Source organism: Magnolia sinica, chromosome 11 (assembly GCF_029962835.1).
Source record: "Magnolia sinica isolate HGM2019 chromosome 11, MsV1, whole genome shotgun sequence".
Taxonomy (NCBI): domain Eukaryota; kingdom Viridiplantae; phylum Streptophyta; class Magnoliopsida; order Magnoliales; family Magnoliaceae; genus Magnolia; species Magnolia sinica.
This window is the reverse complement of record NC_080583.1, coordinates 37,166,473-37,225,663: the sequence shown is the minus strand read 5'-3', so window position 1 is coordinate 37,225,663 and position 59,191 is coordinate 37,166,473. Positions and strand designations below refer to the sequence as shown.

General features: G+C 39.8%; 1 protein-coding gene, 1 long non-coding RNA gene and 1 other non-coding gene across 3 annotated transcripts; all 3 read right to left on the bottom strand.

Annotated features, from left to right (window-relative positions):
* Positions 1-11,447: 11,447 nt before the first annotated feature.
* LOC131219790 (small nucleolar RNA R71) lies at positions 11,448-11,554 on the bottom strand. The gene has a single exon (XR_009158434.1). It is a non-coding gene; the product is annotated as a small nucleolar RNA R71 (small nucleolar RNA).
* Positions 11,555-12,017: 463 nt separating this feature from the next.
* LOC131218342 (uncharacterized) lies at positions 12,018-12,717 on the bottom strand. The gene is made up of 3 exons (XR_009157656.1): positions 12,649-12,717; positions 12,437-12,481; positions 12,018-12,334 (listed from the first exon to the last, which is right to left on the bottom strand). It is a non-coding gene; the product is annotated as an uncharacterized LOC131218342 (long non-coding RNA).
* Positions 12,718-19,481: 6,764 nt separating this feature from the next.
* Positions 19,482-49,516, bottom strand: LOC131218093 (probable dolichyl-diphosphooligosaccharide--protein glycosyltransferase subunit 3B). The gene is made up of 4 exons (XM_058212776.1): positions 49,385-49,516; positions 45,387-45,498; positions 43,618-43,745; positions 19,482-20,446 (listed from the first exon to the last, which is right to left on the bottom strand). The coding sequence occupies exons 1-4, from the start codon at positions 49,514-49,516 to the stop codon at positions 19,661-19,663; spliced, it is 1,158 nt and encodes a 385-aa protein (XP_058068759.1). The 3' UTR covers positions 19,482-19,660.
* Between the last annotated feature and the right edge of the window lie 9,675 nt (positions 49,517-59,191).

The following is a 59,191-nucleotide window of genomic DNA, read 5'->3' as shown; positions in this document are numbered from 1 at the left end:
CCGTGCGAGACGGGCATCTCTGGCAGTCTGCTCTGCGCTCTACTCTGGCACCACAGGAGGAGAGCTATCACTCGAATCCTGTGCCTCAATCTCTTCCTTTTCCTGCTCTGTTTCTTCCTTAATCTCAGCACCACCTTCAGCATAACTCTCTTCACCATCGCTCTCTGACTCATCCTCACTCTTTGAGGCATGTCGACCAGAACCAATCTCCATCTGCTTAAGGGTCCTCAGATTAATGTGACGAACAGGAACCGGCTTCTCTGCTCCAAGCCTATAGCCAAACTCATGTGCAAGCTTACAAATGAGGTGGCCAAATGGAAGCGACTCGGTCCTCCTAGTCAAACGAGCGATGAGAATAATCTGGTGCAGGATGTACGTCGGCACACACAACTTCACTTCTTGCCCCACCTGATACAGGAAATCTACCATCAGGCGCGTACACTCACTGCGGTTGCTCCACCTTGGGTATACATTGAACGTACACATGTGATGAAGCAAACGAAAGTCGTCTGTCATGTAGGTAGCCAAAAGACTCCTATTCGGCTGCCATTAGACCAAGCGACCACACAAGGATTGGGTGCGACGATCCCTCTCGCTGTTCACATTCTTCTCGCTGGCACATTCTTCTCGCTGGCATGCACCTCACCAAGTGGCACATTCAGGAGTCAGGATATCAAGGCGACATTGACTACTTCCCAACTACTACCACAGGGAATCTTGAACTGTAGAGGCTCCAGCGAAGGATCACGAATATTGGCATAAAAGGCTCGAACAGTACTTGCATTCGCACGATACTCACCTTCAAACAAGGGACACCAACCAGCCCCTACCAGGCGCTCCAACAACATAAACTCACCATACAGCCGCGGATCAACATGAGCCTCAAAAAAGACTCTACGGCCTTCATAGACTCCATGCGATAGCTCCGCCAACAGGGTCCTACTAACGGGAGCTCGAGGATCAAGGTCCCGCTTGGTCTGAAATTCATGAGTGGCGGACGTGCTCGCGGCGGCGCCTCTCGGCCTCCGTGCACGAGTTGGACGGCTAGGCCCGGCTTTATCTACGGGCGCTCTCTTCTTCCCCATCAAAGAAAGAAGGGAGGAAATGGAAAAGATGGCCATGATGAACTCAAAGAGGGCCATGAGAAATGAGAGAAAGAGAGAAATAGGAAGATGGTGAAGCTTCCACACACTTGAGAGCCCAAAAAGGAATGTGAGAGCTCAAATGAGAAGGAAAGGAAGGGTAAACAGCAATGTGAGTGAGGTTTTGAGATGGGGTGATGGGGTTTGCACGAAAATGAAAGAAGATGAAGATTTGGAAGAGTTTGGCGAGGGTTTTCAAGAAAAGGAGAGCTTGGGAGGGAAATTTGTGAAGGAAGTAGGGTATAGGAGGTGTTTAAACCACCGAACCATGGAGGGGTGGGCCACATTAGGCCAAAAACTCGTCGGCCCGAGCCGGCCCGCCCGGCCTGGCTCGCTGATCGGCGAGGCCTCGCCGAGCCGGCGATGGCATCGCCGATCTCTGGACTGTCTAGCGATGCCTCACCATTTGGGCAAGGTCCTCCCGGTCCCCCATGCTCAAAAAGAGGTGGGTCCCCCCCTGGGCCCCACTGGAAATGCCTCAATCGGCCCCTTGCATGATTTGACGCCTATCGGGCCATTCGGGCAGAAATCTGAATCAAATAAAGATTTCTTGTAGATTAAAGGGTTGAAATGGGAAGATAGACTATCTAGACTCATTAATAGATGGTCTAGGAAAGGTTTCAGGTCGCTGTGTGTGATTAGAAGAGAGCACAGACTCGATCTCGGTGAACGTTTTCAGGAAACTTTAGCCGATAGAAGTTACGAAACACAAACACACAATCTAGAATAGACTCACACCCAAATACACTAAAGTGGCGACAACATGCGGTGTGTGACCATAACCCAGGTCTGGTTTAATCCAAGTCATGCTCTGATACCAACTTGTAATGCCCTGAAATTCGGGGGTCGAGCATAACTTAGCTCTCGAGTTCCAAAACATCACTTATGCAACATATTTAATGATGGATGTATGTTGTCTGTATTAGTGCATAAAACATGGAATAGATTAAGCCAAAGCACAGATATAATTCAGGGATAAGTGAAGATAGCAAGCGGAAGACTTATAGAAATATATGTGTACAAGTGCAAATCCCTGAAGTACATATACATACCAGGTCGTAATGAAAGTGTTACTATCAAAATTACAAGTATCAAATTACATCATTTAGTTCCCAAAAATAATCCCAGAATCCCGCGCATCAGAACGAGGCTCGCTAGAACCCGTCTGAAAACTGCATATAAGAGAAAGCAGCCTCATCATCATCCATCTCCCGCTCTGCCTCAGAAGTCGCCTCAACATCTGCAACATCAGAACCTAAGACAGAGTCTGGTGGGTGTTTAACACCGCCCCAGAACGTGGGAGTGAGTGATCAACTCAGTGGAACAATAAGGCACAGGTTAACATGTGATCAATTCAATCAAGCAGTAATGATAAAGCAGAATAATCAAACATGTCCTAAGTACTCTTGTTAATGCAAGGATGTATGCAAAATGATGCGTGCCCTCACGCGTACACCCTCAGCGTCTTCATCTTACGTTACGCATGACACCACCTCAAAGTGCGCCACATCTACAAAGCACATGCAAATGCGGTGCATGAATATGATTACCAAGTTATTATTAGTCCTTTTCATACAGTAGGATTGGGAAGCTAAGATACCTTCCTCATATCACCATCCAAACAGTGATCCATTCTAGGGTCGTCAATCCTAGACATCTCATACGATCATATAGTTTCAGGTCATAACAAAGGGCTTGTCACCAATCAATGTACGCCTATCACACCTTCGTTACTACACTAAGGCTCGTTACCTCAATGCGGTATCCAGGCATGCTCGAGGTCACTACAAAGGGCTCGTCACCAATCAATGTAGGCCGACAGCACGAATATAGTGTCCCATACCACCATAATCGACTCACGAGTTTAGTTGCTCACTAATCACTACGGGGAGGCTCGTCACCCCAGTGTAGGCCGACAGCTCGACCACGGAGTCCCATACCACCATATCCGGCTCATGAGTCTTAGCAGATCAAGGTACCAAGGTTAATAGGATTTCATTGATAAGTTCGGTACCCTAGATTCAAGCAGTAGCATCCATACATGGTGAACATACATCGGACAATCGGGTTACTTAAGGAACTCGACTAGCACGAGCACACGTTGGGTTGAACGACATAAAGTGCGCAAGCACTCCGCGTGGCCAAACCACTGCCGACAACTCTAATACGACTCGGGTTTGTCTAATACGTCCTACATGGCGAAAGCAACCTCAACCATGATGATAAGGTCGATTACCGATTTCCTGGACTAATGCATAGTCCCACACACATTACACTACAACAAATATTTGTATTGAATGTAGAACAGTAAGGGAACAACAACTTCAATCATGTGGTACACGAGCATTTGAAGAATATCCACTTAACATGAATTCAAACATAAGTAAGACTTGAAATTAAATAACAAGGAATGTAACTTACATGGAGGAAATCATACACATCAATAGGAGTATTGAGAATCACTTCTCAACGCCCGCAAATAGTGTAATAAGTTACACTTTAGATCATTCAGACATTTCTACAAACACTTAGCATACATAATACAACATACATGACGTATGTTGAAATACAACCATTTGGACAATTCCTTTTACCAAGGAGTTGTCGCACATACATCTAGCATACATACATGACAAATAATCATGGCAAACACAAGTGCATATTTTATACGCATACGGTACTTTATACATACACGTAGAATACACAAATCTCAATATAACACATGCATATCAGGAACGCAAAGCAAACATAACATTTGGCATGTGAAATCTCATCCAAAGCAAGAATAAATCATTAACTGGCATTGAAAGCCTTGAAAACCATAACCTATACACTTAAAGTCCGCACCTTAAGCCAGAAAAGAACACCGAACTGATTTCAGACGAGTTGTCTTCGTCAACGGCGATAGAATACCCTAAAGCAAGAATAGAAATGAGATACAACAACACCAAGATTATTCTAAGCTCTAACATAGATTAGGCTTAGGTTAACTTACCCAAAGATGAACTCAGATTCGTCAGAATAACGATTCAAAGTGAAGGTTCAAGGATGTAGAAGAACAGGAAAGAATCCAAGACGATTCAGCAACTTCTCTCTCACTTTCTCTCTCTTTTCCTCTCTCTCACTTAGCTAGGGTTAGAGAAAATTCGTATGGAAAAGAGAGCTAGGGTTTCAAGGTCTATAAATAGGCCTAAACTTGATGAAAATAACCCCAGGGACAAGGTATACTTAGGTTATAACCAAAGCAAGTCTCTCTCGATCCAACGAAGCACTTCTGGTGGGCCTATAACCACGAAAGGTCGGACTTAAGCTCACTGACCATGGATCTAGGTCAGGCTGAGTTTCGTACCGACCGGCTTTACAGATAAGCCGTGGCGGACCACACTCAATTCAACGGTCATAGAATCTCGATCAGGTCCACAAGCGCAAGGATATGCCTGGGCCATCTTCCCTAATCAGAGGGTGAAATTGGGTCAGAATCTAACGGTCAGATTGCTTAAAATCGTCGCGCAAGCAACACGACTCAGATTTCATAAAAGCTTAATAAATTTCAAACCGTTCTCACACTCTTCACTCCGAACTCAATCAAATCGACCCAGAACATCTTTTGGACTTGATTTTTGAGGTGATGGTCAAGTCCAACATGGTGACCGCAACAGCCTAAGATCATCGCTATCGGACTTTCGACGCGCAGTCCAGGTCCGATCCAAAACTTCCAAAAATTCCCCAAAACAACTGGATTTACCGATGGATCCCAGATTTCAGAGTAACATGTCGCTAACTAATCTACACGTTTAGAGTCATGCAGATCGAATTTAAAGTGATTGATGTGAATTTCACAAGCAATCGAGATTAGCACTAATTACCCCAAAAACAACTACTAGGGAAAGATAAGCATAAAATTTTCAGGGTCATTACAATCTACCCCCTCTTAAAGAAAATTTCGTCCTCGAAATTCATACCTTCTCATAATCTTCAAGGATCTGAGGGTAGCTCTTCCTGACCTCAGCTTCAGATTCCCAAGTAGCCTCTTCCACACCATGATGCGTCCATAGCACCTTCACAAGAAGGATAACCTTGCTACGTAATACCTGCTCCTTCCTATCGAGAATACGTGTCGGTCGCAGTACATAAGTCGCATCCTCACTCAACTGCACTTGCTCCCAACTGATAATATGCGAAGGATCAGGAATGTACTTCTTCAGCATAGAAACATGAAATACGTTATGCATGCCTGCAAGAGGTGTGAGCAAAGCAAGGCGGTATGCTACCGCTCCCACTCGATCCAGAACTTGAAATGGACTTATAAATCTCGGCGTCAGCTTCCCCTTCTTACCGAACCGCAGAACTCCCTTCATAGGAGAGACCTTCAGAAAAATATGGTCTCCAACCTCAAACTCCAGCGGTCGACGCCTCGTATCAGCATAACTCTTCTGCCTGCTCTGCGCTGTCAGAAGTCGACGTCGAATGATGTCAACTTTCTCTGAAGTCACCTGCACCAATTCCGGGACAAGCAAACTACGCTCGCCAACTTCTGCCCAACAATGCGGTGCTCTGCACGGGCGACCATACAGTGCCTCATAGGGAGCCATGCCGATACTCGCCTGGAAACTATTATTATACGCGAACTTTGCATACTGAAGACAATCATCCCAACTGTCCTTGAAATTCAAAACACAAGCTCGCAACATATCTTCCAGGATCTGATTCATGCGCTTCCTCTGCCCATCTGTTTGCAGATGAAACGCGGTGCTGAACTTCAGTTTCACACCCATCACTTCCTGAATATGAGTCTAGAAGATAGATGTGAAACGCGTGTCTCTATCAGACACAATCTCCAGGGGAACTCCATGCAGACGTACTATCTCCTTGATATACAACCTAGCCAACTCGTCTGCAGAGTTAATGACTCTAATCGGTAAGAAATGTGCCGACTTCGTTAATCGATCGACGAGCACCCAAATAGAGTCATATCCCTTCCTCGTCCTCGGCAACCCAGAAATAAAATCCATAGAGATGAAGTCCCACTTCCATTTGGCTATGGGCATGGGCTGCAGCAACCCAGGAGGTCGGCGATGCTCTGCCTTGACCTGCTAGCACGTGAGACAATGAGAAATAAACTCAGTAATCTGGACCTTCATATTGTCCCACTAATAAGATCTCCTCATATCCTGATACATCTTCATACTACCTGGATGCATCGCAAGTTTAGAACTATGGGCTAACTCGAGAACCTCCCGTCTCAAGTCAGGGATGTCAGGAACACATAACTGGCCACGAAATCGTAGGCCCCCATCAGAACTAACACTCCAGTCAGAGTTCTCATCTGTACCAACTCGCTTCCTCATCTTCACCAAAAGCTCATCATCTGCTTGATCTGCAACGATCCTATCGTCGATAGGGGGCTGTACATGAATGTGTGTGATAACCTCATACGGCTCAACCACCGTAAGCTTCTGCTCAAAATCTCACACGAACTCCAACATATCCTACTCTACTATCATCAGCAGAGCCACAAACTCAATAGCCTTCTTGCGACTCAACGCATCTGCCACAAGGTTCGCTTTACCCGGATGGTAAGAAACATCGAACTTAAAGTCCTTCAATGTTTCCATCCATCTGCGTTGCCTCATATTCAAATCACGCTACGTGAAAAGCTTTTACTCCTCACCATAGAGGTAATGTCTCCAAAGCTTTAATGCGAAGATGACAGCCGCTAACTCTAAGTCGTGCGTAGGGTAATTCTCTTCGTGTTTCCTCAACTGACGCGAAGCATAAGCAATCACCTTGTCCTTCTGCATAAGGACACAACCCAAGCCAACGTGAGAGGCGTCAATATATATAATATACTTAACCTCTTGCTCTGGCAATACTAGCATAGGGGCGGACGTCAACTTGTCCTTCAGCTCCTGAAAAGCTAACTCTGCCTACTCATTCCAAGCAAACTTCAAATCCTTCCGTGTCAGCTGCGGCAACGGTCTGGCAATCTTCGAGAAGTCCTGAATAAAGCGTCGATAATAGCCTGCAAGACCCAGAAAACTCCTTACCTCAGTAACTGAACTAGGCTGCTGATTTTTAGGATCCCTTGACTGGTCGAAGATGGCCTTGGACTAGTCGAGTAGGATCCCTTGACTGGTCGAAGATGGCCTTGGACTAGTCGAAGGATGCTGATTTTTAGGGTTCCTTTTCTTTACTTCAAGTCTTTAATGCTCTTCATTCCTCACTTGGTTTTCTTGGATATTTGGAATGTGAATTCTTCATTCTTGGTCTCATAAGATCCATCATTGGCTTTGGTGATTCTTGAGTGTTAAATCCATTCTTTTAGCATCCTTTTCAATCCAAGCCCTTAAATTCACCTAGCAACACAACATGATTAAAATAGAACATTAAGCATTATCATGTTCATAAAACCAAGTAATAAATGGGGGAAAATATACAATATTTGAGTCTTAACATCGAGCTGCTTAAGGGCAGAGCTCAGTGATGGAAATCATCTCTCGAGCTGACCAGATCAACCCCGACCTGAGGTGAGATAGAAAGCTCAAAAAGAATCTTGCCTTGAACTAAGGAAATATTTAACATGTTTTACTCGAAGATTAAGCGATTGAGGTGGGCCCGACGATACTTTCGAAAGGGGATTCCCATATAAATAAGGACACTCCAGTGACTCTAGTAGATCCCACTAAGATATGTAAGTGTTTAAGCTGCTTAAACATCCCACAAGTACACCCATTACAATTGGAGGAAGGTAAACACAAAAAAAACCCTAACTCAAGTCCCACTTATACTTTTAGCCTGCCCACCTGACTTAGGCATCAGAGGGTCCCCGGCTACCATCTACACCCCCGTTGTCCTTTACATATTGTTGATGCAGGTATACGTGCGTTTGTAGGTGGTTACACCTCACCAGCTAGATTCAAGTAGTAACATATAATATGGTTGCCCCATCATGAAAATGGTAAAAAAATCATGCTAATTCAATCATCAAGTGGGCCACTTGATAACAAAAAGATGGGTGAACCTTAAAATTCATGTGGTGCCTACTTGATGGTTGGATTGCATAATTTTTGAGGCATTTCATTTTCATTATATATAACAATTTGAGATTAGTTTGATGTCATACAGACACCACAGTGGGCCCTACAACCCAAACTAGTTACGGCCCCTTGCATATACAACTAGTTGTATATTATACCTTTCCCTAATTAATAGATTTTCTTTTTCTATTTTCTATTTTATTTTTAAATGTTGTGTACTATGTGTTGGCTGCTTGGTTTGTTTTTAATTATAAGGGCGTTCCAAGATCGATATAGCAACTCGATCCAAACCAATCAACTTTGACCACAAGGGCCAAAATAAGTAGATACGTCCAATATGAATGTATATGACCACATTTTGAGAAGATTGGTCGCTTACTCAGTCACTTGCGGAATTTGATACTGATCAGGTGATAATCGGAGGGTAAGGTTCTTCCTCTGAAGATGGGTTACTTTGTGCCTTCCACATGAAAGGACTTTTAGAATACTGGTGCGAAGTAAACAAAAACAAAAACTCACAATAACTCACAGGAGCAACTACATGAATGTGTCTCTTAGAAGAACTGTTTGATATTGGATAGAGAACAAATCCCGCGAATGAGCGTGGAATTGGATTACTACTACAATTATAGCTAAGAATTATTGCTATTGTATTATCGCTACTCCTAAGATAAGATGAAATAAAGTAAAATGGTAAGATAAATGTTGATTTGTTGGTTGGTTGGTTTTGAGATTTTTGGATGATGATTTGTTGAGGGTCAAATATTACATATTATCCCTCATTTATATCTTGGTTTTATGAACATGATAATTCTAATGTACTATGTTACTCATGTTTGTGTCGCAAGGTGAATTTAAGAACTTAGATTGAAAAGGGTGCTAAAAATATGGATTTGATGCTCAAGAATCACCAAGGAAAGGGATGGATCTTAGGAGACCAAGATTGAAGAATTCACATGCTAAAGATTCAAGAAAACTAAATGAGGAATGGAGAGAATCAGATTTGAAGTGAAGAAAAGAAATCCTGAAATTGTCCTAAAAAAACATATTTTGAAACTCTGGGTCATTCTCTAAAATTGCGTAGAGTGAAGTCTATTTTGAGAAACTACACAAAGTGAAGTCTATTTTAGCGAACTACATAATTTTGAGGCGGTTTCTAGAGTTTTCTAACTAGGTGCAAAAGTTGGAGTTCCACAACTATAAATAGGATTCCTTGGGATATTTCTAGGCATCTTCTAGGGTTTATGGAGTGTAGCAAAAGGGTGGAGAAGTCGTCGCCAAGAGTTTTTCTTTTTCATTAGTTGTTTTCATGCTTTTCTTAAGAGACTTTGGTCCAATCATGTTTATGGTTGGCTAAACCTCTTAGCTTGGGCTAAGAGGTGAAGCTCGTAGCGTGATGAGATATTTCTCTTGCTTTGATTCATGTTTATGTTGAACCTTCTTTGATTATAATTTGATATTTAAGGAATACTTTCAGTTTTTAATGGTTTATTGTGACTCAAATTACAGTAGATATGTAATAGCTTTGAGTATCTTCTTTTCCTAATTTTAAGATTGTGGGATTGGTAAATCCTATTGTTGGCCATCGTCTCATGGGCATGGTTTGGTGATGGAATCCCCTCCAATTATCACAATTCTCCTCCACTAAGAATTAGGTCAAGGAAAGTTCAAATTTGATCTTGATTGGTATATCTTCCAATTGGATAGGATAAGACTCCAATTCCAATTGTGGTACTTAAATCAAGTAAGAGGGCTCCCTGATCACTACAAGTGGATCCTTGGTGGTCTAGTTCACTTTTGATATTTGATAAATCATTCACAATTACTCTATTCTATTCCATATTTAGATTTAGATCTTTTTCTAATTCTAGTTCTAGTTCTTTTCAGAATACGTACAAGTTTAGTCCTTATGGATTCGACCTCGTTCTCACGAGATATTACTACATCACGACCCTACACTTGAGGTTGTGAACAAGTTTTTAGTGCCGTTGCCGGGGTAACGGTTGCATTTTTCTAAAATTAACTAGTTTTGAAATTAGTTTAATATTAGGGTTTTTTTACTTTTTATTTTTAGGTTAGGGTTTTTTCTGAATTATTTTAGAAATTAACTTAGCTATCTATTTTTAGTTTTAGAAACTCTCCTTTTCTATTTTTAGAAACCGATTTACTTTCTAATTCTATGATAGAAAATTTCCTAATTTGTTTTTAGAAACTAATTTATTAGAAACTTTCTTTAATCTGTTTTTAGAAACTAATTTCCTTTCCTTTTTCGTTTTTAGAAACTAGTTTACTTTCCTTTTTCTTTTTTAGAAACTTTCCTTTTTCTTTTTTTAGAAACTAGGTGGCTTTCTTAGTTCTTTTTTAAGAAACTAGCTCACTTTCCTTTTTCTAGGTTAAAAAACTTTCCTAATTTGTTTTTAGAAACTTTCCTTTTTCATTTTTGGAAACTAGGTTGTTTTTCTAAAAACTTTTCTAATTTGTTTTTAAAAACTAACTCATTGTTTTATTTTTTGAAACTTTCTGTTTCTCTTTTTAGAAACTAATTCACTTTCCTTTTTCTTTTGTAGGATCCTAACATAGAAAGTTCTAATTTAGTAACTTCTTTCTAATTCTCTCTTTCTATTTCTAGATTTTTATTTTCCTTTTTCTTTTTATGTTTAGGTTAGATTTCGAAATTGAGGGCTGAGAGTGTTTCATACCCAAGTTGGTCCGTGATAACACTTGAGGTCTCTTGAGTGAAGGAGGATTGGTTGAGGGGTTATCTATCCATCACAAGATTAGACACCACTCGAAATCCATAGAGTTAACCAAAGTTATGGCTACAAATCAACTGACCAATCAACCTCGAAATCCACCCCAACCTAGAGTGGAGGAAATCCAGGATGAGAACAAGGTGCATCGAGCACCCCCGCCTCGTACTTTACGAGACTATTTACATTCGGTGAGGGTGAGCACCCCTTCCTATATGGCTTTTCCATAAAATAAAGGAAACATAGACATCAAGCCAGGAGTGATCCAACTCCTTCCAAAGTTCCTTGGACTTGAATTAGAAAATTCATATTTACACTTGAAAGAGTTTGATAAGAACATAACCACTTTATACTTTCCTAATGTGTCTAAGGACACAATCTGGCTGAAAGTCTTCCCTTTCTCCCTAAAAGAAAAGGCTAAGACATTGTTACATTCACTACGTCAACAATCTATTGGCAAATGGAATGACATGACAAGGGAGTTCATAAAGAAATTCTTCCCAGATCATAAAACGAACATCATCAGAAAGTTGATCATGAACTTCACCCAAAGGGAAGATGAAACATTCTTCCAATGTTGGGAGCGGTTCAAGGATCGTGTCATTTCATGCCCATAACATGGTTTTGAAACGTGGCGCATAACAAATTTCTTCCATGAAGGACTGACATCTTCCATGTGCCCACTATTGAAAAACTGGAAGAAGGCTACAGATAAAAGCCGTAGCTAAAGGCCTATGGCTACGGTTATAGTCCGTAGCATGACCGTAGCCGTTGGTGCCATAGCCATAGGTCTTAAAGCTATGGCTACGATTTTAATCTGTAGCCATAAAGACAATAGCTACGGATTAAAGCTGTAACAATACTTTCCGTAGCTCGAAAGCATACACAGCCGCGGATTATATCTGTAGCTAAAAGTAGAAAGAACCATAACAATATGCTAAAATTAGAAATAGCTACGGTTTTCAGATAAAGGGCTATGGTTAGTAGCTGTAGCAACTGCCTATTTTTTTTAAAAAATAATAATTAAAGAAAATATAATAATGGCATCTTTTACGATTGTAGTACATGACCTGATAGATCAACTCATATAAGCTAATATAGATAAATACTTCATGGCTAAATCATTTATTCATTCAATCAAATACAATCATTCATTTTAATCCATTGACAAAAGTACAATACCAACATAATAGTTATATGTCTATTTAAAGTTCTCATTAACAGCAAGATCCAATGCCTTCTCATAGCCAAATAGTTTCTCAACAATCGCAAGTGACAACTCCATGGATGTGCCTCTACTGGTTATCAATTTTCCATCCACGAACACCCTATTCTCAGCTTCGCTTTGATCCGAAAGCTTACTGCACATGGTTGACCACCTCACGAACCACCCATTGCTTTCATACTGTAAAACCAAACTTCATCAACATACAGTAAGTGTGCAACAGTTATGCTAAAATGCAAAATACAAAATGTCAAAGACAATCCATATGTCAACAATATATACCTTTAAGTTGCTCAACATTTTCATAGTAGCAGGATTAAAATATAGCTGCACAGAAGGAAATTTAGGTAATTAGATAGCAGGCAAAAAAGAAAAAGAAATAGGTAAGAAGCAGGACTAGGAGCTAGAGTCCAATGCACAGTATACTCCGATAGATAGCGATGTTTTTCTTTCACCCTGACTGGGAATTAGAAAGTAGGTGGTTCTAAATTTACCTGATTGGGAACTAGAGAGCTAGGTTGGACATTCCTTAGATGGTAATTCCCTCACAGGGACAACCGGCAATTCACATTTCACAACCTGCAGCAGAAACTATAATAACCAAAGATAAAACTGGAGCAGTTAAAATAATTCTACAGTAAGATTCATGCATTCTCATTTCTAAATGAGATTCTGTTCCTAGATATCCAATCATCCATTAGTGGTGGATGGGAATCATGTACACAACCAAGTTTCAACTTGGGTCACATGTACAATAGGTGGCTAGGATGTTCCAAACTAAGAGATTTTCCTATGTCAAACATGCTGTAGTTGATGGTTTTCTATCCATTTTCCTATGCCAAACATGCTGTAGTTGGTGGTTTTCTGTCCATTAATTTTCCTATGCCAAACATGTTGTAGTTGGTGGTTTTCTATCCATTTTCCTAGCATAAACATGGCTCGCCGGATGATTGAGTCGGCTCATGTTGCATGGGTATACACATGTTATGATTCACATTTTTTCCCCTCACAAATTGCTTTGGCAATAATATGAAAAGTTCTAGAAAGAGCTTGAAAGGTGTTTAAAAGTCAGGGTGCATTTGGAAGCTTCGCTTTTGGAATAGAGAATGGGCAATGGGCAAACCCATTTGCAATATGGGGTAGCAATAGAGCATAAAAGAAATCTGACTTAATGCAGTTTGCATTTTCCCGTGCCAACCCAATTAATGCAAATCAGATGGGTTCCGCTCGAGTAGCATGCCAACTCCAACTTGGCAATCCTTCCAAACAGGCCCTCAAAGTGCAAATAGAGATTTGAATCCATACATTTAATTATATGCAAAAATAATTAAAACATCGTCAAACAAGTACCAAACTCCTTCATAGCTTTCTCAAGCTTAGAATTTATCATGTAACCACAAGCAAAATCACCTCTGTAACACAAACAAGTACCATCTTCATAATCCATTATTATTTGGCTACGATTTACAAGGCATAAAATGAAAGAGTCAAAATGCATAATACAAACTAAATCTCCCTAGATGTACTAAACTGGAGAATGGTTCGCCTCAAACAAATGATGCTTGAAAAGCCAATTATTAGAATTCACAGAACCTACCGAATTTGAAAGGTAGTCAAATGACAAGTTTTAGAACCAAGGTTCTGATTATCGGTTATGGGAGACCACCTTGACCTAAAATTGATAGGACAAGGGTTGTGTCTTACTTATTTAGCCTAAAAATTGCACATAAAAATGTATATATGATAAGAGAGTCTGAGTCTTGGTCATGCATTTGATGGCATATTGGACCATTGATTGGTAAGAGTGATTTCCGTCGACCTGACTAATTGAAAGTTGAGTTTTTGTCTTTTTAAGCCTTTAACTTCTAAATTGCTGTTAAAGCATTTTTTTAGGTAACATGGTATTAAAGCATTTGAGAAATAGAAGTTCATTGGTTTATTGTCAATTCTCCCTATACTAGGTTTTGTAACATATTTTAAGTTTTTAATCGAACATAATGGAAAGTTGGCAACCACCAAAGACTATCCATAATTAAAATATGCATTATTAGATTACAAACACAAATATCGTAAATAAAATGTAATGAATAATATATTTTATAGTAATGATATGCATGTAACCCACTTACTTGAGATGAGGCTTAGATGATGACCATATGCATGTAACCCAACTTGATCCAAGACCACAACAAACAGGATCGTCCCTGCGACATGGAAATTGATGGAGTACGTTGGCCTCAAGGATTTCTAAACAAATGATAGTTTTCTGAGTCAAAATTATGTTTAGTTCAAAACTTACTATTTTAGGTAAGTTCTTTTTTTTCGATTTTTGTAGGGTTTTAAGAGTCCGATTGAGGTCCAAAGTCTTTGCTTAATCACCTAAGGGTTGTTTATGAGTTTGGGTAGGATTATATGTCTTTACTGCTTTTTAGTAATTTTTACTATTTCAGAAAAGTTTCCTAGTTTGAGTTGTAGGAGTCTAGGGCTTCTTTTGCTTAAATAAGGCCATCAAGTATGTTAACAACAACACTTTTCATTCAATAATGTCAATTTTATTTCTCATTTTAGAGATTCACTTTGCTTATGAATTCATGGATTAGGAGAAAATAGTAATCTTCTTCCTTCATCCATGCACCCACTATGCCGGCTAATCTTTGAACGTTTCTAGGTGTGTCATATGCATGCATACATTGTTGTCCATTATCAAATTATCAAGAGTGCATAATTAAAGGCCTGTTTGGATGTCCCCACAAATTGGAATTTATTTCCATTTTCTCAACCCAAACCAAGTGAGATAATAATGTTCTAGAATTACAAACCCATTCTTTTCTCATTTATGATTTGAGCCAAACCCGTTTTATGGACAAAAGTGGAAACTTCCGAACACATCCTTAGTTCTTAAATTTCCATTTCATTTTTATTTCAAATTAAACACAAAAAGGTACCTTATAAACGGGCCCAAATCCTCCCTCTCCCAACTTATTTACCGAACTGAAGTCCTCTGTTGCAGCCCTTAGTTCAAAATAACTGAAACTGTTTGCTTTGGCAGCCATGATTAGACACTCTACAAATTCAAATACAAAGGAATATTCGGATCATATTATCTACTTGATCAATGCATGCATGCATAATCTTTATTTTTGAACATGGGCTTCACTAAAAATAAAATTGTATGGCTGTGTTTGCATGCACAACCAATTGAATTGTGAGCATTCAATTGAGTCCTGATGAAATAACCAGACTGTAATGACAATCAGTTACTCTCCTTTCAAGTCCAACCTCAAAATTAATGTATTACAATTTCAATAATATTCCATTAATATGAATATTTTATAATTTTTCCATTTCCAGTCCACTGCACTAATTAATGCAATATGATTCAATTGTGCGTCCAAGCACATCCTAAGGGTGTGTTTGGATGTACCCTAAATCACAATCACAACGGATATTTTGGCAAACCAGATGTTCATCAATTCCGTTGAGTGTTCGAGACAACAAAGAAAATGGAAACTCCAGTATAGAGAGTAGCAATTATCCACTTTTTCTGCCCCAAGTCAATATCTAGGATGTTTTAGGTCATGTTTGAAATATTGTGGATATTGACCTGGGCGGAATGGAATCCTGCCCTCTTGGACATCTGAATATGGCCTAAGAAAGCCAATTGACCACAAGAAGTTTTTTTGGAACAAAATTGTAATTTCTCCTGTTTAAGACGGAAGACTATATTCCGCCAATTAAGTTACAAGTGTCTGAGTTGGAGTTTCAATGCATATCGATTAGGCTGTGTTTGGATGCTCAGTTGAATTGAATCGCAATAATCCATTTCAATAAAACAGAAAGTGACCAAGTATGGTTAGTGTCAAGATTGCAATTGCGACCATTTCAAGTTGGTATACATGGAATTGCAATTACAGCATCACCCCCAACTTTGGCCATTCCTCTGCAATGATTTGAATGAATGGTAATCCACTTCAGTTGAGCATCCAAATGCACCCTAGTTTAGCAATATTGGCATTACCTTCATCTTCACCAATACCCCTTCTCCTGTGTCTCCAGATAAAAACTGCGAAAATGGATATAAAGCTTAGAGTGCCAACACCAACTATAATCCCAATGATCAAACCAGTCTTGCTTTTCTTTCCCCAACCAAGCGGACTTGTAACAGTCGGTATGAAATCTAAATTAAAAAAGAAGAAAAAAAAAAAGAAAAAAAAGGATATGGATATTCATCTGTTAGTATCAAACAGTTAGAAATTTGTAGAATTTAATTCTAATATTTAGTCCTGGATATATTACCTAGAGTGACACTGATGGCCAAAATGGATGGACCAAAAGTACCTTGATTAGGTATACAGCAAGTCCCTTTCCCGGCCCAAAAGAGATGGATTTCAAGGAAATTTTCAGTTACAGCTTCTTAGAGACCCCACCTGCTAATTTTTTAATATCAAAATCTTTCAATTGAAGATTTCCTTGAAGAAGCAATTAATAGAATTTCAAATCTAGTTGAGACTATTCTTACATCAAATTCACAAACTACACTATCAGAAATGCATGTCCCACCCACATGATCAGAAATGAATGTCCCACCCAAAGATCAAGTACAAGTATTTTTTTTAGCATTTTAAGATTCGTGGGAACTAATTTCGAAGTTCAAGATGACCCTTATCATGACTGTCATATCGATGTTCTATGGAACTATCAGTTTCTTTAGACCACTTAACTATCCAAAGCCTAAATTTTAGTAAGATGTTTTATGGTGATATACTTAAATAGCATTTGGATGCACTATTATATGGAATTGGCAATTATTAGTCTGAGTAGAAAAATGAAGTTCTATTTGTGATGGATTAGGCTCCAAATTGCAAGTCCACTAGATTTAAGTTGGACTAAAAAGAGACCTGACTGCAATTTAAGGGCCACTCTCTTCATTACAGGAACTAGAAATCGTTATTATTATTTTTTCATGCTTACTTGGCTACACAAATCAATCACTTCTGATCATAGTTGATTTACAACTTATGATTTGAGCTGAACTTAAGCAGAATGATTTGAATCCCATCTTGAATCTCTTTTATCTAGATGAATCCTACAATTCTATGATTTGAATCCTATGATTTAGATTCAAATCCGAATTTATAATTGTTCTCTTTTGTTTTTAGAAACTAGGATTCCTAGCAGCTGTACTACATGAAAAATGTTTTTCAGCAAAGCAGAAAAGTCAAAATCATCCATTTCTCAAACTTTATGCATAGCTTCAAAAACCTAAACCAATTGCTAAAAATTGATTATAGATGTTGATGATGATGATGATTCATTTCCAGAAGCTAGGGAATGAGTACCTTATGCATCATGGGCACCCATGCATGGTCTTAGCAAAAACCTTTGAGAAAAGGGCTAGATAACAACTTCTATTGCCACAACTCAATAAGTTGGGACAATTATTCCACCACACACATGGCACATATGTAAGTTTAAAGGTAAATAGATCTCAACAACATAAAAATACCAGTTATTTTCAACAGACAACATCACCCTTAAGAAAATGACTTCAAACTTCTAAGAGATGCTTCCGTGATAAGATCTCCTTCCTCATCACCATTTTCATCATCTACAACAATCACAAACTAGAGAATAAAAGACAGGTTAACTATAGTTTGAGAGCTACTGGGGCCTGCTTTAGCTTGGTCGCAATTGGGGCATGCCTAGACAATTCAGCTGCCTAGACATCGCAATAGGGGCCTACTTTAGCTTGGTCGCATAGTCAGATTCATGGACGATTTCTCATAAATGGGCCAGTATGTTGTATGTACTTGGGATTGAGTAGCATTTAAGATACCAAGCTACCCATCAAAAGGAAGAGGACCCAGTGAGGAGTGTGCCCAAGGATCATGTAATTCCTCAAAAAACAAATATTACCTGAAAGTTAAACCCACCAGTTATGCCATCAATATTCAATACCTATAAAGAAATCAACTTTTGGACATCATGAGTGGGCCTTATGGATGGACTTAAAGCTTTCTAAACTAAAGCAGGATAGAAAATACCACCTCTCCAGCAAAGAAAAGAGGAGGGTGTATCCTGCTTTACATGGTATTGAGTGTAATCTTCACAAAAGGAAAGAGGAATGTAGTTAAATATCTAGTAGAAATGAACCCAGAAAAAGGGAGCATGGAAGCAGTTTAGAGGCTAGGGAGGCTTTCAATAGTGGATTGACAGTGTAGCTATTGGAGTTAACTGTAGAATTGAGTATTAAATATACCTTGAAAATGAGTTTTGATCTCATTTAAATATATCAAATCTTGTGTTTTGATCTCCAAAACAGGCCTGAATATAGTTGAAAATGAGTTCATAGGCTTCCTATACCTTCAAATGAAGAAAATACCTTAACAAGTACAAAAAGAACTATACAACTATCCAATACAACTTAATTGCACCATTCATGTACTCTATGATCCAAATATCCCTCCAAAATATCTCTGAAATTTTTTTTGCCATGATGAATAACCATAGGTCAACCATGGTCAGCAAAGGTTTGACATGCATTGGCCAGCCACGATCTTCATATGATCCATTTATCGCAAAACAAAATTTACCAACATCATTTAGTGCATGGCTGCAAAAGTCTATTTCAAAATGTTTCCGAAGAGATAAAGCATTACACCATCTAATTGGTATTGAAGCACTTGTTCTGTTTCAACATCATCCAGAATTAACAAATTCATTCCTCCTAGAGACTTAACAAATTCATTCTCCAGTTGTTTGAGATGATCTTTAAGCTTTCCAAGTTTTGCTGCAAAGCCCACAACATGAACAAAAGTAAATATCAAACGGAATTACTAACATCAAGGAAAAACAATAAAAAAGGGCTAAGCTCACCTTGAAGCCTTCTCCCTCCTCCTTTACCTGGGCTTGGGACCGGCAAGACGGATGACCTAGACAAAATGTCGTTCTTTCATGTGAGCCAGAATGCAGTTCTTTCAATGTGAAGTGTCAGACCACCGGCAATTGGAACTCCAAATTTCGGCTTCCCTTACATTTTAAGTTTGCATTGGAAGTAAAAAAGGATGCAAGGGAAGTAATCAGAAAGATCCACATACACAAATATGAAAGGAAAAAAAATTCATATTCGAAGCTTACCAAGTTCTGAATTTGTTACCGAGATGTCTTCTGGAGTGAGAGAGAAAAGGGGCGCAGGAGAGAGAGAGAGAGAGAGAGAGAGAGAGAGAGAGAGAGAAGGGGCGTGAGAGATTGAGAGAGAGATAGAGAAAAGGGACGTGTGAGATTTTTTTATTTTTTTATTTTTTTTAAAATCATTAATCAAAGCAAGTTTTCTAACGTCTATTTAAGATTTATGACATCCCAAGTAAGACTATCATCAAAACATAATAATCAACAGGTCAAAATCATTTCATCCAACAAAATTCATAACAAAACTACTGAATCCACTTTGACCCAGAAAATCCTTACCCGAAAATTTCAAGATACGCATCTAAATGCAGCCTACTCTCATTTCCAGCTGGATGGCCAGAACCCATGGATCCCATAACCTATCTTCCAATTATCCAAATACACCACCTTCTTCACTGCCCAGAACGAAACCAAGATTGCCACAAACATGAATGCCCACTGGACAGTCCCATTCTGGACCCGCACCAGGAAGTGCATCACAAACCCCAACAACAACCCCACCACCGTATACAAGAACCCAACTGCAAATCCCTCTGCTCCAAGCTGCATCCCTGACCCTTGATAGAAGAAATTTATTTTTGACGGATCATTCTGGTCCATCATAAATAGGGGCATCATCTGGATTATGTTATGCATTGCCCCTGAGACGCTAAAGAAATAGATGAAGATGGTGAATGCTATCCAAACTTTCAAATCATGGAGAAGGGTTTCCCTGGCAATCACCTTCTTGATCATGAACGGAATCGATGTTACCAAAAGGACGACGAGAAAGAGTAGCTGGTTCCTAGACACGATCGGCGGGGGCTTGATGTAGCCCATGGAGAGCTTGGTCTTGGCCTCGACGAACTCGGTCATTGAGTCGGTGAGGCGTGCGAAATCGGTCTGGTCCATGGCGATAGATTCCTTGAGGTTTTTTACGTTGGGCCCAACGAGGTGGATGAGATTGAGAGAGATAGAGAAGAGGGGTGTGGGAGATTGAGAGAGAGAAAGAGAGGGATGGACATGAGAGGGAATAGGGTTGGACAGAGGGAAATGAACTTTTCGTGAGAGGGGAAAAGATAAAAGGTAGCGCGGTTTTCTGCATTTTTGCCTGATACGGTCCTCCTACGATTTTTAACCATAGCTAAAAGCCAATATGACCGTATGCATTGTATAATCCGTAACCAGCACTCTAGGGGTGCACATTTAATGGGATCTGGACGGATGGACTTTTCAAGGGCTTTGTAGGGTCCATCTTGATGCAATTGATATATCCACTCTGTCCATTAATTTTATAATTTTTTATACGGAATGCACCCAACATCTAGGCAAATCGAAGGTCTAATTGAACCACACCATCGATCAATGGATTAATCTCCACTCTTTCCTACCGTGTGGTCCACTTGAGCTTTCGATCTACTTTCTTTTTTGGGTTCTTACCCTAACATACTCTTTAAAAATGGATAGATATATTAGATGGAGTGCACACATTTTAATGGGCCTCGTAGAATCTCTTATGGGGCTATCCAAGGTTGTATGTACGTCTGGCAGAGTTAGCTTTTAGCTACGGTTTGGATAGTTTTAGCTATAGTTTTAAGCCATAGTAACTAAGCTATGATTTATATCCGTAGCTAAAAACCAGAATAGTCCGTAACCTTTGGTAATTTTTTTGGTAGTGGCCAGTTTGTCGAGATAATGTGCAATGGGGAATTCCTTAACAAAGATGTTAATGAAGTGTGGGATTACTTTGATAAACTTACTGAAACCACACAATCATGGGACATCTCCCCAATAACGAGCATCACGTCTAAGCTTACTCAATCAAAGGAGAGAGGTGGAATATATCTTTTGAAAGAGGAAGATGATATCAATGCTAAAGTGGCTAGTCTCACAAGGAAACTTGAGACCATAAAACTTAGGAAGGATAAGGATATGGAAGTTGTCTGTGGTATTTGTGCTTGCAACATTCATAGAACTGAAAATTGCCCAACAATACCTGCGTTTCAAGAAATATTGAATGAGCAATCAAATGTCGTAGACAACTACCAAAGGCCTTTCCAGGGACTCACTTCGAATACATACAACTCAAGCTAGAGAAATCATCTGAATTTCAGTTGGAGGAATGGACAATCTGTTACACCTCAAGGAATCCCTAATCAATTCTTAAATCAAGGGAAACCTCAAGAGGAATTGGTTCAAAATCCTCAAGAGCTCATCTAGCAAAGTACTCTTCAAGCCTTACAAGAAATCACAAAGGCTATACAAAAGATAGACTCATGCGTTACGGTTATGGAAAAAGGGATGCTTCCAGTCCAACCTATCCCCAATCCTAAACTGCAATATGGAGTTAAGGAACCAAGCTCTTCAAATCCAATAGAACAAGCTAAGTCTATCATCACTATTAGGAGTGGGAAGATAATTGACAAAACTATTCTGGTAAGGGCTGAGAAGCCTAAGGACATGGATGTAGATGAGACTGATAGACCTAGTAATGCTCCACATGAGGTAAACTGGAACTTTAAAGCAAATCGATTGCTCCATTTCCCTAATGGTTGATAACACCAAAACCTCTCTCTAACTCTCAAGATATTCTAGATGTGCTTAATCAAGTGAAAGTCAACATTCCTCTACAGGATGTCATAAAACAAATACCTTCATATGTCAAATTTCTAAAAGATTTATGTACAACCAATAAACGGTAAAACATTCAAAAGAAAATCTTCTTAATAGAAAAAGGGATTGGCATGCTAAAGCAAGATGTGCCACATAAGTACAAAGATCCTCGTAGCCCATCCATTGCCTGTGTAATTGGGAATTACTAGATTGAGCATGCACTTCTTGACTTAGGAGCGAGCATAAATCTGATCTCATACTCGGTCTATGAACAATTGGGTCTAGGTGAATTAAAACCCACCTAGACCATATTACAACTGGTCGATCGCTCAGTTCATGTGCCGAGAGGGATAATTAAAGATGTGTTGGTCCAGGTTGACAAATTCTACTATCCAGTAGATTTTATCATCCTAAAACTCAACTCATCGTGGATATGAGCACTCAAATTCCTATCATCCTTTGTCGTCCATTCCTTGCTACATCAAATGCAATCATCAATTATGGGAATAGAGTCATGAATTTGTCTTTTGGGAATATGACAATGGAGCTCAAAATCTTTTTCAATATGAGCAAATAGGTAGAGGATGATGATGATACACATGATGTTAACTTGATTGATTCTTTCGTGGAAGATAAAACTCTGATGACCTTATCCTCTGACCCTTTAGAGACATGCTTGGCCCACTCCCATGATTTAGATGATGATATGATTAGGGAGATCGGTGTCATGCTTGATACTGTGTTAGTACTTGAAGTTAACCGGTGGAGGCCACAATTTGAAGAATTACCCCGAATGGATATAGTGCCTCTGCTGTGTAACCTCAAGGCACTGAAGCTTAACTTAAAACCTTTACCCTTCGATTTGAAATATGTCTATTTAGGTCAAGATGAGACATACCTCATGGTGATTTCTTCTTACCTTGAGCAAAAATAGGAGAGTATGCTTATTTCTACTCTCATTGAACACAAAGGAGCCCTTTGATGGTCGATTGTGGACCTTAAGGGAATTAACCATTTGATTTGTGTTCACTGCATTTATCTAGAGGATAATGCGAAGACTTCCCAGCAACCACAACATAGATTAAATCTAAACATGAAGGAAGTGGTAAAGGCCGTGGTTCTTAAGCTATTGGATGTGGGTATCATTACCCTATATCCGATAGCCAATGGGTGAGTCCAACTTAGGTGGTTCTTAAGAAGTCTAAAATCACCATCATAGCCAATGCCGATAATGAACTTGTGCCAACTAAAGTTACTATTGGTTGGAGAATGTGCATTGACTACAAAAAATTGAATACCATCATAAGGAAGGATCACTTTCTTTTGCCCTTTATTGATCAAATCTTGAAAAGGCTAGCTGGTCATTCTTATTACTGTTTCCTTGACAGATATTCAGGTTGCAACCAGATAGAAATAACCTTTGAAGATCAAACAAAGACCACATTCACATGTCCCTTTGGCACCTTTACTTACCAAAGGATGCCATTTGGACTGTGTAATGCCCCCACCACTTTTTAGTGATGCATGATGAGTATTTTTAATGACATGGTGGGGCAATATTTAGAGGTCTTCATAGATGACTTCTCTGTCTTTGGTCCATCTTTCAACGATTATTTGGAGAATCTTAAATGTGTGCTGAAGCAATGTGAGGAAAAGAATTTGGTATTAAATAGGGAGAAGTGTCATTTCATGGTTCGTAAGGGGATTGTCCTTTGACATATCATCTTGTCCAAAGGAATTAAGGTAGAAAAGGCTAAGATTAATCTTATATTTAACTTACCTCCACCTAAGAACATACAAGACATGCGATCCTTTTTAGGACACGCTGGATTTTACAGGAGATTCATAAAGGACTTTGGTCACATCTCTCGTCCTTTATGCAATCTACTTCAGAAGGATGTACCATACGAGTAGACTAAGAAATGCCAGGAAGCTTTTTTTAAGCTCAAGGGCATGTTAACCACTGCACCTATCATGCAGCCACCTGACTGGAGCATTCCTTTTGAAATTATGTGTGATGCGTCCGATTATGCTCTTGGGGCAGTGTTAGGCAAAGAAAAGAGAAGAAGCCCTATGTTATACACTACGTAAGTAGAACTCTAAATCCTTCCCAAGTGAATTACTCAACTATGGAGAAGGAACTCTTAAATGTAGTATTCGCTTTGGATAAATTTATGTCCTACTTGATCGGATCCAAGATCATCATCTACACAGATCATGCACACTCAAGTGTCTTCTTTCTAAGAATGATATTAATCCTCACTTGATAAGATAGATCCTCCTACTCTAAGAATTTGATTTGGAAATAAAAGATAAAAAGGGAGTAGAGAACGTAGTGGTTGACCATCTTTCCCACCTTGACCTATCCAATTCCCTTGAGACAACGAATATAAATGACATGTTCCCTAATGAAAATCTATTTTCCATTCACCTTGGTTTATGGATATTGTTAACTATCTTGCCACAAGTTTCATGCCAACACATTGGACTGCGCAAGATAAGAAGAAATTTTTCGCCGAGGTATGCAAGTTCTTCTAAGATGATCATATTTGTTTAAATATTACCCAGACTAAATCTTAAAGAGATGTGTGCCAGATAATGAACACCAAAGTGTCATCTCCTTCTGTCATTCTTAGGCCTGTGGTGGTCACTTTTCTGCTAAAAAGACGATGGCAAAAATTTTGCAGTGCATCTTTTACTAGCCCATTATATTCAAGGACACTCAAGAGTTTTACAAAGCTTGTGAGTGTTGTCAGAAATTGGGAGCATTGTCCCATCAAAATATGATGCCTTATGATGCATTTGAACCCCATTAAGATCGTTGAAGCATTTAATTGTTAAGACATCGATTTCATGGGACCATTCCCTTAATCTTTTGGAAATTTATATATTTTACTAGCGGTAGACTATGTCACTAAATGGGTCAAAGCGATCCCGTGCCAAAACAATGATCATCAAACGGTCATTAAGGTTTTAAAAGAGAACATCCTTTCTCAGTTCGGAATGCCTTAAGCCAACATTAGTGATCGAGGTTCACATTTCTGTAATAGGCCATTTGCAAACTTAATGAAGAAATATGGCATCTCCCACAAAGTGAGCACTCCATACCACTCACAAACAAGTGGGTAAGCCAAATTTTCTAATAGGGAAATTAAATATATTTTGGAGAAAATGATTAACCCTAACCGTAAGGACTGGTCAATCCAAATCGACCGACGCTTTATGGGCTTACCATATTGCATTTAAGACCCCTATTGGAATGTCTCCCTTTAGACTTATCTATGAGAAGGCTTACCACTTGCCTGTGGAGTTGGAACTTAGGGCCTATTGGGCAATTAAAAATATGAACTTTAATTTGGACAACGCTAGTTCACTGCGTAAACTTCAGTTGAATGAACTGGAAGAAATATGAAATGATGCATATGAGAACTCAAGAATTTACAAGGACAGGATGAAGGTGTTTCATGACTAACACATTCTTCGAAAATCATTCACACTGGGTCAGAAAGTCCTTTTGTATAATTCTTGGTTACACCTTTTTCCGGGTAAACTCTGATCTCGTTGGACCGACCCTTTCACTATTGCTAATGTTTATCCTCATGGGGCTGTTGAGATTCAAAATCCAAACAATGACAATGAATTCAAAGTAAATGGACATCATTTAAAGTCATTAATTGAAAATTTTGATTCAGATGACATGTCAATACATATGATTGACCCTGTTTACTAGGATTGACCTCCTATTCTAACAGAGGTGTAGGTAGATTTATTTACTTTCATATGATTTAGGATAAGGATAGCCTATTTTTCACTATTTATGATAGTTTTCTTCCCACTATTTAGGATAGTTTGCTTTTTATTGGTTTAATTTTTATGTTAACCCATCTTCACACTAAGACCATTCGAAAAGCCTCAAAATTCCTTCTTCAAGTATTCCTTTCCATCAGTTCCCTTCTCTTTTCATTACCTCTTTTGTATTACATGCTTATTTATTTTACATTGAGGACAATGTAGATTTTTTAGTTAGGGATAGGGGATTAGGTGAACTAATCAGTGTTTTCTCAGTTTTGAGAAGATATTTAAAAATTTTTCAATGTTTCAAGTTGAAATCTATTTAGGAAGCGATGAATTGTGTGCTTAAAAATGCATTGGGTATGATAAAAATAGATATTGAATTTTAGATTGTTGGAGTTTGATCAACTAAGTTATCTTGGAGTTTGATCAACTAAGTTATCTATCACCTAAGTTCTTGTGCTCAATTGATTAAGAGATAGTTTGAATATCATGTTAACATAAATCACAAGACACATTTAATTTGTCTTTTATAAGACATGCTGAAGTTCTGATTGTTAGTATGTGAATCATTGATAGATGGTGAGAATTGAGTCTAGAGAATTTTATCCACCTTAAAAGAAGAAAAGAACCAGTTAAAAAAAATAAGAGATCGATAAAGTGGTCATGAAAAAGAATAAAAAGAATGAAAAATATGGAAAAGAATGTAAAAATAAAAAATTAACCATTGATATAAAATCAAAGACTTGAAAAAGAAGGAAAAGGGGATAAGTTTGGAATCAGTACTTGAGTTTCAAACTGATCTTGAAGTGATGAGTATGGGTAACATGATGAACTAATAGTATTCGTATAGGAAGTAAGTTGATTTTAACTGAGCACATTAAAAAACTTGATATGCAAATTATGCTCGATTTAATGGACAAAGAATTTACTTAATTAGTTGCTTATATGGTTTGGCTCCAAGTTTTCAAAACTCCACTTTCGTAACTTAATTCTACTCATTCATACTTAGGTGTATAAAAGATTATTTTTCTAGAGAGGTTTTAGACATTAAGGATTGAGATTTATTTCACGCATACTTTGCTCATGATTAGCAAAATGCTGGTTGGGGATTGTGTTAAGGGTCAAATATTGCATATTATCCCTCATTTATATCTTGGTTTTATAAACATATAATGCTCAATGTTCTATTTTACTCATGTTTGTGTTGCAAGGTGAATTTAAGAGCATGGATTGAAAAGGGTGCTAAAAGCATGGATTTGATGCTCAAGAATCACCAAGGGAGGGGATGGATCTTAGGAGACCAAGATTGAAGAATTCACATGTCAAAGATCCAAGAAAACCATGTGAGGAATGAAGAGAATTAAAGATTTGAAGTGAAGAAAAGGAATCCTGAAATCATCCTGAAAAAACATATTTTGAAACTCTGAGTCATTCTGTGAAATTGTGCAGAGTGAAGTCTATTTTGGTAAACTGCAGAGTGAAGTCTATTTTAGCAAACTACATAATTTTGAGGCAATTTCTAGAGTTTTCCAACTAAGAGCGAAAGTTGGACTTCCACAACTATAAATAGAACTCCCAATGATGTTCCTAGGCATCTTCTAGGGTTTAAGGAGTGGAGCAAAAGGGTGGAGAAGCCGTCGCCAAGAGTTTTTCTTCTTCTTTCTTAGTTGTTTTCATATTTTTCTTAAGAGACTTTGGTCCAATCATGTCTATGGTTAGCTAAATCTCTTAGCTAGGGCTAAGAGGTGAAGCTTGTAGCGTGATGGGATGTTTCTTTTGCTTAGATTCATGTTTATGTTGAACCTTCTTTGATTATAATTTGATATTTAATGAATACTTTCAGTTTTTAATGATTTCTTGTGACTCAAATTATAGTAGATCTATAATAGCTTTGAGTATCTTCTTTTCCTGATTTTTAGATTATGGGATTGGTAAATCCTGTTGTTGGACATCGTCCCATGGGCATGGTTTAGTGATGGAATCCCTTCCAATTATCACAATTCCTCCTCCATTGAAAATTAGGTCAAGGAAAGTTCAAATTTAATCTTAATTATTATATCTTCCAATTGGATAAGATAGGACTCCAATTCCAATTGTGGTACTTGAATCAGGTAAGAGGGCTACCTGATCACTGCAAGTGGATCCTTGGTGTTCTAGTTCACTTTTGATATTTGATAAATCCTTCACAATTACTCTCTTTTATTCCATATTTAGATTTAGATATTTTTTTTAGTTCTAGCTCTAGTTCTTTTCAGAATACGTACAAGTTTAGTCCCTATGGATTCGACCTCGTTCTCGTGAGTTATTACTACATCGTGACCCTACACTTGGGATTGTGAATATGATTCTATGTTATTTATAGAGCTTTATTGCAACTTATTCTTCTAGATCCTTCTTTCATTTATTGCAACGGTTACATAGTCGAAAAGCCTCTTTAGATCTTTCTTTCTATTACATTTCTTCTTCCTGATTGTTCCTCTTCTCTTTATTACATTTTTTTCCTGATTATTCGTATTTTCTTTGTGATGTTTCTTCTTCTTGACTGTTCCTCTTCTCTCAACCAAGCTCTGCTTTTGGTCATTATTTGATCATCGGCCACACATCAGACGCATCTCTTTCATCAATTGCTCTCTCGTACTCCACTCGACCGCTCGACCAAGCTTCTCGGGCACATTCCATTTTCTAGCTTCCCATGATCACTAGGTTTGCTTTTGGACACCTATTGATCACTCTTTTCGCTTCTATACGACTATCGACCGCTTACTTCACTTTGTCAATCAAGGTTTTTTCTTGCTTTCCCTCTCAATCAACCTCCTATATGCCTCTCGGCTACTTGCTTTACTTTTGAATTCTTTTCAACTACTTCCTATCTTTTCATCTTAATTGTTGTGATTCTGAAAAAAGCACTTCAAGCATCCCTGAATGTCATGGTCTAGAATCGGAAACCGAGCTCACAAAATTCTCGATCACCGAATCCGGCGCCAACAGCCTCCATAGTACCCCATTCTCGTCTCCCGACACCCATATACTAAGTTCCGATCCTAAGATCGTACAAGGAGGATTTTCAACATAAATTTGATTCATAAGGAGAATAACCATAGGCATAACCCACGAACTATAACAAGATCATCATCACAAAATCTGCTATGATAAAAAACTTTTTTAAGTACAATGCATAAAAGGAAATACAATAACAATATTGGAAGCTCCAGAAGTCCGCTGCACTCTCAAATCTCAGTACTGCTGCGGTGTCCTAGCGTGACCTGCATGCAATGATCGTGCATAAGCTTATAGAAAGCTTAGAGCGTGGTGTAAGTGAGTGCGTGATATAAGCCTGATCAAAATATAATATCAGAGTAATGCGAAATATGCTGGCGAATCCATGAATACTATCAGTCATACCAAGGCTATGCCATGCAAGGCATGAATGCTATCGACCATACCATGGCCATGCGATGCAAGGCATGAATGCTATTGGTCATACCAAGGCCATGCGATGCAAGGCATGAATGCTATTGGCCATACCAAGGTCATGCGATGTGAGATGCAACTCAAGCATACCAATCCTCATCTGAATCTCATATTAATCCAGCTCATCTCTGTAGCATCATATATCAGTACAATTCCCACTCTGGATAATCACCGGGATCTAGTACACTCTATACCAACTTGCCGCCCTTATCCGAGCGCACAACTAGGTTAGTGGAAGAGACCTCACTATCCGCCTACCAATATCAGGCCCAACTCGTCGATAACAGACCGATTCCTTAAGCTGGTTAAACTTAACCTAGATGTTGCTTCCTCGCTCGGGCGGGTAAGGTCACACCCCCTTCCAACTGACCATGACCAAGTGGGAGACACAGCCTACTGGTGTACAGCCCTCCTGTGTTCATACATCCACTTGGTTTCGACGTTAGAGCATCCTCCTGGTACCAAAAAGGTTCTGGGACTTTCACCCAATGACATCCTATGTGTCCACAATGTGAGAACCAAGTATTTTCGTTATCTAATCCAGCCATCCATGATATGCTTGTAGAGGCCACGACCCTGATGTCGCTAGGGCATATAGTAACCATATCACACAATGCAAGATGCATGAGTCATATAATCCAATCATGCATCAATCCTACACGTACTGTGCACTCATGTGGGACAACTCTGCATATCAGGGAGTCCCATAAACAACCTGCCCAATGGCATATGCAATGGTCGATCACATCTCATAACAAGCATGTAGATGATGCGTATGGGCATGTATCATGATGCTATGCTAAGCATGCTCACAATCGGTATCTACAATCGACCTATAAACAAGGCGGGGTCCACAGAAGGACCGCTGGACTGATCTTTAATGTGAAGATTGGTCCCAAACAGTGGATATACCAAATTTGACATCGTAGATCCTACCATCTATGGTAATGACATACTCTCCCCATATCAAGGTTAGGCCTAGCTAGCCTACCTATATTCCTAAGGATCCAGAAAGGGTTCCTTCTCCATTCTATCATATAGCCCGCTAGATGCCCTAGTGGGCCCAAATAAGTCGTAGATGGACTCCAAGATAAAAAATAATCCTACTAATTACTAATGGGGGTCCAACATCTTGGGATAGCCCAACGAGAGTAGATGGATCATACAAATATCAATGGGGCCCAATAATTTGGGTCAACCCACTTAGAGAAGGATGAGAATGGGCTTAGCAAGGCCTAAGGGAAGGTCACAATGTGGACATTTAACCATCATTGCCTATCAATGTGGACATTTAACCAACATTGCTCCCAAGGAGTGGCCCACATAGAGCCTAATATATAGTGGGCCCATGGCCTCACACAAGGGCCTCATATGCATCACATTAGGCCTCACTCATGGGCCACATATCCATCACATTGAGCCTCGTCATATGGGCCACAAATACATCACATTGGGCCTCATCGTATGGGCCTCATATTCATCACATTGGGCCCCACACAGGGCCACATATACATCACATCGGGCCTCACAGATGGACCACATATACATCACATCGGGACTCATTATATGGGCCATAAATACATCACATTGGGGTGGGCCCTACACATTCCAAATGGGCTCCACCGGATGGACAGTTAGGATCAAACACATACATCATATGGGGGCCATGTGAATGGACGATGTGAATATACAACACATCACAAGGTGGGCCCCACTCGTCTAGAAATCAGATAGGCGGCGTGGCTGGATATAAAACACATGTCACGAGGGGTCCACACGTCCCAAGGATGGGCGGTGTGGATAAAACAGATTCATCATGTGGGTCCCACAGATGGACGACTAGATGAAACAATACATCAACGTGGGCTCCACATAGCACCGTTCATATCTGGACGATGCGGATACAGAATACATACATCAAGGTGAGCCCAACCCAGCACACGTGCAGCCGCTGCCAGGAATAGATGGACGGCGTGGATAACAAATACATCATGGTGCACCCCACATAACACTGTCCAGCTGTGGAGAGTGTGATGTACAACACATCAACAACGTAGGGGCCCACCCCACACGTGCAACACGTGTGGGTGGGTCCCATGTCCTGCCAAATGGACGGACGGTTGGGACATAACTCATACCTCATGATCAGCCACAGAACTTGTTGATGTTAATGCAGCAGCTATGTAATTGGGTTGCTGGCCCACCGTCTAGATAATGGATGAACGGATGGAACACGTACATCATAAGTGGGGTCCACCGTTAAATGGACGGTGTTGATAAAACACTTGCATCATGGTGCAACCCACCGTCTAGCAATTTGGATGGTGGAGAAAAAACACATGCGTCCAGGTGGGGTCCACATTAGTGTAGCCCACCCGGTTTGGATCAAACTGGTATTTATTTTCCCTTCGTACGGCCCAGCAGCAGAGGCTGTTGGACGTCCCATGGCTAGACAGTATGGATGTAATACATCCATTAAGGTGGGGTCCACGTACACATGGCTCACCAACCACATACATTAAGGTGGCCCCACGTACACGTGGTCCACTCATGGATGGTGTGTATCTAATCCATTCATCAAGGTGGGCTGTAAAGGGGAAAGAGAGAGAGAGAGAGAGAGAGAGAGAGAGAGAGAGAGATGTGTGGAGGGGAGGGACTCCACCACTATAAGCCCTCCCTATACATGATACAATGCATATATTAAATGGGTCCCACCAAAAGTGGGCCCTCAAATCATACAAATCCATGGTGAAAATCCTAGATCACCCACTGATTGTCTTCTTCTTTAGCCCCTTGGAATCCTTGGCTCCTAAGCTTTTCCTTTGATGGTGGATGATGAAGTTTGGATGGTTGGATGGTGAGATGAGGGGGTAGGAAGATGGATCCTCTCTTGGCTTCTTTCTCCCCTTAGAAATTTTCTCTCATGGTATCTTGGGAAATAGTGGAGAATAAGATGGGATGGAGTGATGGATGGGAGAGAGGGATGATGTTGTAAGAAAGATGGGATGAAAGGGATGGGTGTTGTAAGGAAGAGTTGACTTTGGGGATGGCTTGTGCAAGAGAGGGATGGGTGTGATGGGTGGAGTGATGGGTTGTGTACTTGACTAGCGATTGATTGATTGATGTGATGTTTGGGTAGAGATTCTCTCAGGATTCACAATGCATGGCGTTTTCATCGAAATAGACATGGGCCCACAACTCCTGGCCTGGGTATCGCATCGGTGCACAAGTCGTGGCATTGGAATCGCGCAACAGCTCGGTCTTTAGGGTACAAGTCTCAGGTCGAGTTGACTCAGATTAGGGGATGTAACTTAGGGTCATGTGCAAATGCCAATCACAGGTCACAGCTCGTGAAAATTCGATGGAGAGGATCATGAAAGTCTAAGGAATGGTACGAACTAGGATATGAGCCTTACACTTAAAATCTTTAGCATTCTATATCTTTCTCTTGATATACCACATGTCCTTTCCAATCGGGTATCGTAAGAACGGTTAGAAATAGGGTACAACATTAATCCCGTATCATTTCACCTTTAGTAAAAGGTCAATACAAAATTAATTTGTTGTTTGGCACATTAAATGTGACTATTCAGCCATGTAAAAACATCAATTTTGGCCTTGTTGGATGAACTCGACCATGTTGATCGAAAAACATCAAAGTTGTTCAGCTTGTCCAAACTCGTCCATCTTAGTTGAAAACTAGCAAAAATTTTCCATCTTAATCGAATTTGGCGGTCTTAGTTGAAAATTGGTACATTCATTCATTTTAGTTAAATTCGGTCGTCTTGGTCAAAAAATAACAAATTCAACAATGTTGGTTGAATTTGGCCGTCTTGGTCTAAAAACACTATGGATAGTTTTTCTTCCCAGCATCCATTTGAAGGATTCAATTCGATAGTGAACCCTCCCATATCGAGGTGGGTGGTACTGGTTAGTGTTGTGGGCCCCATATTAATGTATTTATTTTATCCATGCTTTCCATCCATTTTCCAGCTCATTTTAGAGGTTGTTTACAATTCTCAGGTGGACCACACCACGGGAAACACTGATTGTAAGACCCGTATCCTAGGTCGTACCATTCTGTAAACTCCCGTGATCCTCCCTGTCAAATTTTGGCAACCCATGACCTGTAATCAGCATTTGCACGGGACCCTGAGTCGCACTCCATAGATCTGAGTCAGCTCGACTTGAAACTTGTACCATCGCGACCGCACCGTCGTCGCGGTTCCAACGATGCGTCTTACGCACTGATGCAATACCCAGGCCAGGAGTTGTGAGCCCGCATTTATTTCGAGGAAAACGTCGCGCGTTGTGAATTCTGAGAGAATCTGTATAATCTTTCACATCAATCAATCAATGTACAAGTCAAGTACAACCCATCACTTACCCATCCCTGTCTCACCCATAAGTTAACAACACCCATACCCATCCCATTCCTTTCTTACCAACAAGTCAACAAGCACCATACCCTCCATTTACAACACCACTCCTCTCTCTCTCATTTCTTACTCCATCCCAAGTAATCTAAGGGAGAGGAATGTCCAAGCATTTTTAAGGGAGAAGGAGAAGCTAGGTGTGGCACACCTCCTGCTCCCCTAATCACCCATCTCCACCATTCAATCCTCATATCCTCCATTAAAGGGAGGGCCTAGGAGCTAAGGATCCATCGTTGATTTCCATTTGAGGGTCCACTTATGATGGGACCCACTTTGATGTGTGTGTTGTGATCTAAGAGGGGCCCATAGTGGCGGGGTCCCTCCATTACATCGTCTCTCTCTCTATCTCTCTCTCTCCCTCTCTCTCTCTCTCTCTCTCTCTCTCTCTCTCTCTCTCTTTCATGTTGTGGCCCACCTAAGGAGTACGTATTTTATCCACGCCGTCCGTAGACCCACACCATGACATACATGGGTCATCTAGACCATCCAGATCATGGTCCCACATGATGGATGTGTTGAATCCTCACCGTCCATCCAGATTGGAAAGGGTCATAGGCTTTAAATAATATATATATATATATATATATATATATATATATATGTAAATATATATAATATATTATGTATATATCTGGTGGGCCACACGTGTGGACCCACCTCGCATGTGCAGAACCCACACCGTCCAGTGGTCTGGAAGATGGGACCCACCACCATAATGAATGTGTTTTATATCAACCCCGTCGATTTGTTTAAGGTGTGGCACGTGTGGGAGTGGGACCCACCTTGGTGTAATTATTTTAAAATCCACATCGTCCATTGTCTGGATGGTGGGAAGTGAATTGGCTGGTGCATTTCTTATAAATATAAAATATATTATAATATAGTATAATAACATATTATGGTGGGACCCACCTAATGGGAAGCAAATTGGCTGGAGTACCCTGCACCAACTATATAGCTGTTGTATTAAAACAACAAGTTTTGTGGGTCCCACCAGCTATCCAAACCGTCTAGATGGATGGACGGTGGGACCCACCTCTAATCTTTAAATCCCACACCGTCCATCTGGGTCATGTGGACCCCATCTACCATCAGCAGTTCTATGGACCCCCACCTCTATGTATATGTTGTATTCACACCGTCTAGTAGCTAGACGGTGGGTACCGTTTGATGCATGTGTTGCATCCACCGTCCAACAGTTGGACGGTGGGTACCGTTTGATGCATGTGTTGCATCCACCCTCCAGCAGTAGGACGGTGGTACACATTGTGATGTAAGTGTTTCATCCACGTCGTCCAGTCCATTAATTGACGTGGACCCTAGACCATGATGTATGCATTGATCCATACAATCTAGCAGGTGGACCACATGCAAATAGTGGAGGATTGAACGTCTACCATTGAAACCCTTTTTGGGAGTACAGAAGTTTTGGAACAGTATGAAATTTTTTTTCCCACTTAATTCAGGTCCTTGTGATCGTATGAACAGATTGGATGGAAAATAAATGCTATGGTGGGCCCTATGGAATTTTAACAGTGGAAATCATTATCACTACTATTATTTGTGGTATGGTCCAGATGATTTTTCGATATGATTCATTTTTGGGAAATGCTCTAAAATGATCTCTAAAATAGATGAATGGTGTAAATGGTGCGGCCCGTGGATGCAGCCCACTTGATGTATATGAGGCCCATTGGTGCGGCTAATGTGATGTGGCTCACTTGATGTATATGGAGCCCATTGGTGTGGCCCGTGGATGCAACCCACTTAATGTATATGGGGCCCATTGGTGCGGCCTGTGGATGCAGCTCACTCGATGTATATGATGCCCATTGGTGCTGCCCATGTGATGTGGCCCACTTGATGCACACGAGGCCCATGCGATGCGGCCCATTGTGACATATATTAAGCCTGTGTGAGTGGCCATTGTGACATATATTAGGCTCGTGTGAGCGGCCATTATGATGTATATTAGGCCCATGTGAGCGGCCCATTGTGATGTGTATTAAGCCCATGAGATGCGGCCCATTGCAATGTGTAAGGCCCATGTGATGTAGGCCATTGTGATGTATTTGAGGCCCATATAATAGGCCTAATGTAATGTATATGAGGCCCATATGGTGAGGCTCGATGTAATGTATATGTGGCCCTTGAGTGAGGCCCATTGTGATGTCCCTAGGTGAAAGTCCATAAACCTCTATGGCCAGGAGACGCTCCAACATCTAAATCAAGTGGATACATGAGCGCCCGAGTGCTGAATATCAATACGTCGCATCTCCTACTGTGTCGTGGTCGGTTGGAAGGGGGTGTGGCCTTACCCGCCCAAGGGTAGGGGGCATAGGTAGGCTGAGTTTGACCAGCTCGTAAACAAGTCCGTTATCGAGGTGCCAGGTAGATATTGACTGACTACTGGTCAGGCGGATAGTGAGAGCTCTTCCACTTGCGTGGTTGTGCGTCCAGTGGGTGGCGATCACGTATAGAGTATACTAGACCCCGGTGATGATCCCAGAGATGTACGGTATTGATATGTAGACTTATTGAGTAGGAGTTGCATACTCATTTATTCATTCATTCACTATCCACTCGGGTTGGTGGTGCGCAACTAATTATTATATGTATCTTCGCAATGGCCAGGATTTTGGTTGGAGCACGCGATTAACCTAAGATTAGGAGTTTACCACATTGAGTCTGACTATTCAAATTTAGGTATGGGAATTGTTTGGATAGAATTCCCTTGTGATGGACCCTATAACCTACGATACTACGTACTATTATCTGACTTCACACTCTAGCTAGGTCATTTCATTCGCACCGCATATTGCATTACACTCTCAGCACAACATTTGGTTTACTACACTACTATATTGCATAACCTGATTAAGGTTGACGGTATTCATGGACTCAGTATCTGATATTTGGCTTACTACGTCTCCGCATTGCATAGCTGATCTACATTGCTTCCTTAGTATATGATATTGGCTTATTATGTTTTTGCATCGCATAGCCTAGATAAGGCTGATGGTATTTATGGACTTACCAACATGTTTCTACATTACTCTGATATTGTACGATTTATGGATTGCCAGTATTTCCGCTTACTTTGATATCTATATACTTGGCACTTACCTTGTACACACACTTACACCACCCTCTAAGCTTTCTATAAAGCTTATGCACGATAGATGCATGCAGGTGGCATTAGGTCGCACCAACGTTAAGCTTGGAGTGCGAAGCTGTCTTCTAGAGGTTTGATTTTCGTTATATGTATATTTCCCTTTCAGCATTATATTCTAATGTTTATGTTAGTGGATATGTAATGATGTTATTGCCTTTGTGATTTGGGTAAACTTGTGGTTATGCTTCTTATGAGATAAACGTACGTTGGAAAATCCTCCTTGTAAGATCCCAATATCAGAACCTAGTGTATGAGCGCTGGGAGCTGAGAATGGGGTACTACGGAGGCTGTCGGCACCGGATTCGGCGATCAAAAATTTTGTGAGCCCATTTTCCGAGTCTGGGTCATGACAGTGATGATTGGATGCACACGATTAAAAACTTCTCTAGGGTATAAAGGTTTTGGATTAAGCTAATATTTATGTTTTCCCTTTGTGTAGGTCTATATGACCTACTTAATAAGTTAATGGAAAATAAACATTGCAATGGGTTCTAAGAAATTTTTAATGAGGGGCATTCTACTGTTTACTATGATATGCTCCACTTAAGTTTTGGATTTGCCTTATTTTTTGGGCTCATGCCTTAAAATGAGCTAAAAAAATAAATTGGCATCGATGAAATACATGCATCATGGTTGGCCCAAAGCACATATTAGTAGCAAGACCTGATACTTGAGGGGTCACTACCAAATTCGAGTCGCCATTTGAAGGCTAGATGCTGAGGAACCCGACACACTCACCCACCTACGCACACCACATAGGCACTCATCTTGGTCTCTGTGTTGAAACAGAGTCAGTCTACCCTTGAGCCAAGTCTCATATCATGGATCATATCAAGTAGTGCCCATTAGAATTGAAGGATCCACATATGTTCCATGGAGTCGTAAAGAACTGTTACTATTTTGGATTACGTACTAACTTACTCAGTACGCTGTTATCATACTGAGTAAACCCATTTGGGCCCACCTTAAATGTATGTGGTCTATCCACGCCATCCATCCATTTTTCCATCTAATTTAAGGGTTTGAGCCCAAAAATAAAGAATATCCAAATATCAAGTAGATCATACCATTGGAAATAGTGGGGATAATGATTTTCACCGTTGAAACCTTTCTAGGCCCCACGGTGATTTTTATTTGTCATTGAACCCATTCATAAGATCTTACAGACCCAGATGAGATGAAGGGAAAATTAATATATATATATATATATATATATATAAACTTGATCTAAAACTACTTGTAGCCCCAAGAATTTTTTAACGGTAGACCAATTGAACTGTTTCCTGTGGTGTGATCCATTTCAACATTGGATATGCCTCATTTTTTGGCTCAAACCATAAAAATACCTGGTAAAATGAATGGACGGGGTGGATAAAATGAATAAATCATGGTGGATCTCACAGAGTTTACTCAGTACACTTAACGTGGTGAGTTACTACACAATCCGCTTCCGAAATAAAGTGCTCTAATAGTAAGACTCGTATTTTATTGTATGAAGGAATGGAGTATCTTCAATTTATTCACACTGACAAGAATACTAAAATGGGAACTGGTCCAGTGCTCTCAGAGCACCATAATTTAAAGTGCTCCTAGTTGCATTTATCATTTGGACAGTATAATTGATCTATTAAGTCTACAACACATTTTTATGGACTACTACGTAAAAATCATGCTTATCTACAATATAATCCATCCCTTGTTTGTCCTTATTTTTGTAGCCATCCTTTTCCAATCCATAGATGGGATGGTTAGGATTTCCTGATAAAAGTGACTATGAAGAATCATAAATAACCTATGATGAGATCTAACAAATAGATTGATCAAATTGCTGAAAAGAAGTACTCTTTTGTAAATTATTTGGACCATCCCAATTAAAGGTGGATATTTAGATGGTTTCTATTGTCAGATTAGCACAAAATTTGTAAGGTAGCCCATAAAATTTATGTTAAACATGATGTACACTTAGATCAAGCAATTGGAATGCCAAAGGAGAAATTTACGACTGTGGACCCCACCTTTTATCCAGCAGTTTTTTTGAAGCAATACAAACTTACAATATGCACTTAGACCTCCTTGTACGGAGACTGAATTTCAGGATGAAAATACCCCTCCTTTTCACGAAAATGGATTCGGTACTCCCCCTGCCACCAGCTAATGGCTGATAGTCGGTGGTCTGTGGGCCCCACCATGATGTATTCTTTTCATCCATGCCATCCATATATTTTTCCAGATCATTTTATGGTATGAGACCAAAAATGAGGTATATTCAAATCTCAAGTGTACCACATTACAAGAAACAGTGTTGAATGAGCGTCAACCATTAGAAACCATTAGGGGGCCATAAAAGTTTTGGATGAAGTTGATTTTTCGTTTTTCCCTTTATCTATGCCTGTATGAACTAATCAACAGATTACAAGTGAAATAAACAGTTCATTGGGCCTTAGGAGAATTTTAATTGTCAATATCCAATCAATATTATCTTCCTATGGTGTGGTCCACCTGAGATTTATTTCCCTCTCATTTTTTGGAACAAGCCCTAAAATGAACTGTAAAAATGGATGAACGGAATGTATGAAACACATACATCATGGTGGGGCTCACAGACCACCGACCACAGCCATTGGCTGGTGGCAGGGTGAGTAGCCAATCTGTTTCCTTTCGTATTTCACTCCGTTGCTTTCACTGCCTTAATGAAAAAACCTCCTCAAAATAACATCCTTTCACTCCCTTTCAACGATAAACCGACGTACGGAGGTTATCTTCTCATCTTCCTAATCGAATCTCCATGAATCACCTAGATATCATCATTCTACGTCTGCCATTTTCCTTCTTGGCTCGGGTTATGTGAAATCCCATGAATTGGCTGCATTTGCAAACCTTGAAAAGGTTCAAAATATTCCCTCACTCCAAAGCGCCTCTCTTCAACCTACATTTGACTTGTACTATGGTAGTCGGTGGTACAGACATTTAAAAAAAATGCTCGGCTCGTACAATTACATTGCATGTGAAGTTCGATCAATTCCATGTGGTAGGCTTACTCAATTTTATCCATTAAGCTTAGTTAATTTTATGCATTGATCGGTCCAATCCATGTGGAACTCACTCAATTCCATCTGAAGCTCACTCAATTCCATGTTAGGGCTCACTCGATCTCATGCTATGCTTGTTGAATTTCATGTTTACCCTACTCAATTTCATGCTAAGATCACTCAATTTAATGTTTACCCAGCTTAATTTCATGGTAGATAAGACAAGGTCAATTTAATGTTTGCCTCGATAAATTTCATGATAGGATCACTCAATTTAATGTTTGCCCAGCTTAATTTCACGGTTGATAAGATAAGGTCAATTTAATGTTTGCCTCGATAAATTTCATGTTAGGATCGCTCAATTTAATGTTTTCCCTACTGAATTTCATGTTATATAAGGTTAATTTAATGTTTGCCTCGATAAATTTCATGCTAGGATCACTCAATTTAATGTTGGCCTAGCTCAATATCATGCTATGCCCGCTTAATTTAACTTTTGCCCCACTAATATCAGCTATGCCCACTCGATTTAATGTTTGCCCCGCTGAATATCATGCTATGCTCGCTTGATTTAATGTTTGCCCCGCTGAATATCATACTATACTCGCTTGATTTAATGTTTTCCCAACTCAATATCATGCAATGCTCACTCGAAATATTGTTTGCCCAGCTTAATATCATGCTACGCTCGCTTGATTTAATGTTTTCTTGCACAGTTGAATTTATAGCTTGTCCCGCTCAATTTTTTGTTTACTCCGTTCAATTTCTAGTTTGTCTCGCTGATTTTTCCAATTTCCTTATTGAATTTTGTAATTTGCCCCACTCAATTTCTACTTTGCCCTGCTTAATTTTCATGTTTGCCTCGCTGAATTTCATGTTTGCCCCGCGCATTTTCATTTTTTCCCCGCTCAATTTCTAGTTTACCCCGCTGAAATTCTACTTTGCCCCGCTGAATTTCATGTTTGCCTGGCTCAACTTTTAGTTTGCCCCACTGAATTTTATGTTTGTCCCGCTGAATTTTCAATTTGACCACTGAATTTCATGTTTGCCCCGCTCAATTCCCTGTTTCCCCCGCTCAATTTCTAGTTTACCCCGATGAAATTAATTTTTACCCCGGTGAATTTCTAGTTTGCGCCGCTCAATTTCATATTTCCCATGTTGAATTTCTAGGTGCCCCGTTGAATTTCATATTTGCCCCGCTCAATTTCATCTTCCCCTGCTCAATTTCTAGTTTGCCCCGCTAAATTATCAGTTTACCCCACTCAATTTTCTACATTGCCCCGGTCAATTTTAATGCTTACCTCACATAGTTTCTAGATGGTCGTGCTAAAATTTCATACTTCTCTCGATTAATTCCTAGTTTGCATTGATCAAGTTCCATGCGTGCCTCGCTCAATGTCATGATAGTTAGGATCACAAAATTAAACGAGTACCATATGAAATCATTCGCATTATTGAAGCCCTAATCCATATGAGCTCTGGTTGTTTATTTGAGGCTAGCTCAGTGAATTTATTGATGGACTTATTTGATGCTAGCTAAGATCAATTTAATGCAAGTTGATGCGTATGTGTTAGGCTTAATCAATTTCATGCGTTGGGCTTATTAAATTTTACTCATTGATGGGGATTACATACACTAGATTTAATATTTTCTTGCATAACTTAATTTATAGTTTGCCCCACTCAATTTCATGCTATGCTCACTGAATTTCATGTTTACCTCACTCAATTTATTGTTTACCCCGCTGAATTTCATGCTTACCCCTCTGAATTTCATATTTGCCCTGCTCAATTTCTACGTTGTCTCGCTCATTTTTCTAGTTTACCCCACTCAATGTCATGGTAGATTGCCTTAATTTAACAAAATACAATACGAAATCATTCGTAGAAGGCCTAATCTATATAAGCTATGGTTGTTTAAGTGAAAATTTAATGCATTGCTTACTCTTTATTTCCTTAAGCTTTGTATCATTCTCATCTATAAGGGAAAGCGAGTTTTCGGTCTTCTATTATTTAATTGAGTTTTATCTTATGGCAAGCTTCCGTTGTTTAACGATTTATTGATAATTTGTCATTGTATTGATTTCCAGATAGTGGCTACGAGAATCATCTGTTGCTATGGCGAGGAGTTAGAATATGAAAACAAGCAATGGATGTACACGAGTGGAAGTACGAAAACTATTTCGGTAGATGCTGATACAACGTACGAGGAACTTCTATCCAAAATGTACAAGATTATTAAGAGTACACCAACAGATTGTGATATTATGATGAAAGTTTTGTATCCCTCCTCCAATAAATCAATCCCTCCAACTGTACTTGAGGACGACGATGACGTCAGAGAGTTCCTGGAAACACAGTTGGAGCATTTGAAAAAAATTCATCCCTTTAGTCATCGAGACAATCCAATACATTAATATGACAACACACATGGACGTTGTGGTAGAAGAGCATGGTGTGGAATTGGAATATAAGCCAAATCCATTACAAGTAGGAGGAACAAATGATCAACTGCCTGAGTCGCCACAAACATCAAAATTTGTGAGCAGCCAAGTCAGTGGTGCACGTGACCTTGACCTCACTTATATTTACATGGCACCGCCTCTAACAACAACAGCAGATCTGTCGTCATCATCCACCGCCCGAAGATATCAATCCTGAAAGCGACATCCCGCATCCAGACCTTCCCAAAACATCAAACTTCAACACTCGTCAAGTTTCTATGCCATTTGATGATGTTGGATTCACTAATGCAGCAATGCTAGAATATATGGATTCATTGTCTGAATCGATCGATATAGCCGTTGGGCAAATGTTTAAGGATAAGAGTCGGTGCCAATATGCTTTAAGCCAATTTGCCATTCAAAATAAATTTCAGTATAGGATACTGTACTCAAATTCTAGGAGATTTACGGTTGTGTGCTTTGAAGATAAATGCAAATGGAGGGTCCATGCATCTCGCATGACTGATTGCGAAATTTTCAAGGTACGGACTTTTACGTCAAATCACACGTGTGGCATGTCATGGATGAGGAGCGATCACTGGCAAGCAAGCAATAAGTTAGCGTGTGATCTGGTTGTCAGTCGCATTGAGCAACGCATGGGGTTGAGGCCACGTGCTATTATCTTTGTCATGCAAGAGAAGTATAATATTGTTATCAGTTATAGGAAGGCATGGGTAGCCAGGAAGCTTGCAATTAATCAGGTGATGAGGTCTTATGAAGACTCCTACAATCAACTCCCCTTGTATTTGCATGAGTTGAGTATGGTCAACCCAGGGACAGTGACTGCCCTTCTTGTTAACAAAGAGACTTTCAAGTTCGAGCGATGTTTTGTTGTGATCGGGCAATGCATTAGAAGTTTTTAAAAATCATTGCGGAGGGTATTAGCCATTAACGGGACACACTTAAAGGGCAAATATAAGGGTGTCCTATTCATCGCCACGGCCTTAGATGGGGACATCATATATTTCCAGTTGCATTTGACATCGGGGAATCAGAGAACAGTAGCAGTTGGAATTGGTTCCTTACCTACCTTAGTGATGTGATAGGGTCTCTGGATGATCTTCTGATTATATCTGATCGACATAAAGGTTTACTAAAAGAGGTTCCCCAGGTCTTCCCATGTGCAATTCATGGCTATTGTGTGTATAATATCTACAGAAACTTGGTAGACACCTTTAAAGACAAGTCATTGGAGATGTAGGTAGACAGTGAAGACATGTAAAGGGCTGAATTCGAAAAATGCATGATATCGATATGGCCAACCCCGTAGTACATGCATGGCTGCAGAAATCGGATACGAGAGATGGGCATCTTCATACTTTTCATTAAAAAGATTCAACTTGGTTACTACAAACATTTCCGAGTGTGTTGATGCCATCTTCAAAGAAGCACACGAATCCCCTGTTACAAAATTGATAGAAGGGGTTAGATTTAAGATACAAGAACTGTTTTATAAGAGAAGAGAATCTGTGGTATCATTTGTAGGGCCATTGACACCATGGGCGGAGCAACAGTTAAAGGATCATGTGCAGAAGGTGCGAGATGTTTGCTGTCATCCTATTTCTCAAGATGAGTACTATGTTGTGGGAGATTATAATAATATAGTCAAGCTCAGTGATTTTTCGTGTACATGTCACTAGTTTGGCGTGAAGGGGTACCCTTGCATGCATGTCCTGCCAGCATGTATAAACTACAATCTCCCTCATTACTCATACTGTTCCCATTCTACACGGTACAAAATTACAAAGCCACGTATAGCAAATCGGTGTACCCAGTACATGACAAGAGTGAGTGGGAAGAAATTTTAGTAGGCTTCAAGGAGTATTGTGCGCAAATTAAACCCCCAGGACAAAGGAGGTCAATTGAAAGACCCAAAAAGCTTATAATTCCACGTGTGGAGAGGAAACGAAAACTATAAAGTGTGGACGATGCAAACAAACCAGGTACAATCGCCGCAAGTGCAAGTTTCCTATACCTGAAAAATAGCACACGTTGTAATTTATTTAGTGTTTTGATGTATAGCATACTTTGTAATATTCAAAGGATGATTAAATGAACTTGTACTTTGTCCCATTGTTTTTTCAATTTGTCTCGCTATGCTCATCGAAAAGGAAAATGCACATAGAACTCAATGCTTGACAATTGCGCAGATACTAAAATGAGCAAAAGCAAAAACATGCTAACATGTATGATGACAAATCCCCATCCGCTCAATTTCTAGTCTGGCCCCCTCATTTTCATGCTTCCACCACTTAATTCCTAGTTTGCCCCCCTCAATTTCATGTTTCCCCCGCTGAATTTCTAGCTTGCCCCACTCAATTTCATGTTTCCCCCCACTGATTTTCTAGTTTGCCCCACTAAATTTCATGTTTGCCCCACTGAATTCCTAATTTGCCCCACTCAATTTAATGTTTGTCCCGCTAAATTTCATGTTTGCCTTGCTCATGTTTCAGTTTGCCCGACGGAATTTCATGTTTGCCCCGCTCAATTTCATGTCTGCCTCGCTCAATTTCATGCTTGGGATGAGGAATGACAGAATCAGCTATACATTGTGAAGGCCCCATGATCAATCTGAGATGCATGATGAAGGGGATTGAGAGTGATAAAATGAGAACATCCATACACTACTGCACATGGTAAACCAAAGTGGAAACAATTTCATTTATAATCTGAGTTAGTACATTGTTCCCATACATACCTAAGCAAGTGAAAAACATAAATAACCCAACTACCAACTATTACACTACTGGGTGGAAATGATCTACCGCTTACTACACAGTAAATACAAAGCACATAACCACTAACATAGCTTAACAGAAGTGAAGGAGTCCATATGCATCAGAACTCCCTACTGCGATACCGAGTCTGGCGAGGGAGGGGGTACTCCCTCCTTTTGTACACAACACAACACCGCCTTTATTGTTCGATGCATAGTCTTCATCTTACACTTCAGATAGTGTTGGTCCTTCTTAAGCTTAGATATACTAGCCTCGATCGCCCCTAGACGTTCATCTAAACCCAGATGTGCATCGGGCATCTCACCTGTATCATCACCCTCTTCTTCTTCAGCCTCATCCTCTTCGATGCCTTCTTCTTCTTCTTCTTCAACTTCAGCTATCTCGTCTCCAAATGCTTCCAATCGCCTTACTTCTTGCTTAGGGCCACATTACATGCGATTTAAGGTGTCTTCGGTTATCACTCTTTCTGGATGTGAGGGACGGAGGGATGCCATAAACCCATTATGTTGGGCTAGCTTGCAAATTAGGTAGCCAAATGGGAGGGAGAGATTACCTCTTCTTGTCCTCACGACCTTCACTATATGGTAAAGGATAATGGAGGGCAGGCATACATTCTTCCCACGCCCTATCTGGTACATAATCTCTGCATGGTAGACAGAAACCTCTGTGTTATTTTCCCATCTTGGATATAAATTATGTGTGAAGATGTAGTGCAAAAGTCTATAAATTGGAATCATTTCTTTATTTCTGAAACTATTATCTCTCCTCTACTCCACAAGGTGGCCACACAAACTCTTGCTTAGCTCACTCATGTGCTCAGATGTGTTCAAGTTCTTTGTGTCTATGGGGATATGGACCATTCCCAATGACACACCAAGTATGTTCACGATGTGCTCTACACCGATGGGACGCAACCCGTCTCCATATGAAATGTCAAATCCGAGTGGGTCGAGCCTTGCATTAACAATTTTAGAGTAGAAAAACTATACATCATGCTCATTGGCTCAAAAATTACCTACAAAAATTGGTCCCCAACCTTGATGTAAGAGTCAATCTAGCACGCCATTTTCGGCAAATAGTCAATCCCCCACCCTGACTTAGAAAACCACTTCCCGATCGCGATATCGGCCCGCATCCAATGTCCATATATGTTGATCGTGGGCCCTCTTCGACCTCCTCTCATGAGGTGGTGGTGAATAACTCGTTGCACCAACATTGTCCGTCCTCATATTTCTTCGATTAGGTTGTGATGATGGACCCGCTTCATCCACAGTGGCCCGCCCACCTCCTGTTTCTTAAGATCCGCGGAGATGATGGACCCATTTGAACCACCCTCTTCTTCCCCATTACCGAGATAAAGGAGTTTGAAAGATGAAAATATGGTTGTGGAAGATGAAGAGAGAGGGTTTGGAACTTCATGAGAAGGTAGAAGGATTAGAAAAGGAGAGTGTTTTATGAAGGAAGATGAAGAAAGGGGAAGGGAGATGAAGAAAGGGTTAGGAAAATGAGGGTTTGAAAGATGGAAATGATGGTTGTGGAAGATGTGGATAGAGGGTTTAGAAGTTGAGAGATTATAAAAAAGAGAGGGTTTTTGTGAATGAAGATGAAGAAAGGAGAAGAGAGATGAAGAAACAGTGTGGAATGTGAGGGTTTGGGCATGGGGGGGAGATTAAATAAACTCTTTATGTGGGACCCACTTTTTGTATTTCAATGGACCCCATACTCTTCATACATTTTTTGGTGGGCCCCACAATCAATATAAACTCTTTTTGTGGGCCACATACTCATGAAATTCAGTTTTGGTGGGCCCCACACTCTTTGTACATGATTTTGGGTAATATGTGTCTTTAGGTATGGGTTTAGAAGATGAGTATGATTTGCAATAATACTCTGACTTCACTGTAAACTGACCATTTTGTCATCATCCTCCAAATGCATATGCCATCTTACGGACCCAACGAGGTTGAGCCAATAGATCATCGAGTTGATTCTGCATTCCAATAGGAGAGCTTATGCCACCAGAGGCTAATTTCTTCCTTGACATCTTTTAACATAAACATTCTGAGGGTGATCTGGCTTCTGTGATTCAATAGAAGAGAGTTGCCTATCAGAGGCTAATTTCTCCATTTCTAATTAATGACATAATTTATAAAAAATCTCATTTCGAACTCTACGAACTTTCGTCAACTAGAGTAGATTCTATATAGATATGCCTTACCAGAATGAATTACCTTGATACATTTGTAACAAATTCATTTTGACCATAAATTCATTTAATGATACATGCTTCCAGGCCAAGTGTATAGCAAGACAAGGGATCTTTTTCTATTTGCATATTATAACACTCACTCATAATGTTTAGAGTAGTAAACATTATGCAAGCATCTTTTTCTATTTGTATATTACAACACTTACAAGTATTATAGTGTTGAACATGGAGATGAGCGGGGCAACCATGAAATTGAGCGGGGCAACCATGAAATTTAGTGGGGCAAACATGGAAATGAGTGGGACAAACTAGGAGATCAGCGGGGCAAACACGAAAATAAGCAGGGCAACCATGAAATTGAGCGGAGCAACTAGGAATTGAGTGGGGTAAACATGAAAATGATCGGGGCAAGCATGAAATTGGTGGGGCAAACATGGAGATGAGCGGGGCAAACATGAAACTGAGTAGGGCAAGCATGAAATTCAGCGGGGCAAGCATGAAATTGAGTGGGGTAAACAAGGAATTGAGTGTGGCAAACATGAAAATGAGCGGGGTAAGCATGAAATTGAGCAGGACAAACTAGGAATTGAGTGCGGCAAACATGAAAATGAGTGGGGCAAGCATGAAATTAGCAGGGCAAACATGGAGATGAGCAGGGCAAACATGAAACTGAGCGAGGCAAGCATGAAATTAGTGGGGCAAACATGGAGATGAGCGGGGCAAACATGAAATTGAGCGGGGCAAGCATGAAATTAGTGGGGCAAACATGGAGATGAGCAGGACAAACATGAAACTAAGCAGGGCAAGCATGAAATTAGTGGGGCAAACATGGAATTAAGTGGGGCAAACTTGGAATTGAGCAAAGCAAATTTGAATTCAAGATCTGGAGCAATTGTTAAGCATTGAGTTCCATGTGCATTAAACTTGATTGACAAGCATAGCCAGACAAACTGAAAATACAGTGAGACAATGTATAAAGTTCATTTCATCATTCACAAAAATTAAAAAGAATGCAATACATTAAAACTTGCACTTCCGGCGATTATGCAGAAAATTTGCAAGTCTGTGCATTTCAGTCCGAGTTCCTTACATGAATGGGACAACAATGTACAATGTATATTCAACAATGAAATTAATACCCCATATAATACAACATCTTTCCAAAACTCCTCCCATCCCCTTGGTAAATATCATCTACATACTACAGACAAGCAATCATATGTTATTGACTTCCTCCAATCAGCGACGAATTTTTGCATGTCTGTTCCCGCCAAGGTGAGACCACTAAACAAAATGTCGATGAATTTCATTACAAATATGCCACAGTTATAACCATTGTCCTGCCTTGGCACAGATTCATCGACTCTGATGGTACACTTCTTCCCTTCAAGCGCAGTATTGTCTCCAGTGGCATGGAAGAGAATGGGGAGTGCATCATTCATCTTCTTCATCTACTGCTTGTAATTCGGCATTAGATTTGTGCATAAGCTATCCACAACAACAATTTCTCTTACTCTAGGATAGATGACCAGCAAAACCCAATGTAAATTTTCATGATTTATGGGCCCATAGACCTATCCATGGTTCACAGAATAATATATTAGTCAAAACATGATAGAACATATAACAGTAAGAGATGATGTTCTGTGATGAGTGCATTATCCGTTCACAACACCAAATCGTTTTGTCGTATGGTTTATCTCGCTACGTAGCAATTGCGTAGGCCATGTTCAGCTGGCCTATTAGTGAGGCCCATTCTGATGACGATTTGGAGGCTCGGTATGGGATCAAAACCGGCAAACACCCCTCAAGGCTTTGCTGTTACAAACATAATCAAAGTTCAATACATGTAAGATAATAAAATATTCGAACAGATTAAGGATTGCCGAAATAAACAGTTACCATAAAATAGGTAGGACGGAACTTGCAATCCTGAGGATATGCTATTGAAAGGTCGTTATGCCTTTTCTAAAGGAACTTGATGTATGTGTTGATAGCCTAATCAATAGGATAGTACGATTTAGTCATAGATTAATATAATAGTTAATTATATGCCAATCAATGCATATAGAGAAAAAATTAGCAATGCTTACCTCGCTATCAACCCACATATCCATCATCCATCTCGTACTGAACCATTTCCCCGCTGTTATGTTCTTGTTTGCTTCGCACCAGTCCTCTGCCTCTTTCACCTCATGCGCGGATAGTATCTTAAAAGGATCCATCTGTAGAGGAAATGGTATCAGAGAAGTAGCTAAAGCTATTAGTTGCTTGGGTTCAGGAACTGCCCCAGGGGTTGTATCGAATGTAGATAGGGACAAGTATGGAGAAATCTTGTAATATCATGGCTTCAGTATCCTTTTGGTTCTCATTTCATAAACAGGATGAGAAGTGGATGCATTCAATATATTGCCTTTAACATTACTATATGATTACACATCCAGATTCCCATGTCCAAGTTCTTTATGTAGGCTATCATTTACTTCCCCTCTCTTCCTCAACTCCTCACCCTCCTCCTCCGTCACAAAACATCCCCTATGTGTACGACCACCTTCCTTCTTATTAAACTCCTCCCTCTCATTCGCTAACTTTTCCTTGTCCTCGAAAAACAAATCCTTCTCTCTCCTCAATTATTCTTTCTCATTCAGCAACATCTCCCGCTCATCAAACATTGCTTCTTTCCTTCTCATCTCTTCCCTCTCTTTTCTTAATTCGTCCCTCTCCTTCCTCAATTCCTCTCTCCTTCTTCAACTCTTCCATCTCAATCCGAAATTCCTCCATAAAAATAATATTCTTCATAACACCCCCCCTTGGTATACCCCCCCTCAGTCCCTCTCCTCCACGCCTTTCTCATCGTCATCACCTGACTCGTCATTCTCCTCATGATCAATCTCATTACCCTCCTCATCATCTTCCTGGGTTTCAATGAGCTACAAAATGTATAGATGGATATGTAAGAGTAAGGATAACTTTACAATAACATAAAAAATATAGTTCATTTTTCATAACATCTCACCTAGAAACTGTCATGCACTGAGCGAACGGCATCCGTTTTCCATTCTCGTAGCATTGGTTCTAATTTCATCACTATTGATGTCTGCAAAAGAACAAAGAGTAATGTTAAATAAAAAATCGATAAGGTTGTCAAGTTAAGCAAAGTAAATGCTGGAGATATATATAAACTTACACCTTTACTCTAAAAAATAGCATGTATTTTGTTGTACCTCCAACACTTTTAACCTCGATATTGAATAAAGCGTGGAATTTGATGGGGAACATACGAAACAATACGCTCTTGTAAGACCGGTAATATTTCTATTGCCCACTGTTAGAATGAAATTGCACCAGGTTAAAAATCCAAAATTGACTATAGAGGGAAAACATATAGAAAATAAAAAGGTATTTTTACTTATTGAGGAAGAACGCAACCACATACAGTATACCGAGGGGAACTTGATGTGGCAACGGCAGATTCAATTCCTTGCGACATTATATAGTATCCCAAACTACCACAGGGATACGCATAGAAATCATCTAATGAGTCCACCAGGTGAATATAATCCATTTCGCACATGGTTTTCGGTTCGGTTCCCCTAAGAAAGCACTCTACAACTAAAAGTAGGGCAACCTTCACGACGTCCTCATGCTTATTAGTGTCAACTAATCTCTCAAACACGTCCATTAGGTGTTTCTTTAATATTGGATATTCTTTGAAGTATTTGTCTCTTAACGTACTCATAGTGCAACGATTCTTCGGTACAGTAGGATCTCTAGTCTTAAGACCGGTAATGAGGGCGAAGTCCATCTCAGAAAACTACAATCGCCTCCCCCTGATCTCAAATACCGAATCACCTTTGTATCTTACTGAAAGAAGGTGAAATAGAACCCTTATAAATCTACAGGATGTAACATGCAATAGAAACACGAAAGGGGATTGCCTAAATAGATTTAGCTGACTATCATGCTTCTCCACTCCACTCTTCACCTTGTCAAACCACCATGTCAGTGTACACCTAGATGTTGGTTTGGAGATTACGAGAAAATATTCGTCGCCTGTAGAGATGAATTGAAAAACATATCAAACATAAAATTCATAAGATAAACATAGTCTAAAAAATCAGACATAATTAAAAACAATGTAGCATTTCATTAATTTGAACAAGCTTCATATGAAATTGAGCAGGGCAAACTAGAAAATCAGCGGGGCATACTACAAATTCAGCGGGGCAAACTAGAATATTAGCGGGGCAAACTAGAAAATCAGTGGGGTAAGCATGAAATTGAGCGGGGGAAACTAGAAAATCAGCGTGGCAAACTACAAATTCAGCGGGGCAAACTAGAATATCAGCGGGGCAAATTAGAAAGTTAGCGGGGCAAACTAGAAAATTAGTGGGGTAAGAATGAAATTGAGCCAAGCAAACTAGCTAATTAGTGAGGCAAACTAGAAATTCAGCGGGGCAAACTGGAAAATCTACGAGGCAAACATGAACATGAGCGGAGGAAACTGGAAAATCAGCGGGGCAAACTAGGAAATCAGCGGGGCAAACTAGGAAATCAGCGGGGCAAACACGAAATTAAGTGGGGACAAACATGAAATTGAGCAGGGAAAACTAGACAATCAATGGGGCAAACTTAACAGATAATTTCATAGCTTGAGCCGATAAATCTAAACGTATCCAATGTTCAAATGGACCACACCAAATGAAATTTTGAATTGAGCTTCTAATGTTGATCGTTTCTTAGGGGCCACAGAAGTTTTGGATCAAGCTTATAATTGCTTTTTCTATTAATCCATGTCTGTATGATCTTATGAATAGGTTTGATAACAAACAAACATCACTGTTGGGCCCACTATGGTTTCAATAGTGGAAATCATTATGCCCATTGCTTCCTGTGGTATGATCCACTTGATCTTTTGATATGCTTCAATTTGGGGCTAAACTGCTAAAATTAGATGGAAAAATGGATGGACGACATGGATATACTACATACATTCAACGTGGGCCCAACTAAGTTTACTTAGTACAATGGGAGCGTACTGACTAACTCAGTACGCAATCCGATTATACTTGCTACGCTCCACAATGATGTTTTATTTGTAATACATCATATTCAATACCCATCCGTTTTCATCAGAATATGTATACACCAAAACCCCATATGTGGGAGGGAACCTAGACACTGAGCAGGACAAACATGAAATTGAACGGGGCAAACTAGAAAATCAGCAGGGCAAACATGAAATTGAGCGGGGGAAACTAGAAAATCAGCTGGGTAAACTACAAATTCAGCGAGGCAAACTAGAATATCAGGGGGGCAAACTAGAAAGTTAGCGGGGCAAACCAAAAAATCAGCGGGGTAACTATGAAATGGAGCGTGGGAAACTAGAAAATCGGTGGGGCAAACTACAAATTCAGCGGGCAAACTAGAATATCAACGGAGCAAACTAGAAAGTTAGTGGGGCAAACTAGAAAATTAGCGGTGTAAGCATGAAATTGAGCCGGGCAAACTAGCATCAGCGGGGTAAACTAGAAATTCGGTGGGGCAAATATGAAATTGAGCGGGGAAAACTTAATAGATAATTTCATGGCTTGAGTTGATAAATCTAAATGTATCCAATGTTCAAATGGACCACACCAAATGAAATTTTGAAATGAGCTTCTAATGTTGATCGTTTCTTAGGGGCCACAGAAGTTTTGGATCACGCGTATAATTATTTTTTCTATTAATCCATGTTTGTATGATCTTATGAATAGGTTTGATAACAAACAAACATCACTGTTGGGCCCACTATGGTTTCAATAATGGAAATCATTATGCCCACTGCTTCCTGTGGTATGATCCACTTGATCTATTGATATGCTTCAATTTGGGGCTAAACCGCTAAAATTAGATGGAAAAATGGATGGACGACATGGATATACTACATACATTCAACGTAGGCCCAACTAAGTTTACTTAGTACAATGGGAGCGTACTGACTAACTCAGTATGCAATCCGATTACGCTTGCTACGCTCTACAATGATGCTTTATTTGTAATACATCATGTTCAATACCCCTTCATTTTCTTCGGAATATGTATTCACCAAAACCCCATATGTGGGAGGGAACCTAGACATTGAAGGAGGGAACTTAGACATTGAGCAGGACAAACATGAAATTGAACGGGGGAAACTAGAAAATCAGCGGGGCAAACTGAAAAATCAGCAGGGCAAACATGAAATTGAGCAGGGGAAACTAGAAAATCAGCGGGCCAAACTACAAATTCAGCAGGGCAAACTAGAATATCAGCGGGGTAAATTAGAAAGTCAGCAGGGCAAACTAGAAAATCAGTGGAGTAAGCATGAAACTGAGTGAGGGAAACTAGAAATTCAGCGGGGCAAACTACAAATTCAGCGGGGCAAACTAGAATATCAGTAGGCAAAATTAGAAAGTCAGCGGGGCAAACTAGAAAATTAGCGGGGTAAGCATGAAATTGAGCCGGGCAAACATGAAATTCAGAGGGGCAAACTTAACAGATAATTTCATGGCTTGAGCTGATAAATCTAAACGTATCCAATGTTCAAATGGACCACACCAAATGAAATTTTGAATTGAGCTTCTAATGTGTATCATTTCTAAGGGGCCATAGAAGTCTTGGATTAAGCTTATAATTGTTTTTTCTATTAATCTATGTATGTATGATCTTATGAATAGGTTTGATAACAAACAAACATCACTACTGGGCCCACTATGGTTTCGATAGTGGAAATCATTATGCCCACTGATTCCCATGGTATGATCCACTTGATCTTTTGATATGCTTCAATTTGGGGCAAGACCGTTCAAATTAGATGGAAAATGGATGGACGACGTGGATATACTGCATACATTCAATGTGGGCTCAACTGAGTTTACTTAGTACAATGGGAGTGTACTAACTAACTCAATACGCAAACCGATTACGCTTGATACGCTCCACAATGATGTTTTATTTGTAATACATCATTTTCAATACCCCTCCGTTTTCTTCGGAATATGTATACACCAAAACCCCATATGTGGGAGGGAACCTAGACATTGAAGGAGGGAACCTAGACATTGAGCAGGACAAACATGAAATTAAACGGGGGAAACTAGAAAATCAGTGGGGCAAACTGGACAATCAGCGGGGCAAATCTGAAACTGAGCAGGGGAAACTAGAAAATCAGTGGGGCAAACTACAAATTCAGCAGGGTAAACTAGAATATCAGCAGGGCAAACTAGAAAGTCAACGGGGCAAACCAGAAAATCAGGGGGGTAAGCATGAAATTGAATGGGGGAAACTAGAATATCATCAGAGCAAACTACAAAATCAACGGGGTAAATAAGAATATCAGCGGGGCAAGCTAGAAAGTTAGTGGGGCAAACTAGAAAATTAGTGGGGTAAGCATGAAATTTAGTTGGTCAAACTAGCTATTAGTGGGGCAAACTAGAAATTGAGCGGGGCAAACATGAAATTGAGTGGGGCAAATATGAAATTGAGCAGGTCAAACTAGACAATTAGCGGGGCAAACTTAACAGATAATTTCATAGCTTGAGCCGATAAATCTAAACGTATCCAATGTTCAAATGGACCACACCAAATGAAATTTTGAATTGAGCTTCTAATGTTGATCATTTCTTAGGGGCCACAGAAGTTTTGGATCAAGCTTATAATTGTTTTTTCTATTAATCCATGTCTGTATGATCTTATGAATAGGTTTGATAACAAACAAACATCACTGTTAGGCCCACTATGGTTTCAACAGTGAAAATCATTATGCCCACTGTTTCCTGTGGTATGATCCACTTGATCTTTTGATATGCTTCAATTTGGGGCTAATTTGCTAAAATTAGATGGAAAAACAAATGGACAGCGTGGATATACTACATACATTTAATGTGGGCCCAACTGATTTTACTTAAATACAATGGGAGCGTACTAACTAACTCAGTACGCAATCCGATTACGCTTGCTATGCTCAACATTGATGTTTTATTTGTAATACATCATGTTTAATACCCCTCTATTTTCATCGGAATATGTATACACCAAAACCGCATATGTGGGAGGGAACCTAGACATTGAAGGAGGGAACCTAAACATTGAGCAAGCCAAACATGAAATTAAACGGGGCAAACATGAAATTCCGCGGGGGAAACATTAAATTCAGCAGAGAAAACATGAAATTCAGCGGGAAAAAAAAAACAAATTGATTAGGGGAAACTTGATTTTCAGTGGGGGAAACATGAAATTCAGCGGGCCAAATCATGAAATTCAATGGGGCAAAAATGGAATTGAGCGGGGCAAATTGAAAATTGAGCGGGGCAAACATGAAATTCAATGGGGGAAACATTAAATTCAGCGCGGTAAACTTAGAATTTAGCGGGGCAAACTAGGAATTTAGCGGGGTAAACTAAAAAATCAGCGGGGCAAACTAGGCAATCAGCGGGGCAAACATGAAATTGAGTAGGACAAGCAAAAAAATCAGCGGGGCTAACATGAATTTGAGCGGGGGAAACATGAAATCAGCGAGGCAAACTGGAAAATCATTATGCCCACTGTTTACCGTGGTATGATCCACTTGATCTTTTGATATGCTTCAATTTGGGGTTCACTTATGTGTGTGTGTGTGTGTGTACGTGTGTGTGGGAAAAGTTTCTATATGGTCGAGCTCATGTGAACTACCCATGAGGCCGAGCTGTGTGGGCGCTATCATGAAGTATGTCAAACATCTACCCCATCAGTCAGATGCACCATTCCATGGTGGGCCTAGAGCTTAAAAATCAAGTTAATCCGTGACTTTTGTAGGCCACACCATGTACAAAACTTGAGAGGGGTTACCTTCCGTTAAAACATTCATAATTATTTTTTGGGCCCAACGAGATGTGTTTCACAAATCCAACCCATCCATAATGTGTGTCCCACCTGGATAAGGGGTCAGACCAAATTTTGGACACATCCAAATTTCAGGTGGGCCGCAACAAGTCATTTTATATGCTTTAGGCATGTCTTCACATGATTTTAGATGGTATGGCTCACCTGAGTTCCGTATACGGCTGATTTTTCTGCTATCCCATAATTTAAAGGGGGGCCTCATCAAATTCACAATGTTGATGTTCGACATACATCATGGTGGGGCCCACACACCTCGACCTCATGGGGAGTTCCCATGAGCTCGATCGTATAAAACCTTTTCCTTTACTACCCTTGGCCAGTACAAAATAAAAATGGAACTACATACATTCAATATGGGCCCAACTGGGTTTAAAATATACCTGTGCTACGTGCTTTCTTCACTGGACTGACCATTTTCAAAAGAAGACAGAATGCTGATAAGGGGGGGCCCACAAAAAGGGTTTTTTTAGTCTTTCTATTGGAAACGCAGTGAGGAAAGGGGGTGAAAGCAACGACAGTGAAAGCAATAGTGGAAAGGGAGAGGAAAAGCCACAGCCATGAAAAGGAGGGGTATTTTCGTCCTGAAATTTGGTCTCCGTACGAGGAGGTCTAAGTGCGTATTGTAAGTTTGTATTGCTTCAAAAAAAACCGCTAGATAAAAGGTGGGGTCCACAGTCATAAATTTCTCAATGCCAAAGTGTACCAATACACCTAAATCATGCCTACAAAATTTAAAAGAACCTAGTGGGGCTCACCTAAGTTTTGGAATGGCTTAAAATTTGAAGTGACCCCTCATCCAAGTGAGAGATATGTGGGATGGATTGGATGTCTAAACGACATCTCACGGGTCTTTATATATAAACAGTAAGCTTTCAATGGGCAGGCATCCACTCTCAACTTTTGTATGTGGTGTGGCCTAGCTAAGTCATAAATTGGCCAAAATTTTCAGCTCGGGTCACTATGGAAGGATGCGTCTACTTAATGGAATAGATATACGTCACACATCACAATGGAACCCATATATCTTGATCTCGTGAGAAGTTTTCCACGAGGTTGACCTCATGGTATCATTTCTTGATTGAAATAAAAAGAATAGGAGACCAGGATTTGGTGGATCTGGTCCGCCAGTTCTATGGTCGAAAGGGACCAAGATCATGGAAGGGTGGAGATGACACCGATCAAGTCATTCACATGCAATAATGACCTGATCGATTTCAAATTCAAGAACAAAGGTATGACTCTCATTAAGCCTAAATCTAAATATAGTAGCATCCAACAGGAGACCATATATATAAAAGTAGAGATCTAAACACAAACAATTTTAGACTTATGAAAATCTCCATATTATATATAAACTTTATCTCTTACGCACGGTATCCCAAGGAGGTTACATGCAAGCCTACATACAAGCAGTAAGAGACTTCGCGCAGATTGAGGCTTACTAGCTTGTAGGCTAGGGGTGGACCCCACCGCAATACTTTAGTGAAATCCTCTATGACGACAAGGTTTGTGATGAAAATTTAGCCACATAATTCAAAACCCAGTTAGATTCATGATTTAGGTGGGCTACACTAAAGGAAAAAGGTGGGAGAAGGGAATACTTCCCATTGAATTTTTCGAGGGCCCATCATTACATTTACATGAAATCCACTGTAAGTGCTATGATTATTTACTCCTTTGATTGTCAAATTTTGTTGTGCCAAAACCACAATCTGTCTTGTGTAGCACATTGATATATATGTTTAAGGCAATCCATCTCATGCTTAAGGACAATGCTTCAAGTCAAGTACAATGATCTACTTCAAGAAATGCAAGATCAAGTACAGTGTTCTCTTCTCTAAAGCTTCAGAGTTTTTAAGTTACGAGATCATGTTCAAAGATCTCTGAAGTACAACTCAAGAACTACAAGTTCAAGCTTCCAAAGATCTCTTAAGTATAACTCAAGAACTACAAGCTCAAGCTTTCAAGCTTCATTAAGCATCGAGATCTAAAGCTTCATGATCTTCAAAGATCATCCATCATCTAAAGAAAAGAATGTTCAATGTTCATACTTCATGTCTCAAGTATGAATGACCTTAGATTGACCTTAGGGTAAGTCATTTCGGATACAAAAGTCAATTGCATATTTTATATATGTTTGGCCTGTTCTTAGAATAGTCCTGGACTCTGTTCGACTAGTCCCAGAACTGGCTCGACCAGTCTAAGAAATTCTAAGACCAGTCCTAAGTTGTTACAAATTTTCAGAATTTTTTGGTTGAGCTATGACCAGTCTAGAATTCTGCTCGACTGGTCGTGTGAACAGTGCCGACTCGTTCACGACCAGTCCTACAGTTACGACTCAAACTCCAGTAATGAATTCTGGTTTCTAACGACTAGTCGTGGGCAGGTCATGGCCAGTCGTGGAGGACTCACGACTAGTCGTGGAGTGCCTACGACCAGTCGTAGAACGGTTTTATCCGATCGCGCTCAAATTTTCAAAATATTGTTGGTCCTACGATCAGTCATAGTGTCCACAGGACCAGTCAAAGATGTGATTTCTGCAACTATAAATAGAGCACGAATTTTAGAGTTTTATATCCAATGAAAGTAAAATCAAGGTATCACTTTGAGAGATAAGTTTGTGTTTTTTTAAGCTACATTTTTTCATATTTAATATTCTCTTTTGTTAGCTTTTAATATTTAATTTTGTTTCTGTATTCCAATCTGATTTGAAAGAGGAATTGTGATATTCCACTTCTTGGAATCAAAATCAAATAGAGCTAGCCCAACTTGATTTAATTTAAAATCAATTAGAACTTAGAACCATTTCAAAGTGAGTATTGGACATTGAACTTCTCTATTCGAACTTCTACTCCGATTTGGTTCTTCTGTGCTACTACAAAAGGAGAAATCCAAGTATTTTACATTTGTGTAAATCTTCTATGTTTTTGGTTTCTTTGAGATTAAGCTAGAAAAATCTTTAAGTATTGGTTATTTAAGGAGAGCCAGAAAACTTAGGG

What these genes read in the sequence shown, in the direction of transcription:
- LOC131218093 (XM_058212776.1), bottom strand. Translation starts at nt 49,516, where the DNA reads ATGGATCCTTTTAAGATACTATCCGCGCATGAGGTGAAAGAGGCAGAG. An exon ending in ATATGTGGGTTGATAGCGAG is followed by an intron (nt 45,499 to 49,384) that starts GTAAGCATTGCT and finishes TGTGGCCCTAAG; the next exon opens with CAAGAAGTAAGGCGATTGGA. An exon ending in AGAAGAGGGTGATGATACAG is followed by an intron (nt 43,746 to 45,386) that starts GTGAGATGCCCG and finishes ATTTTGTAACAG; the next exon opens with GGGATTCGTGTGCTTCTTTG.